This window comes from Chiloscyllium plagiosum, unplaced genomic scaffold, assembly GCF_037043375.1.
Source record: "Chiloscyllium plagiosum isolate Xiang-an unplaced genomic scaffold, Cpla_swu_hap1 HiC_scaffold_12, whole genome shotgun sequence".
NCBI lineage: Eukaryota > Metazoa > Chordata > Chondrichthyes > Orectolobiformes > Hemiscylliidae > Chiloscyllium > Chiloscyllium plagiosum.
Window position 1 is genome coordinate 103,504,665 of NW_028270150.1, and position 72,089 is coordinate 103,576,753.

General features: G+C 45.0%; 1 pseudogene; it reads right to left on the minus strand.

Annotated features, from left to right (window-relative positions):
• Positions 1 to 5,817: 5,817 nt before the first annotated feature.
• LOC148148652 (NACHT, LRR and PYD domains-containing protein 3-like) lies at positions 5,818 to 35,522 on the minus strand (annotated as a pseudogene).
• Between the last annotated feature and the right edge of the window lie 36,567 nt (positions 35,523 to 72,089).

The window sequence follows — 72,089 nt, forward strand, 5'->3', positions numbered from 1 at the left end:
CCCTGAGCAGGTCCACTTTTATTTTTCTTTTTAAAAGTTGACAGTTCAGAATAGGGGAAGCAAATTAGACAAACGAGAAACAAGATATTCGGCCATTCCCGTGTCCTCCCTGCTTTTTCCCTTTATTCCCGAAAAACTCTATCCAACTCCTTGAAAAACTTTCAATGTTCTCGCCACGATTGCTTTCCCTGAGAAAGAATCCCAGAGGTTTCCCACTTTCAGGGGAAGACATTTCTCTCCATCTCAGTTTTCTTCAGACTGTGACTCCTGGACCTCGACTACCCTGGTCATCAGGAACATCCTTCTTGTGTTTATTCTGTCTCATTCTTTTTGAATTTTATAGCTTTCTATCAGATCTCCTCCTCATTCTTCTGAACTCGAATGAATCTAATCCTAACTGATTGAGCCTGTCTTCATATGTCAGTCCTGCCATCTCAGGAGTCAGTGTGGGAAACTTTCACTGCAGTCCCTGCAGAACTTCCTTCCTCAGGTATGGGAATCCCAAAATGGCGCACACAATACTCCAGATGATGGTCTCACCCCTGTACAATTGCAGCAAGACTCCGTGCTCCTGGACTCGAATCTTCTTGCTGTGAAGGCCAACGTATCTTTTGCCTGCTGCTCCTGCAATGCTCACTTTCAGCGAATGGTGTACAATGGTCATCCAAATATTGTCAGCCCCTTTCCCAGTCTATTGCCATCTGGATTATAATCCGCCTTCTGTTTTTGCTCCCAAAGTGAATAACCTCAACTTGTTCCACATTCTCAATCTGCAAATTAATCAAAGGTTATGGGGAGAAGGCAGGAGAATGGGGGTCAAGAATCATAGCAGCATTGATTGAATGCTGGAGCAGACTCAATGGACCGAATGGTCACAGTCTGTTCCTATATCTTATGGTCGTCCACTGAATTTGCCAGTACATGCATTGGACAAAGATGGAGAAATTGTGAGAGAGATGGATGGGGAGAACAAGAGTGGGGAAGTTAGAAAAAGAAATAGAAACAGAGAGCGAGGGAGTGAAAGAGAGAGGGAAAGAAATGGAACAGCAATGACTGTAATAAAAATAAATGCAGGCATTGAGCAAGGCGAGAGACAGACTGAGTTTGTCTGTGACACGCTCAGGAATCGAGACATTGAGCTGGGCCAGCAATGTCTCAACATTTGCTGGGCATATGTTGAGAACAGATAAACAACAAGCAGTTAGATTTTTGAAGATAGAGTCGATCGACATGAGGCACAGCCATAGACTGAGCAACATGAACCAGGGAAAGACAACAGATGTAATATCATTGGAGGCAGTTCAGAAGGGATTGGAAGAGTGAATCTCTTCTAATCCAATAACTGAACATTCTTTACATTACAATAACACAGTGAATCACCAGAAATAAAATTGATGATTGTACCAAAGGGAAACAGAACTTAATTTCAGGAAGAAGAAGTAGTTTTGAGGTGAATGATGAACCAGGGGTATTTATGGATGCGCTAATCAACATTTGCAGACCAGGTGCAGGTAGTAACTTTAAACTTCAGGAAGGCATCTGATAAAATATCACAGACATATTTCCCAGGTACAGCACAGAGAAAAGGTCCAGCTTAAATTGAGCCCTAGCTAATGGAGAGAATGTGCCATGAGTATAATTGCCCCATTCCAAGTCTGGAGAATCAGAACTGGTGCAGTAATATCAGAGTTGGGGTGGTGGGAGGGACGAAATGTTTACAAACTTTGTGAATTAATCCAATAATTTTGGGAATACCCTGAGCCAAATGTAATTGCTGTCCATTGTAAGGTTCTAAATTAAGTTCTGGTAGAGTCTAAAAAGGGAAATAGATATTTTCCCCACAAGTTGTTTATGCCACTGGTAATTGTGAGATTGTATATTGCCAAAAACAGACATACTCTGAATAGCAAAGGCAGACTTGGCAAAAGCTAACTCCATATACTGGCAGAGAGCTGGACAATGTATTTGAACTCATTGCATTCAAAGTGAAATTCATTGTCATGATCCTGCTTTTTTGTAAGTCGGAACATTCCCTCTGAAAACCTGACCGATCGATAATGCGTATCATTTCGGTTTGGGAGCAGAATCTGAGAGAGGCGTTCCTTCTCATGATGTTGATCCACTCTCCAAGACGGTCATCATCTATAAATGGACAATGTGTGAGTGTGCGTGAGTGAGTGCATATGTGTGTGTGCGTGTGTATGAGTGTGAACATGTTTGAGTGTGCGTTTGTGTGTAAGTGAGAGTTACAATCATAGGTAGTTGTGTTTGTGTGTGAGAGAGAGAGTGTGTAGGGTTACAGCAAGGGGTAAACCCGTCTGTTAATTTAAACCAGCCATGCAGAAAAGGTTCACCCCGTGCTGTAATCTATTAAAATTCAAGTGGCAAAGAACTGTCCCAGAGATCACGATTTAAAGTAAAAATTAACAACTTTATTCTTTAAGTCCAACAGAGAATATTAAAACCAACAACTATTTACAGCTCCTTTCTCTTAAACCTACCTTTTATCGGCCACTCTATAATACTAGTCAGATAAAAAATCCTTATTAAGATTTACGAAAAAAACCACATTTCAAAAACCAGTCAGCTTTGTCGATCCTCCTTTGCAGATTTTTCTCTGTAGATTTTCTCTAGGTCGGTTTTGATATTCTTCTGCACAAACTTCTAAGATAGGTACCTTTCAGAGAGCTCTTCAGCTAGCAGTCTAGGAAGAAAACTTGTCATTGTTGTCAACAGGCCTCAGTGATGTCAAGGAAGACAGTCCTTTGCAAAGGGGGTCCCCACATGCTAAGTCAAGGAAAACCCTGAAGCCAGGGCTTGGAAATAGTCAGTCAGTCAGCCTCGAGATGGTCAGAATCAGGTTGCTCTCCACATAGCAGGCCACATAGTGGACAGACCAACACCCGGCTTCAGTCTTTCTACCCAGCTGGGGGCTGCTTTCTTCCTTGAATGAGACAGAAGGCAGGTAATTAAGGGAGATGGAAGTCAGTGCCACAGCTATGATTTTTGGTGCAGGTCGCAGAGGGCACGCAGGGTTACTGGAGTCAGAGATTGGGGTGAGTGACACCAGGTGAAGGAAGGTGTTGCAAACAGAAGTGAGAGTGGCAGAGAATGAGCCTCGGTGACAAGTCAGTGCAGTAGCCGAGGTACAGTGAGGGACAGGCTGCTCTTTTGCTGGCAGAGTGTAGGTCATTGACCTCCTCTGACAGTGCTGTGGATTAATCCAGAGAGCTGAGACTACAATGAATCAGGTGGCAATCAGGTCTAGTTTTGTTGCCTCTACGTCTGGTCCCAGGGGACGAGACAGCCTCACCTTTGTCTCCATGCTGTATGATTCTATGACTATGACTTTTATGACCATCCCATCCAGTAGGTCCCTGCCCACATTGTAGGACACCAATTTGCTGCTTTCTACCAGGGCCAGGAAAAATGTCAGGAAACATGCAGGGCTTCTGACACCTCCTGCTTAGAACTCAAAAGGTCAGAAGGATCATGAGGCCACTGAAAACCAAGATCAAGCGAGCTTTTGCCCTTCTGCTCCACGGGAGATTTCAGTCCTCCCTGACCTCGCCTTAGGACACCTGCATTACAGTGTGATAGGTGTACCGACCCAGTCAAACTCCCCACTGGCCCCAGAGCGGGTCGTGCCCAGTCACCCAGATGCTTCCAACCAGAAGTGAGAGCCCCTCAGGGTTCACCTCCCCGCCTCACCAGGTAAGTGAAGGACGGGTTGGACCGAAGGGTCTGTTTCCATGCTGTACACCTCTATGACTCTATGAATATCCAGAGCGGTGAATTGTTCTGGGAACGGCATGTGCTAATATAGGAACTGAATCAAACTTGAGGGTCATCATACGAGTGGCCTAAGTAGTTAACTGGATGAGTTTAGTAAAATACAGCAAGCAAATTCACTCAGCTTCAAGGTAAAATCACTCCACAAATCTCAAAATAAGATTCAGCCCATTACCTCTGTTCATTGTTCAGTCCCCAATACGATAAATCGATTGGGGGCAGTTCCAATACTCAAGATCTTTCTCCAAATTTGACTGCGAGGTCCTTCTGGATTGTCATTCACTTATTCACTCTTCCTGTGAGAGTTTCATGTTCTTTATCAAGATCTGGACCCTTTGTCAAGGCATAAACAATACTTTAGATTTTTATTTCTGAATTTACCCTGTCCATTCTCAATCTTGCTGAAAATTTTGATTTTCTTTCCTCCATCAAGTGAGACACGGACAGCTGCCAGAATTACTCAAGATTCACTGAGATTTTCTGAATCTTTTCACTCCATAGTTTTCCATTTGTTATTTGCAACCATTCACAATCTGTCTGCAAGCATCATTTGTCTGTCAACTTCAAACACATCTGCCAAACCTCATGATTAAAATGATTTTATTCATCTATCAACTCCCCATGTTGAAAAAGTGTGAAATTTAAACAACTGAGGTAAACCTTGGAAACATAAATAATGTATCAAGGTGTACATTGATTTTTTTTTAAAGAAGTTGAACAGAATGCAACTATGTCAACCACAAACAGAAAAAGCATCTTCAAAATTATGTTTTAATCAAGAACCACCAAGTTCACCGAGCATGAATATGGTGGGCAGTACCAAGGACCCCGGTTTGATTCCAGCCTCATGCAACTGTCTGTGTGGAGTTTGTACATTTGCCACGTATCTGAGTTTCACTGTGTGCTTTATTTTCCTCCCACAGTCCAAAGATTCTATGATACAGTTTTGTTTAACCCAGAGATACCTATTTACACCTCCAAAAGCAATGATAATAGGACTTCAACATGCAGTCTTTTGAGAACATCATGAACCACACCAAAGTCTTATCCATTAGGCCATGCAACCACGAGAAAAGTACTGATGATGATGTGAAAATCTCCAACGCCAGTGTCGAAGGCTCCATTGACAGTCACTAAACTCATCACACGCACTGACTGATTCAACAAGCTCACCCTTTGCTTCAGTGGAAGTAATGTCCAAAACAATTTCCAGATGGAATCCAAGCACAGTGCATTATCTATTCCAAGAGACTGTGGGTTATCTCATTTTTTTTAAAAACTCTTATTAGAATTCTGACAGTAGTCCAAGGCTGAAATCAAACCTGGATCCCTGGCACTGAGGCAACAGTGCGAACTACCATATCCCCTTCAATGTTTCATGCAGTCCGGCTGAATTGTCTAATATCATCCAGCTCTGTTTAAGTTGAAGTTAACTTTGCTTACCCTCAATTCTGACAATATCCTATTTCTATGAATTAACCCTCTCATCCAATAGTAGGGGACCAAGTCAGACAGCAAATCATCGACTGACATGCTGAAGTATCAAGTCCACCAATAATTCATAAAACTAGTTGTTCATAGGATGACATTAATAACAAAATTAACAGTCACGCCAAGCCCCACACTGGCTCCTTTCCTGTCTGTGCATATCCTTCAGAAGTCGTACTGTAAGACTAGGAGGCTAAGTTTAATTGCCAGTGTACCACCACAGCATAGACTGAGAACAAGCTGGTTCCTTCGTGTGTGTGTGTGTCTCTCCATTGGGGAACATTGACGGCTCATATCCTGCAGAAACAGCACAGTGGGGCCAGGCCTCTGAGTCTTGTAACCCTGTGGTTAGATCTCACAATGGGAGATCAGCCTTACTCAGCTTGGGCTGGGAACTGGGAAATGATAGGTGGTTAAAGTGGAGGGATATAGAACCAGACGAAATGTTCATAAAATGAGAGGACTGATGTTTGTAACTCAAACTATTCACGCATTCACTGTCAGCTTGAATCTGGATTCCTGCAGTGACTTGAGGAGTCATTTTCCATTTTCACTGAACTGATTCCACCGCATTCTGAAAAAGAGCAAACAGGAATAAAGAGATTGTATAACACTGCAAATTACAGGAAGACTGGGTTTAATATATTAATAATTACAAAATTAAACATAAATATAAATAATCTAATTTCTATTTTAGTTATGACACCAAAAATGATCACACTCACTCAATGTAGTTAAGACACTTGCAAGTCTGTAGGAGGGAGCGAAGAGCATTGTAGGATTTGTCTGTGAGGGAATTTGATTGCAAATGCAAAAACATTAGTGACTGGTTTGTACTGACAGCAGAAGCGAGATCTTCAGTACAGGAATCTGTGAGACCAACATTCGAGAGACTGGAGAACAGAAGGAGAAAAATAACAGGTATCAGGTAAATTCCCATGTTTTAAAGAATACTGTTAATGACAAAAATATACAGTGTATTATGTAAGTAATATGTGAACAAAACAGGCAGTGTAAGACATTCTCGAGATTCAACTTTCATTCTTGTGAAATGCACGCGGTGTGGTGAAAGGGTTAAAATTGTGTCCCAATACATGTGTGAATCTAACCGAAAATGGAAGGTGTCGCTTAGTCCCGTGTGAATCTTATTACACACCTTCCCGTGTGAATCTTCTTATCTGTATGTGACCAGAATGGAATGTGTTTTTCAGCCTTGCTCTGCTGTTCACATGAATGTTTAGATCTCGAAAAGAGTATATCAGCTGGAAAAGTCTCCAGTTCGGTAGAGTCTGCTCCGGGGTTGCGTTTAACTGCCGAGCGTGGGTTGTTGGCAACCGCTCTACGAGAACTGACGGCTCCCAGTTCCGGTAACACGTAGAGTGAGTATAAACCAGACCCGTTGTAAGTACGAGATCTGGTTGTGGCGACGCTGCGGGGAATAAAACACTTATATTCTAGCAGACTCGCCTCTTGGCTGTTTGTTCTGTGTCAGACTACTTTCCTGCGAGCCTGGTCCTTGACCTTGAGAATTTTTTAAAACATTTTGGCGTAGTCGGCAGGATCAATCACAATTGAGGAAAGATTTTGATACAGAACAATGTTTTGGAAAAAGGCTAAGAAACCAGAGGAACAAACTGTGGAGGTCCCGACCGTCCCGGGATGGCATGGACCGTGGCATGGCGTGGCAGTTTGTTTGAGAAATGGTGGGGGGCGACCGGAGAACTGGGAGGCCGAGGGCGTAGGAACCCCAGGGTCGCTGCTGTCCACCCTTGAGAGGATCCCAGTCCTGCCGAAGAACCCCTTGCCTGGGGTACAGCGGAGGATGTGGGCCTGTGCGGCGGCTTGTAGACAACAGTCAGACAAGCGCCAAAAAGCTGAAGCAGAATTAGCCCTCCTGAAACATGAGCAGGGACTCAGTTCGGGAGATGCCTCTATGTTGAGGCAGGAAATTATGAAGTTAAAAGCTGAATTGACAGCATTAACTGAACTAGCAGGACGAACTATTATGTATCTGTCTGCTAAGAAACGGAAAGAGAAAAGGAAGGTCCCTCGAACCCCGGACCCAGTACAAGTACGGGCGTTTGTAGCCCAGTTAAATAACGGGGATCGGTGGGATATCGATCATTGGGATGGGAACATTTGGGGAGATTCAGATGATCAGTACGAAGAGGACCCACCCGTACTCCAAGCTAAACCAGTGGTTAGGAGAAAGCAGGTTCAGAGACGTCTCCCAGTGCAACGGGAGGTAATGTTAGATGAGGAAGGAAACCCTATACGGAATGAACAAGGGGAGGCAATTATGCATGAATTACCGCGGGCTCAGCCTCCTGCAGAATTCTCTGAATTAACGGAAGACTTCACTACCGATGAGGTGCTGTTTATCACCCAGAAAACCCGACGTAATCCTGGGGAGCCGTTAGAGCTATGGCTAATTCGGCTCCTCGAGGAAGGGGGGCAACAAGTGCAGGTAGACTATCAGGATGCTCCCAAGTTTGGTGGATTAGCAAAGGATGCTGCCATAGACCTGGGGTACCGCAGACAAGCCAAGGATATGGTAATAGATCGCAGTATGGGGACCTTATTTGGGATGTATGCCAGGGCAGTGGCCGAACAGTATCCCTTCCCGTCCGATTGGCCCCCCTTGGAAGGAACTTGGACAACAATTAAGGAAGGGGTTCAGAGGCTAACCCGTTTGTGTGTGCGGGATGCCCTGTTGCTGGGAGTGCTGGACGAGGTAGATAACACAAATGTTAGTAGACAGACTAGAGACCACCTAGTGAAGACTGCCCCCCCCCATTATAAACCACTGTTATTAACCATAATGTTGAGTGGACGGGGAGAAACCCTAGGAGATGCCCGTAGTATGATGAGGGAGATGGGTGGTTTGGGGGATTGGGGACCCACAACCCGTGCTTCTCAGGGGGGCACGGAGGGGCGTCGCCCTGAGGCTCGGGCAGGGGGAAAAGTAAACCCTAATCAAGGAAGTAACCAAGGCCCCTCACGGCGTGCTTTGTGGCAAGCTTTGATACGGGCGCAGGTCCCAGCATCGGAGATTGATGGCCTACCTACACCGGAATTAAAAGACTTATGCAGACGAAAGGGACTGAAGGTGTCCCGGGTAGAGACGGAGTCCCGACCCACTATGGAAGACCTAGTGGAATTACTAACACAAAAATGTCAGACACGGGGTCCGGTTGTTAATGAGCCTCGAAGGGGTAGAACTTCCACTTCCCAGCGGTGGGAATCCTCGGAGGACGAGGAGGAGGAGGAGGTACGGCCTCCCCTCCGAGAGTGTTATAAAGTGAATAGGCGTGGCCGGAAACCTAGTAAGAAAGGCAAGAACAAAGAAGGGCGAGGCAAACGTCTTTACCCAGTGCTGTCTGGGGAAGATGAATGGGAGGAACAATAGGAATCGGGCCAAGCCCCAAGGGTTTGCCCACGAACGAGCCAATGGTCAGCAGACGACATTCGACCTCATGTATCATTGACTATCTATTGGCGCAAATCCGTCCAAACCGTTATGGCTCTAGTGGACACAGGGGCAGAGGCCACCTTAATCTATGGGACGCCCCATAAGTTTAAAGGAACCCCAGTCACGCTGGTTGGGCTGGGAGGTAATCTGATTGAAGGAAAAACAGTACAATTGCCCCTAAAGATAGGTACAATGCCCATTAAAACTTATTCAATTATCATTACACCAGTTAGAGAATGGATCCTGGGAATGGACATTCTGGCCGGATTAACACTTCACCTCCAACAAGGGAAGTTTGAATTTGGAATCACGAAAATGGCTTTGCGCTGTAGGACGGTGTTAGTGGGAAAGGTTAAAATGGACCCCTTCCCCATCCCGATCGCCGATCGCGTAATAAGTCTTAGACAGTATAGGATTCCCGGCGGACATAAAGAAATATCCGCCACAATTAAGGATTATTTGGAAGCGGGAGTGCTTAGGACATGCACCACGGCGTGGAATAACCCCTTATGGCCCGTACATAAAGCCGATGGGTCATGGCGGATGACGGTAGATTATCGGCAACTAAACCGTCACACTCCGGCCTTGACGGCAGCGGTCCCGGATGCCGTCACTATTATAGGACGAATCCAACATCATCCAGGGGTGTGGTACGGAGTAATTGATTTGGCTAATGCCTTCTTCACAATTCCTATTCCCGAAGATAGGCAGGAACAGTTCGCATTCACTTGGGAGGGTAGACAATTCACGTTCACGCGATTGCCCCAAGGATATCTGCATAGCCCTACTATCTGCCACCGGATAGTTGCAGAACACTTGGCTGCCTTTAAAGTGCCTGACGAAGTGATGATCTCGCACTATATTGACGATATGATGATACAGGGGACAAGTCAGAAGCAGGTTCAGGAATTGCTGGACCAACTGGTTCAACATATGCGAGGATATGGGTGGGAGATCAACCCAGCCAAAATCCAGGGTCCCTCACAAACGGTAAAATTCTTAGGAATCGTGTGGAACAAGGGGGAAAGGGAAATCACTGCGAAAGCTAAAAATAAGATTCAGGTCTTTGCCGTCCCTCACACCCAGAAGGACGTGCAGCAATTTATTGGGTTATTCGGATTCTGGAGACAGCATATTCCCCATTTAGGACAAATTTTAAAACCTTTGTATCGAGTTACGAGGAAAAAGGCAGCGTTCGAATGGACGGAGGTCCATCAAACTGCATTTGAAATGGCCAAGCAAGCGATACAGCAAGCTGTATCCTTGGGAAAGATACAGTCAGGACCTGTAGAACTGCAAGTCTCAGCACAGGGGGATTATGCCAATTGGAGCTTATGGCAAAAACAGGGAAGAACCCGTAAGCCATTGGGATTTTGGTCCCGAAAATTACCCCCGGCAGGGGAACGGTATACCCCCTTTGAGAAACAGTTATTAGCATGCTACTGGGGCTTGGTGGAAACCGAAGCCCTGACCATTGGACATGAAGTGATCATGAGAACAGCTATCCCTATTCTTCCGTGGGTACTTAGTGACCCCACTACCCACCGAATAGGAACTGCCCAAGAGAGCAGCATCATTAAATGGAAATGGTATGTGTCGGAGAGAGTGCGGACTGGACAGAAAGGAGTGTCAGTCCTACATGAGCAAGTGGCGGAGGCCCCTGAGGAAGGGGAAAAACGGTTTGAGGTGATTGAATACAAGGAATCACCCGTTAAGATGGGAAAACGGTATGATGAACTGACCCCGGATGAACAAGCCACGGCTTGGTTCGTAGATGGGTCAGCCCAATGGAAAGCGGGACAGCGTAGATGGAAAGCTGCCGCCTTTAACCCAAAACAAGGCACTACCCTAGAAGAATTAGGGGAGGGAAAAAGTAGTCAGTGGGCAGAATTAAAAGCAGTGCATATGGTAGTCATGCAAGCAGGGGTCATGGGAGTTTGTTTGTTCTCTGACTCGTGGTCAGTGGTTAACGGCATGACACAATGGATGCCAACTTGGCAGGCCAATCAGTGGATGATCCAGAATAGGGAAGTATGGGGTAAACAGTTATGGGAAGATATATGGGAGAAAGCTCAATACCTGGTCATATACATCACCCACGTAGATGCCCATACATCTCGAAATGATGTGGAAGCTCTACATAACCGATATGTGGATGGTATCGTCCGAACCATGATTGTGCAAAGGGGCACCTCAGTGGACCTAGCTAGATGGGCACACCTTAAGGCTGGGCACTGGGGAGTGCAAGGAACCTTGCAATGGGCTCGAGACCGAGGAATAGATCTTATGGTAGATGATGTTAAGACTGCAGTAAACCAGTGTGAGCAGTGTCAACATCAGCGGCAGGGAGTGCCCCAACACATGATGGGACATATCCATCGGGGGGATGGTCCGGGACAGAGCTGGCAAATGGACTTTGTGGGTCCCTTACCCTCCTCACAAGGATGTAACCACATATGTACAGCTGTGGACACTATGTCTGGGGTTTTGGCAGCCCATCCCTGTCGTCACAACAATCAACAGGCTACCTTGCGATGTTTAGATTTGATTGAACAATTTTATGGATTGCCCATACAGGTCCAGAGTGACAATGGCTCCCATTTCACAGGAAGGGTAGTAAAGCAGTGGTGTCACGATAACCACGTGGAATGGGTTTATCATGTACCCTATCACCCACAAGCTGCGGGACTTATAGAACGAATGAATGGGCTTCTGAAGTCCTCACTACGAAAAGCAGGAGGTTGCAATGACTTAACAGGTTGGAAGAAGCAACTAATTCGGGTGGTGAAACAAATTAATAACCGCCCATTAGGAAATGGGGTAACACCCTTGAATAGGATGATACGAGTATGTGATACCCCAAAGACTCAGCCTATTAAAATGTGGAAATTCGCTGAGGAAGCTGATATTCCCGTAAGGGCCACGCCGGCTTCGGCTGGACTGGACCTACGAGCACTAACTGCCCAGACTTTGATCCAACAGAAACCTACGGTGATTAAGACCGGATTAGGATTGATTTGTCCCCCTGGAACCTATGGGCATATCCTCCCGCGGTCGGGACTGTCACTAAAGGGGATTGATGTGATGGCAGGCGTAATTGACGCGGACTACCAAGGGGAGTTGGGGGTGGTCCTGGTCAACATCACTGCTGAACCTTACGTGATACAGAAGGGGGACAGAATAGCGCAATTCGTCATTAAGCCATGTAACCTTACAACGGTGGGAGAGACGGGAGCTCCCGTTACGGTTACTGAGCGTGGGACGGGGGGATTTGGGTCTACTGACACTAAGGGGGCCAAGGTATGGGTGCGCCAGACGACCGGCCCCCCCAGGCCGGCCGAAATCATAGCACAGGGGAAGGACAGTCTGGTCACCATTATGTACCCCGGGGACCCGACCTGGGCAAACGTCCCGGCGAACCAGTGCTACTTACGTGAGACCTAAATAATGTTGTAATTGCTATGCACCCGCAGGCTGGCCCTCCGCCTTGAACATGGGGTGGTCATGGGGATTGCGACTCCTATTGGCGATGTTCGCGATCGGATGGCCACTCCAGGGCATCGGTATCACGGCCTGGACGCTGGTACCGGTCGCCCGCCATGAGGTGCGGTGGGAGGCCAGTAGCCAGCGACGGACGCAGGACAATTTTACATGTGAACCCGGTCAGCAGTGCGTTGTTCTGACTCTCACCAGCGACTGTCAATTGTACACGTGTGCACAGTGCTACATGCGCCGGGATGGGGAAAAATATGACATATCGTTCATACCGCCTAATTGCACCCTGGTGGTAAATGCCCAAGTCAAGACGTGTTTGTGGGACCGACGCACCCAGACATGCGGGACAACGGGGACTCATTGGAGCGTCACAGCTCGGGGGGAAGATCTGTGGCTGCGCAATGCCACCGATATTCGGAATCGTCATCGATTCATGTGGTTAATAATGGTACTGCCCTCGACGAACGCCCCGTCTGAGGCGTTATTAAACCCCACACGGGGCGGGCCAGCACCGAAGAGGGGTGCCACGGGGGGCGTGCGGTCGCATCGAACACAGTTGGCCCCTATTATGTCAACTTGTCAACAGATGGCCCGGGCGGTACTGCACACTGATGTTCATTGGCGGGTACAGTTGCCCCTCATACCCGAGTGTCATACCAAGAGGCGGCGACGAGCGTGGTACGACACCCTGCTGGGAGGCGCAGGAACTGTTATGGGTATCTCGAATGCCATTGACTCTGAGGTAACCCGTACTAAATTATCTAACACGGGACAGGCCACCTCACAAGGACTACATACTATTGGAAGGTGGATGCCATCCGTAATGATGACTCAAGGAGAGACAGCTGAAATAATGATACGATCTCTGCAATGGGAACTGGATGTCTGGGGTGCCACTCAGGAACTGTTTGAGAACATTACGGCTCAGTTAAATTGGACTGCCTGTCATATTCAAATGTTGCATGCTCAAATACAGAAAGAACGCTTTTTGCGTGTGGTAACATCCCCCAATGTACAAGCGTGGAGGGGAATATGGAATGTATCTGAGAAATTGTGGATGATAACCCATCCAGAACGAACATGGTGTAACGCAACTATGTGTAACGGATACTTTGTTACCATGAATGTAACCCACACTGTTACGGTCTGTCGATATTATGTATTACCAGTGATTACATCTTCTGGATATTATTTTCTGAAGACAAGGGGACAGTGGTTTAGCCCAGATACCAATATTACCTATGATCTGTCCGCTTGTGAACAGACTGATCAGGGGAAAACTTGCCTACTGATGGACAGGTATCGGGACCCTTGCTTGACTAAGGGAACGGCCCTGTGCGAATGGACTGTTGAAACTCCAAGGGACATGATGTGGCAGATTGGGCCACACACGCTCTGTGTGGCTACCAATAATCCACATCCTATGCTTCCCTCAGCACCGTTCTCGGGATGCCTCTCAAATGTCTATCAGTGGCACTGGCAGAATCAGACCTTACTGTTGACCACTTATAGCAGTGCTCGCCACTTTACCAAGGTGCAGTGGAAAGTGCTGATGAATAAAGCATCAAACCAATGTCACCAAGGTTACGGTGTCTACCTTTATACATGGACAGGAGGTAGTACATGCTGCCCGTGTAGTGGACATGGAGTCAGCTCATCATTGGTGACACATATTGAGTGGTATGTCCTCCACTGCGGGGACATTCCTGTTCCCACCCTTGTCGATCCTGGTAGCGGTCCTGGTGATTTTAACATGCTGTAATGTCCTGACTTGCTTGTATATTTGGCGTGTACGTAGGCGCTTGTTAGAAAGAATACATATGGGCATAATGTAACACATGTATTGGGCCAAGCAGTGGAATGTGGTGTGTCCCAATACATGTGTGCTCATAATGTAACACATGTATTGGGCCAAGCAGTGGAATGTGGTGTAAAATTATGTCCCAATACATGTGTGAATCATAATGTAACACATGTATTGGGCCAAGCAGTGGAATGTGGTGAAAGGGTTAAAATTGTGTCCCAATACATGTGTGAATCTAACCGAAAATGGAAGGTGTCGCTTAGTCCCGTGTGAATCTTATTACACACCTTCCCGTGTGAATCTTCTTATCTGTATGTGACCAGAATGGAATGTGTTTTTCAGCCTTGCTCTGCTGTTCACATGAATGTTTAGATCTCAAAAAGAGTATATCAGCTGAAAAAGTCTCCAGTTCGGTAGAGTCTGCTCCGGGGTTGCGTTTAACCGCCGAGCGTGGGTTGTTGGCAACCGCTCTACGAGAACTGACGGCTCCCAGTTCCGGTAACACGTAGAGTGAGTATAAACCAGACCCGTTGTAAGTACGAGACCTGGTTGTGGCGACGCTGCGGGGAATAAAACACTTATATTCTAGCAGACTCGCCTCTTGGCTGTTTGTTCTGTGTCAGACTACTTTCCTGCGAGCCTGGTCCTTGACCTTGAGAATTTTTTAAAACACGCGGTTAAATTATGTTTTAGCTCAAAGAGTTTTCATTGAATCTGCGTTAAGAGTGACGACTTAATAAGGATGTAAGCAAAATGGAAATGACAAGCTGGTTGATGCCGGAAGACCAAAGAACCACCTCACAGCACCAGGGACATGGATTTGATTCCAGCGTCAGGTGACATGTGGAGTTTGCACATTCTCCAAGTCTGTAGGCTTCTGCCAGATGCTCCAGTTTCTCCCCACCTAATCCAGTTTGTCCAGATTAGGTGGATTGGCCATGCTTTGAAAGAAGATTGTTCTGTAGTGCCCAGGGATGTGCAGGCTCAGTGGAATAGCCATGAGGTAAAACCCCATGTGGGGTAACAGGGCTAGGGTGGAGCTGAGTAGGATGCTCTTCAGCAAGATGGTGTAGACTTGATGGACCGAATAGCCTCTGTCTGCACTGTAGGAATTTTATGATTCCACCAAAAGTCCTTATAAAAGTGAGTTGGGGTTGGTGGGTGGGGGGAGCAGGGTGGAATTTGGCTGATCAGTTACTCAGTAATGGTGTTTTTGTACAGAGAGAGCAGCACTGACAACCCAGTGGGACACAATGTCATTGAATGGCTGCAGCAGTCATTGTATCAATGGGAGCTGGGGTCTAGTATCTGATAACACAAAGGCTCAGGTATCTGATAACACAAAGAACTATATGTTAGAGCTGAAGCTGATGGAAATAAGAACTATATCCTCAAAAGAGAGGAGGTGAAAGCCCTCATCAGGAAGACAGAGTTTAAATATGTTTGTGACTTTCATTGATCAGCGAAGTCTGTATGGGCTGCTGTGAAATTGGAGAAATTCATTTTGGTGGCATTTACAACTTGAAGTACAGTTTATGGTGTGCTTGACTACAATTTGTTTGGAGAAAGTGAGGACTGCAGATGCTGAAGATCTGAGTTGAAAGTGTGGTGCTAGTAAAGCACAGCCGGTCAGGCAGCATCCAAGGAGCAGGAGAATCAAAGTTTTGGGCTTATGCATAAAACGTTGATTCACCTGCTCCTTGGATGCTGCCAGACCTGCTTTGCTTTTCCAGCATCGCTACAATTTGCCTCATTATAATTATGGATGTTAGAGTATAAGATGGGTAGCGTTAACTGTTTACCTTGTCGACTCCTGTATAATATTTCCTCTTTTATATTTGGCGTTACGGAATATTGTGCTCTATTTGCTTACTAAGGAAATGGGATTTCAAACTCAATGTGCTTTATCACAGAAGTTCCATCTTCACCCATATTATTTTACACTATTTATCCATACTCAGAAGGTATTAATGTTATTAATAAGTCTTCTTAATAAAATTATAATTGGGTTACCAACACGATTATTGTAAATACAATGTCAGCATTTGTTACTTACTCCAGCTTCTATATTTTACAGCCCAGTTTCCTCACAGCCTCAGATACTAGTCTCATTTCAGAAACACCCAGAACATTGTGGCTCAGTCTAAATTCAGAGAAAGAAAAACACATTAAAATGAGCTGAATTATTACCAGACAACAAAGAGCACTTGGATTTATTACTTTTTTCATTCAAAAATCACACAACACCTCCCAGGAAACTGAGATTTTCAAGTGCGGATGGATTGAATAGTATGGAGTTGAGTTTCCGTTCACGGAGTTAGTTCATGATGGTGAATCAGAAGAAGGATTAAACTTCAGTTTTTAACAATTTTTTCTTTTTTCACAGAAAGTGGCCAGGTCAACATTTACTGCCCATCCCTAAATGTCCTTGAGAAGATGGTGGTGAGGTGCTTTCTTGAACTGTAGCAGTTCAAAGGGAAGTAGGTGCACTCATCCAGTGTTTAGACTACAGCAAGTTTTGACTACAGTGACAATGAAGTGATAGGCCTTCAAATCAGGAATGTCTTGGGCATGAGGGAACTTGCAGGTGCTGGTATTTTCCTGCATTTCCTGCCTTTGTCTTCCTAGTGATGGTTCCACCTCAGTTCTTGCAGGTGCTGGACAAGCAATGAGGAGACTGATGATCAGTTATTTGATGCTTTTTGTAGTTACAGTACTGAACTGACCAAGTTCAGTTTTGGGTCAATGATAGCTTTCAGTATATGACTGAGATGCATAAAATTTTGCTGGGCATGTATAGGTTGGCGAGGAAGAGGCTTTTCCTCTTGATGGAGGGATCAATGACCGGGGGCATAGATTTAAGGTAAGGAGTAGAATATTTAGAGGAGATGTGAGGAATATTGTATTTTCACCAAGAAGGGAATCTGGAACTCACTGCTTGTATGGATACTAAAGGTAGAAACCCTCATAATATTTACTAGTGTTTAGATGTGCACTTGTAACATAAAGGCATACAAGGCAGTTGATGAAAAGTGTGGTGCTGGAAAAGCCTAGCAGTTCAGGCAGCATCTGAGGAGTAGGAGAGTTAATGTTTCGGGCATAAGCCCTTCACCAGGAATGTGGGGAGAAGGGGGTTGAGAGATAAGTGGGAGGGTGGGTTGGACTGAGGTGGGTGGTGGGGGGGGGTAGGCAGGAAGGCAATAGGTGAATGTAGGTGAGGGGTGATGGTAATAGGTCAGAAAGGAGGTGAGGGAAGGAAGATGGACAGGTGGGACAGGTCAAGAGCATGATGCCTTGTTGGAGAGTTGTATCTGGGATGAGGTTGAGGGGGGGAAAATGGTTTTTGAAATTACTGAAGTCAACGTTGATGCCATGTGGATGAAGGGTTCCTAGGTAGAAGATGCTGCATGCTTCTTCCAGTCATCAGGTGGTTTCAATTTGGCGGTGGACGCGACCCAGGATTTGCGTGCAGTTGATGGAATGGGAGGGGGAGTTAAAGTGGTCTGCCACAGGGCGATGGGGCTGTTTGGTGCATGCATCCCAGAAATGCTTTGCATGTTGGCGTTTTGTCTTCCCGGTGTAGAAGAGACCACATCGATGCAACGGACACAGTAGATGAGGTGTTTGGATGTGCAGGAAAATCTCTGCTGGATGTGAAAAGATCTTTTGGGGCCTGGGACAGAGGTGACGGGGGTGGTTGGGCACAGGGTTTACACCTCTTGCGGTGCTGGGTGTGGAGGGTGGGTTGACTGGGGGGGGGAGGAAGCGTGGACCTACCATGAGGGAGTCATTGAGGGAACAGTCTTTGGCTCCACACAGATAGGGATATGGAGGGAAATATATTTCTGGTGGTGGGGTCTGATTGTAGGTGGTGGAAATGGTGGAGAATAATGCACTGCATCCAGTCATTAGTGGGGTGGAAGATGAGGACCGGGGTCGGCAGGGAGGGGGTGGTTGTTCTACCCTTGTTGTGGTTGGAGGGGTGAGATGCGCTGGAGGGCATTGTTGATCACGTGAAAGGGGAAATTGTGATCCTTGAAATAGAAGGCCATCTGGGAGGTCCTGGAGTGGAAATGCTCCCCTCCTGGGAACAGATACAGCCAAGGGGGAGGAATTTGGTGTAAGTGATCACATTTTTACAGAAGGGGGAGTGAGAAGAGGTGTAGACCAGGCAGCTGTGGGAGTTGGTGGGTTTGAAATAGATGTCTGTGTTGAGTCAGTCACTGGAGATGGAGAAGTTCAGGAAGGAGAAGGAGGTGCCCAGGTGAACTTGAGAACAGGGTGGAAGGTGTTGCGAAGTTGATGACAATACAGTCGTCAATGTCATGGAGGAAGAGGTGGGAGGTGGTGCCACTGTAACTGTGGAAGATGGACTGTTCCATGTATCCTACAAAGAGGCAGGCATAGCTGGGGCCCATGTAGGTGCCCATGGCTACCCCTTTGGTCTGAGGGAAATGAGAGAATTTGAAGGAGAAGATGTTGAGGGTGAGGATCAATTTCGCCAATCGAATGAGAGTGTCATCTGAAGGGAACTGGTTGGGTCGGCACGGTGGCACAGTGTTTAGCACTGCTGCCTCACAGCGCCAGAGACCCGGGTTCAATTCCCGCCTCAGGCGACTGACTGTGTGGAATTTGCACGTTCTCCCCGTGTCTGCATGGGTTTCCTCCGGGTGCTCCGGTTTCCTCCCACCATCCAAAGATGTGCAGGGTCAGGTGAATTGGCCATACTAAATTGCCTGTAGTGTTAGGTAAGGGGTAAATGTAGGGGTATGGGTGGGTTTCGCTTCGGCGGGTCGGTGTGGACTTGTTGGGCCGAAGGGCCTGTTTCCACACTGTAATCTAATCTAATCTAATCTAATCTAAATGGAGGGCTTGGAGGCCTTCGCCATGGCAGATGGACATGTAAAGGGATTAGATGCCCATGGTGAAGATGAGGCACTGGGAGCCGGGGAAACAAAAGTCATCGAGGAGACGGAGAGCGTGGGTGATGCCACAAACATACATGGGGAGTTCCAGGACCAAGGGGGAAACAGGACGATGTTGAGATATGAAGAGATAATTTTGGTGCGCTCTTGGCCAAGGTTGGGATTCAAATAATTAGGTGTTGGTTTTGACCGGCATGGATGCAATGAGCCGAAAGGCCTTTCTCTGGGCTGTAGATCGCTATAACTTTACGCTGATAGTATCAAATTCACTGATGGTAATGTGGTTGAACATCACAGGGCAATGGTTAAGTTCTCTCTCATTCAAGATGCTCATTGCCTGGCAATTACATGGCATGAGTATTATTTGTGATTTATTAGTTTAAGGCCGTTTGCTGAATATGGAAAGTGATTCTTCCATATCTGAGGTGGTGCAAATGGTGCTAAACATGCTGACTTCTCACCTTATAACGAAACAGTTAAAAGATATGTGAACTGAGGACACTACCTTGAGGAACACCTTCAGTGATGTAATGGGACTGAGATGGCTGATCTCAAACAGCCACAACTATTGCACATTGTGCTAAGTATGACAGCAAAAATGAAATGAAATTCCACACCCCCATCCCTTGATCATTATTCACTCTAACTTTGCTGCAACTTGCAGATGCCACACTTGGTCTAATGTTGCCTTGACGTCAAGGGCAGTCACTCTCTAATCTTGAGTTTATCCCTTTGGTACACATTTAGAGGTCAGTAGCTGATTGACCCTGGTCCTGGAACTTACTGAACACAGCTCTGCTATTGAAATGCAGCTTATGCCTCTGCTCATGATGCTTTTCATCACATTGCTGACGATTGTTAGTAGACCAATTGGGCATTGATCGGCCAGTTTGGATATGTGCTGCACAGTATATCATGCCAATTTTCCACACTTTCCAGCTAGATGCCAATGTTGTAGCTGGACTGGAAGAGCTTTGCTCTCAGGGTATATCCAGGTCTGGATCACAAACCTTCAATTCTATTACTGGAACAGCAACCTTGCCTTTAGATATTTCTTGATATCTAAATGGAGTGAGCTTAATTGGATGAAGGTGGCTAGCTATTGTAGAAAAGCACAGGTCAGGCAGCATCCAAGGAGCAGGAGACCCAACGTTTCGGGCATGAGCCCTTCTTCATTCCTGAAGAATGGCTCATGCCCGAAGCGTCGATTCTCCTGCTCCTTGGATGCTGCCTGACCTGCTGCGCTTTTCCAGCAACACATTTTCAGCTCTGATCTCCAGCATCTGCAGTCCTCACTTTCTCCTAGCTACTGTAGAACTCAAGATGAAGCTGACATGTATCATCCACTTGGATAGTCTGATTGCAACCGGTTCCAAACTCTTTAACTTTGTGTACTGTACTTGTGCTGGCTCCTCCACCACTGACAGTCACAATATTTGTGGAGCCTCTTCCTCCTGTTAATTGTTTAATTGGGCATTACTGTTCACATGGCAGTGACCCAGAGCAAAGATCTGGTCTGTTGGTTGTGCAATTGCTCAGCTGTCTATCTCAAACTGCTCACATAGTCCTGTATCAAGTTTCAATATGTCGATGTCTCAAGTTTAGGTATGCCTTCCTGAACTATACACTGTTCCTCAGGTTGATGGTCATGTACCCCATTTAGCCTGATTATGTCACATAACATGATGGAGAATGCCCTCAAGGTGAAGAAAGGGCTTTGATTCCACAAGAATTGTGGGTTGGTCACTTTTGCCAATACTGTCATGGACAGATTCACCTACAACAGGTAGACTGGACAAGTAACAAATAATCCTATAAATGAGAAGGTGGTACCAGGCGGAACTCGGAGATAGAGAAGAATTCCAGTTGCCTGCAGAGGCTGCATATCAGGAAATGGATGTGCTGTTCAACTCTGGTAAAGCAGACATTCAAGATAGAGTAGCGCACAGCCACATGCAATTGTTACGAAGGTTCACATTTGATTCTTTGACTCCTTCTACATGAAGAGGTTCAAGGTCACAACGATAGGAACCACCAGTGCGAAGACTTCAGAAATAAAGGCACAACTGTCAGTGAATGCAGAGTTGCTATGTTCTGCATCACTGGACCTTGACCATGCATTGAGGAATTAGCTTGTTTCCTCAAGACCGTCAATTCTTTTATATGTGCTTCTAGTGCCAGCCCTCATGTCCTTATGGCAGAGGGTTTTGCAACTCATCCAATCTCTGTGGCCTAACTGCCAGGGGATCCCCAAGTTTGCTTGTCAACCCTGTGCTTCTACCTCCAATATGCCAGAGTATGCCAACCACACTCAAATCCTTGACGCAGAGTTCCCATTCTCCCCACTCAACATCAATGATACTCCCAAGTATTCAGTCTCCCTTTGTGCTAACTTTCTGATGAGACCAGAATGATGCATTGGGACAGTCATCACTGACTCAAGGAGTGTGAAGAAAAAAAGATTGGTGAAGATCAGTATAGATCCTTTACAGCCAGAAAGCAGGTACGTTATCATGGGGAATAAAGAGATGAAGCACCAATTTAAATGCACATTTTGCTCTGTCTTCAGAAAGGAAGACACAAATAATGATGCAAAAATGATGGGGGATGCAGAGTTGAGTCAGATGGGGAAATGAACAAAGGGAAATAGCCAGAAAATGATGCTGGGGAAACTGGCGAGACTAAAGGCAGATAAATTCTCAGGTCCTGACAATCTACATCCTAGGATACATAAGGAATTGGTCTTGGAAATAGTAGATGCATCGGCAGCCATCATTCAAGATTCTGTACACAGTGGAACAGTTGCTATGGATTAGAGGGTAGCTAATATAACCCCACTATTTAAAAATAGAGGAAGAGAGAAAACAGGGAAATATGGTCTGGTTAGCCAGATTGTTTATGGAGGCGTGTTGGAGTCCCTTATAAAAGATTTAATAGCACTTGGAAAACAGTGACAGGATCGGACAGAATCAGCATAGATCTATGAAAGGGAAATCATGTTTGGGAAATCAAATGGAATTTTGACGATATCACTACTAGTGCTCATAAAAGAGGGAGTCAGAGGATGTGGTTTACTTGGACTTTCAGAAGGCCATGACTCCCACATATGCAATCAGCATGTAAAACTAAAGCATAAGGGATTAGGGACAGTCCGAGAATTCCTACAATGTGGAAGCAGGCCATTTGGCCCATTGAGTTTACACCAACTCTGGAGAGTATCCCACCCAGACTCACCCCATCCCTGTCATTTCCCATGGCTAACCCACCTAGCCTTACTCAATAGCCAATCTACCTAACCTGCATAGCTTTGGACTGTGGGAGGAACCTGTAGCACCCACAGGAAATCCACAGAGACATGGGGAGAAAGTGCAAAATCCACACAGTCACCCAAGGGTGGAAGTGAACCTGGATCCCTGGTGCTGTGAGGCAGCAGTGCTTGCAACTGAGCCACCCATGCACTGACATGGTTGGAAGACAAAACAAAACAGGAATAAATGTGACTTCCCCCCCCCCCCCCCCCCCCCCCGAGTGGCAGGCAGCAACTAGCGCGATACCACAGGGATCAGTGTTAGGACCCAAGCTTTTCACAATATATATTAATGGTTTAGTTGAGGGAACAGTAATAACTAAAATTTGCAAAGAACACAAGCTGGGTGTCAATGACCCATCCACAACAAGAGAAAATCTAATCATGCCTCTTATCGGCCCGAGGTTCCAGGTGGGCAGTCAGGCATTGGTGCCGGAGAAGACAAACAGCCTTGGCCCAGCATGACAGTCACTCAGTACGGCGGTTTTGTTCTGGCTTGGCAATCTTCAGCTCAGCATCCAGATACTCTGGTGGCCCAGCAGACAGTCTCAACCAGGAGTAATGGTCTCAGCCTGGCATGGATGTTTTCTTTGGCAAAGGCTTTCAACCCAGTATTCCAGCAGCCCGGCATGGTAGTCTCATCCCAGCTGTGTCTTCAGGGTATTCCATCATTGCTTAATCGGCTTTCTCAAACTTAGGAACCGTTAACTGAAGTGCAATGAACTTTGTCTTAATTTTATTGTTTTCATCATGTTTGACTTTTGTTATTGATGTAGGTGCCATAGTGGGGCAACCTAAAACTTTTCACTGTATTTTTTAAAGTATATGTGACAATAAGTTTCTGTTCTATCCTATTCTAACTTTCATTGACATTACAATTACTGAAATGCTTACTGAACATACTGGAACATGTCACCATTAACCAGAAGCTGAACTGGTTTTAATCAAAAGCTAGGAATTCAACAGCAATTTACAGATCTCATGTCTTCCTATTGCCTGTTGACCAATGGTAAAGCAAAGTCAGGAGTGTGATGCAATATTCTCCATTTGCCTCAATGTTACAGCTCCAAAAACGCATAAGACAACCATAAGTCATGGAACAGAATCAGGCAATTCGGCCGATCAGTTCTGCACTGCCATTTGATCATGCTCAATATGTTTCTCATCCCATTCTCCTGCCTTTTCCCCATAACCTTTGAACTCCTTACTAAAAAACCCCTCTCTGTCTTAAATACACTCAATTTATTAGCATGCAGAACCTTCTGGGGCAATGAGTTCCACACATTCACCACCTTCTGGCTAAAGAAATTCCTCCCCATCTCAGTTCTAAAGGATTGTTCCTTCATTCAGATTGTGTCCTCAGGTCCTAGTCTCTCTTACTAATGGGAACATCTTCTCCATGTCCACTCAAACCAGGCTTCTTAGTATTCTACAAGTTTCTATAAGACCCCCCTCCATCCTTCTAAATTCCATTGAGTCCAGACTCAATGTTCTCAACCACTCTTCATATGACAAGCCCTTCATTCCTTGGATCATGAGTGTGAACCTCCTCTTGATCTCCTCCAAGGTCTGCACAGCCTACCTTACATATAGGGCCCAAAACTGCTTACAACATTTTAAATGTAGTCTGACCAAACCCTTATACATCTTCAGTAGAACAATCTTGTCCTTGTATTTGAGTACTCTCAAAATGAAAGCTAACATTGCATTTGCCTTTCTAACTGCCGACTGAAACTTTAACCTGAAGAGAATCCTGAACCAGGACTGCCAAGACACTTTGTGCTCCAAATTTCTGAAGCCTTTCCCTATTTATACAATAGTCCACACCTCTATTCTTCCTACAAAAGTGCATTACCTCGCACTTTCCCACAGTGGCATTTGGAACACACTCCTTGCCTGTCAATGCCCCTCTACAGCCTCTCCATTTCTACAAAACTACATGTCACTTCAACTATCTTTGTGTCATCTGCAAATTTACCAATTATATGCCCTCAGTTCCTTCATCCAGAGTTGTGGTCCCAACACTGAGCCCTGCAGAATGCCACGAGTCAACAGCCACCATTCTTTACCCCAACTCTCTGCCTTCTGCTAGTCAAACAACTTTCTATCCATGTGCCAGTATCTTTCCCGAACACCATGAGCTCTTATCTTACTTCTCAGCTTCCTCTGTGGCATATTGTCAAAGGCCTTCTGGAGATCCAAACAGATCAAGCCCACAGGCCCTATATGTAAGGTAGGCTGTGCAGACCTTGGAGGAGATCAAGAGGAGGTTCACACTCATGATCCCAGGAATGAAGGGCTTGTCATATGAAGAGTGGTTGAGAACATTGAGTCTAATATGCTTGTTATGTCCTCAAAAAGGATTCTAATAGATTTGTCCTTCTATTGATTCCATCCTATTTTGCTGAGCAATTCCAATCTCATCTTTAATAATGGATTCTGAAATCTTACTAATGACTGAGGTCAGGCTAACCAGTCTATAATTTCCCATTTTCTGCTTCCCACCCTATCCACTTTCGAATCCTCTGGGAATGCACCCTGACTGCAGTAATTCTTGAAAGGTCACCAATACCTCCACAATCTCCTCAGGTACCTCTTCAGAACCTGGTGGTATAACCCATGCAATTCTGCTGATTCATCCACCTTTAGCTTCTCCAGCACATTCTTCTTAGTAATGGCCACTACACTCACCTCTGCCTCCAAATCTCTTGAGGTTCTGTTAATTTCCACTGTTTAAACTGATACAAAGTTCCTTTGCCATTTCCTTTGTTTCCTGTGACAATTTCTCCAGACTCATTTTCAGAGGTGCAATGTTCACTCTTACCTCTCTCCTACCTTTTATACATCAAAAAGGTGGGTTGAAGTGGGTCTACTGTAATGCATCAGGAATAAGGGCAATGAACTCAGAGCATGGATCAGTAATTGGAACTATTGTGGCCATTATGGAGACTTGGATATCACAGGGGCAATATGTTTCATAAATTAATGGAGATGGGGAGATAAAAGTGGTGGAGGATTGGCATTGTTAATCAGGGACAGTACCACAGCTATAGAAAGGCAGGTCATTGAGGAGGGTTTGTCTACAAAGTCAGTATTGGTGGAAGTCAGAAACAGGAAAGGAGCAGTCACTTTATTGGGAGTTTTCTACAGGCCCCCAATAGACATAGAGACACGGAGGAGCAGATTGGGAGGCAGATTTTGGAAAGGTGCAGATGTAACAGGGTTGCTGTCATGGGTGACTGTAGCTTAGAGTCATAGAGATGTACAGCATGGAAACAAACCCTCCGGTACAACCCGTCCATGCCGACCAGATATCCCAACCCAATCTAGTCCCACCTGCCAGCACCTGGCCATATCCCTCCAAACCCTTCCTATTCATATACCCATCCAAATGCCTCTTAAATGTTGCAATTGTACCAGCCTCCACCACATCCTCTGGCAGCTCATTCCATACACGCAACACCCTCTGCGTGAAAAGGTTGCCCCTTAGGTCTCTTTTATATCTTTCCCCTCTCACCCTAAACCTATGCCCTCTAGTTCTGGACTCCCACCATCCCAGGGAAAAGACTTTGTCTATTTATCCTATCCATGCCCCTCAATTTTGTAAATCTCTATAAGGTCACCCCTCAGCCTCTCCGACGCTCCAGGGAAAACAGCCCCAGCCTGTTCAGCCTCTCCCTATAGCTCAGATCCTCTAACCATGGCAACATCCTTGTAAATCTTTTCTGAAACCTTTCAAGTTTCACAACATCTTTCCAATAGGAAGGAGACCAGAATTGCACGCAATATTCCAACAGCGGCCTAACCAATGTCCTGTACAGCCGCAACATGACCTCCCAACTCCTGTACTCAATACTCTGACCAATAAAGGAAAGCAAACCAAACACCTTTTTCACTATCTTATCTACCTGCGACTCCACTTTCAAGGAACTATGAACCTGCACTCCAAGTTCTCTTTGTTCAGCAATACTCCCTCTGCCTCCAAGCACAAGTTCTCTCCTTTATCCTTGTGGTCCTACCTTCCCCCCAGTTATCCTCTTCTATTTTGGATTTTATACGTTTCTATGAGTTCTCCCCTCATTCTTCTAAATTTCAGAAAGTACAAGTCCAGTCAGCGAATTCCAGTTTCACAACAGATGTCAGAGAAGAAAGTCCTCCGCAACTTGGTCTTAAATGAGTGAACTCTTCTTCAGAGATTATGGCCTTTAGTTCTAAACTCTCACACAAGAGAAAACAACCTTTCTGTATTGACCCTCTAAGGTTCCCTCTTTTTCTTCTAAATTCCAACAAGTATAGGCTCAATCTATTCAACCTCTCCTGATTAGACATTCCCTCCAAACCTGGTATCAGTCCAGTGACTCACATCTGGACTGCCTCCAATGCCAGCATAGCTTTCCTGAGATAAGGGGCCCAAAAGTGTTCACAGTATTCCAGCTGTGGTCTGACTAGTGCCTTCTTCAGTTTCAAAAAAATGATCCTGACTTTTAATACTCCATTCCCTTTGAAATAAAGGCCAATGTTACATTACTTGCCCTATCAACTGCTGAACATAAAATCAGACAGTACAGAAGAGGTCCTTCAGCCCACTGAGTCTGCACTGACAAAAAAAAACTACTCAATCTACACTACTCCCATACAGTTGAATGTTAATGATAATTCAAGTGTTCATCCAAGTACTTTTTCAAGATTGTAAGGTTCCCACCCAGGCAGATTTCCACCACTCTGAGGGTGGAAAACCAAATTCCTCAAATTGCCTCTAATCTCCTGCCTTTCAACTTAAAATGATGCTTTTTTTTTGTATTTTTCAAACAGCCGGTTCAGAGATGTTGTTACACAACTCGGGAGCATGGGAGACTTGAATTTAGGTCTCCTGGTTCAGAGATAAGGACAGTACCATTCAGCTGCAAGAAATCCCTATGCCCCCTCATTCTTAACCCTTCAATTGAGGGGAACAGCTGCTTCCTAACCAACCTGCCAATGCCCATCATAATCTTAGACACCTCTGCCCTCAACCTTCTCTACTCTGAAGAACATCACCAGAATTTATCCAGCCTCTCATCACCATTGAAATGCTCCATCCCAGGCAGCATCTCGGTAAAGTTCCTCTGCACACCCTCCCGTGCAATCCCATGATCATCAGAACTGCATACAATACTTCAGCTATGGCCTAAACAAAGTCCAGTACAGCCCCAACATAACCTCTCTGCTATTATAATCTACGCCATGACTGATAAAGGCATTTATTCTGCATGCCTTAACGACTGCACTGAAATCTGTGGACAAGCATCCTGAGACTCCTCTGTTCTTTTGAGTTTCCGTGTGTTCTGCTATTCACTATTTTTTGTAGAATCCCTCGTGTGGAAACAGGTTACGCGGCCCAATGAGTTCACATCAACCCTCTGTCAACCATCCCACTCAGACCCAGCCCTCCTACCCTATCCCTGTAACCTTGCATTTCCTATGGCTCATGTACCCAACCTACACATCCCTGAACTCCATGGGTAATTTCGCATGGCTAATCCACCTAACTTGCACATCTTTGGACTGTGGGAGGAAACTGGAGCACCCAATGGAAACCTATGCAGACATAGGGAGCACGTGCAAACACAGACAGTAGCCCAGAATCAAACCCGGGTCCCTGGCGCTGTGAGGCTGCAGTGCTAACCACTGAGCCACCCTATATTTTACTCTATATATTGTTTATATACATCATGAAGAATATAGTATCCAGGACTGATTGATGCTAATAGATACAAACATCCAGTCACACTAACAGCCTTATACCACCAGCCTCTGTCTCCTGCCACTGGGCCAATTTTGGATCCAACTTGCCAAATTAGCTTGGATCTCATGAGGTTTTACCTTCTTTATCCATCTCCCATATGGGACCTTATCAAAAGGCTTTGCTGAAATCCATATAAACTACATCAACTGTCCTACCCTCATCTACACACCAGTTCATGTCCTCAAAAAGTGTAATCAATTTTGTTAGGCAAGACCACCTTTTGGCAAAGCCATGCTGACTATCCCTAATCAAACCTGGCCTCTTCAAATGCAGATTAATCTCTCATTCAGAATTTTCTTCAACAGTTGCCCTGCCACTATTGTGAAACTAATGGTTCTGTAGTTCTCTGGTTTATCTTTACTACACTGAAAAAGATGATTCTGGATAATCCAATTTGGAGGATGAGAAAAATTTGTGGCTGTAACAGCTGCTCTTTTTTTAAGGTATTTTAGGTGTTGGAGGAACCTGTTTGGGAGAGGTCACAGCACAGAAACAGATAAGTGAATAGCTTTAAGTACAGCCTCGCTGTAAAGTGAGTAGAGAGGGTTCTTATTGATTCTATGTTTTATTGCCCCTTGGGTCCCTTTTATATCTTGCTGCTCTCCCTGTAAACCTATGCCCTCTAGTTCTGGACTCCCCCGCCCCTGGGAAAAGACTTTGTCTATTTACACTATCCATCCCCCTCATGATTTTATAAACTCCTATGAGGTCATCCCTCAGCCTCTGGTGGTCCAAGGAAAACAGCCCCGGTCTATTCAACTTCTCCCTATGGCTCAATCCCTCCAACCCTGGCAACATCCTTGTAAATCTTTTCTGAATCCTTTCAAGTTTCACAACATCTTTCCAATAGGAAGGAGACCAGAATTGCACACAATATTCCAAAAGTGGCCGAACCAATGTCCTGTACAGCCACAACATGACCTCCCAACTCCTGTACTCAATGCTCTGACCAATAAAGGAAAGCATACCAAACACCTTCTTCATTAGGAGAAAGTGAGGACTTCAGATGCTGGAGATCAGAGCTGAAAATGTGTTGCTGGAAAAGCGCAGCAACCTTCTTCATTATCCTATCTACCCACGACTCCACTTTCAAGGAGCTACAGACCTGCACTCCAAGGTCTCTTTGTTTAGCAACACTCCCTAGAACCTTACCATTAAGTGTATAAGTCCTGCTAAAATTTGATTTCCTAAAATGCAGCACCTCACATTTAACTCCATCTGCCACTCCTCAGCTGATTGGCCCATCAGATCAAGATCCTGTTGTACTCTGACATCTCCAATTTTGGTGTCATCTGCAAACTTACTAACTATACTTCTTATATTTACATACAATTCATTTATATAAATGACAAAAAGTAGTGGACCCAGCACTGATTCTTGTGGCACACCACTGATCTCAGGCCTCCAGTCAGAAAAGCAATCTCCACCACCACCCTCTGTCCCCTGTGTCTTCTACCTTCAAGCCAATTCTATATCCAAATGCCTAGTTCTCCGTTAATTCTATGAGCTCTAACCTTGTTAATCAGTTTCCCATGGGGAACATTGTTAAATGCTGTACTGAAGTCCACTGCTCTGCCCTCATCAATCCTCTGCTATTTCTTCAAAAAACTCAATCAAGTTTGTGAGACATGATTTCCCACACACAAAGCCATGTTGACTAGCCCTAATCAGTCCTTGCCTTTCCAAATACATGTAAATCCTGTCCCTCAGGATTCCCTCCAACAACCTGCCCACCACTGACATCAGGCTCACCAGTCTAGAGATCCCTGGCTTGTCCATACCACCCTTATTCAATAGAGGTACCATGTTAGCCAACCTCCAGTCTTTCGGCAACTCACCTGTGACTATCAATGATACAAATATTTCAGCGAGAGGCCCGGCAATCACTTCCCTCGATATAAAATGGACCGAAGGGGCACCTTCTTCACACAGAGGGGTACATGTATTGAATAAGCTGCCAAAGGAAGTGGTGGAGGCTGGTACAATTGCAACATTTAAAAGGTATAGGAATAGGAAGGGTTCATAGGGATATTGGCCAAGTGCTGGCAAACGTGACTAGATTAGGTTAGGATATCTGGTCCGCATTGACGAGTTGGGCCGAAAGGTCTGTTTCCATGCTATACATCTCTATGACTCTATACTTCTTGAAAAGTGGAACCACGTGGCTGTCCTCCAGTCCTCTCGTATCTCCTCTGTGGTCAGAGAGAAATTAAAAACTTGGGTCCTGGTCGCTGTAATTTCCTCCCTAGTCTCCCATAGCAGCCTTGGCTATAACCCATCCGGATCAGGGAATCTGTCCACTGTTACGCCTTCTAACACCTCCTCATTCCCTGTGTCAAACTTCACAGTCATGTAACCTTTGAGTAGACCAACAGTTAACAACATTTATACTTTCCATCTTGGATGTTCTGTTTTCCTTCTTACACTGATTTGATTTTGTCAAGGTTTTCTGATTATTTCTCTTTGCTTGAACTGGGAGGCATTTGTTTCCATTTATTTGATAGCAAATAGTTTCTCATCAATGAAAACATGAGCTACGGAACCAATAAAGTAGTTACCTCAACCCTTGACATTTGTGCAGCGCGGATACAAGCCATTGGAGTTCTTCACACTTAATGTAGCAATCCTGTAGATCAAGATGATTTATAGTATCACAGAGCCCAATGACATGAGACAGGACTGCACAATCAACAGGTGTCAATTGCAATCCACAAAAGCAAGTTTTGTCAGATCCCACTGTGGCCTGAGCCAGTGATTTATTCTGAGACTCAAACAAGTAGTGCAACATGTTCAGGAGGGTCCGTTTACTAGTTTTATTTGTGTTTCCAAAACACTTCTTTACCCACTCATTCACGTGATGGGTTGTTTGGTGAAGAAATTGACCAAAAAACTTCTCCAGAACACAGGCTGACTCTGGGGATGAGAGACCAGAAACAAAATGGACCAATATTGTACTGGATCAAATCACCATTTCGAAACACAATCTTCTTCTCAGACACTCCAGTGAAGGCCATCTCACCAAGCTTCAGTAACACATCACGGGGATCTTCAATCTCTCGGCCATGGTGTTCGAGAATGTTATAAATATAGTAGGAATACAGTTGGGTGACGGTCTTGGGAAATTGTTGCTGTTTCCTGTCCTTTTCTGTGAAAAAGGGACCCAGTGACAGACCGAGGATCCAGCAGAACAAAGGGCTGTAACGCATGGTGGACAGGATCTCATTCTCTTCTATGTCCTTAAAAACAGCTGCTGCCACTTTCTGATCATCAAAAAACTTGTTGAAATATTACTTCCGTTCCTCACCACTAAATCCCAGGATTTCAGTCCAGACACTGATCTCAGCCTTTTCCAATAAATGTAACTCAGTGGGACGAATGGTTACTAACACTGAACATCCTGGGAGCAACTTGTGCTGGATTAAACTGTACACAATATCAGACACATCACACCAACACTCAGGATCTGTGCACATGAACAGAGATTCTGTATTTCCCCGATTGTCAGAAAAATCAATCTGGTCCTTGAATTCATCCAAACCATCCAATATAAAGAATAAACCCTCTGGGTTCTTCCAGAGCTCTCCCAGTGCATTCCCAAGGTAAGGATACTGATCCAGTAACAACATCCTCAGGTTAATTCTGCAGTTAATAGTATCTAAATCCCGGAATTTAAAACTGAAAATAAATTGAAAGTCTGGGTATATTTTCCCAGTGGCCCAGTCATAAACAATTTTTTGTACCAATGTTGTTTTTCCAATCCCTGGGACTCCACTCACAACTGCTGAACTCCCAATTTGGGATTTTCTCTGGGAAAAGCTGCTCTGGATCAGTTTGGATTTTTTCCAGCTCGTTCTGCAAGTATTCCTCTCTCCACTTTTCATGGTCTTGACTTCGTGTAAGTGTTTCAGATCTCGAACAGCAGAAATGACTGTTAGCTCAGTGTATCGATCAACCAGCTGGAAAATCTTCACCTTCTCCTTTCTGGCAACAGTATTCACTTGCAGTGTTTCAGTTTGTACCTGGAGTGTTCCCTTGTGTTTCTGCTGAAGATCTTAGATGAGAACGGATAGAAAACGGCTCTTAATGTTAACTGTACAACTGCAAAAACAACTTTTCAAGATTAGTTCAGCATGTAGCAAAATTCAGCTTGAGTGAGAATGAATGATCATTTGTGTCATTTGAAAACTTCAGTAGAAACTAAAAGTTTATTGATTTATCTCATATTGAAATCAATATCGTGAGATAATCTTCCTAGGATCTCAGGTATGACATTTCTTATAGACCAGTAATGCTGCAAATAAATGTGAACATCAATAGTTCACGTCACTGTCTGCCCAAGGTTCATGAGCTGGAGCAACTCAGATGAAGTAATGAACGAGTGAGCCCATAAGTTAACACCATCCTTCTAAGTACTTTAAAAATGATGATGTGCATTTTTAGAGGAGTATTACATGTTGTTCTGTAACATGCACCTTTCATTACATGTATTGCTTTACTGCTGTCTTGGGACATGTTAATTTCCAAGTACAGAAATGGGGACACATGGAAAATAGATTGTGAAAAACTGTTCCCCAGTGGATCAAGCTTTGAAATAGCCACTGGCACTAATCTTCTACTCCAACACACTCCTGATTTGTGCCATGTAGATAGCTGACAAGCTTTGTCAGGGCACGAGTTATCACAGAAATCTCAGAGTCTTATCTGCACTTGTAGTCAAAGCATTAACGAGGTGGGGAATGTGCTGTGAATATGTTCAATATTCAGTGTCCAAACTGAAATACTGCGGGTGAATACTGTTGCCAGAAAGGAGAAGGTGAAAACAAAAGTAAACCAAAAACAGGGAGAAAATAAACTTTGAGAGATAGTAACTATCAAGCAAGAGCTTCCTTCATTTATGAAAAAGAGGAGAGAAGACAAAATCAACATAATTCCCTTAGAGAATGAGCTGTGAAAGAATGAAGGGGAGCTAGGAAATGGCAAGAAAAGCTGAATTCTTTTGCAAAATTTTTCACAATAGATGACTTTAATAGTATCTTAAAATTAATAACTATCACTAGAGGAAATGTGCTCGTAACATAAATGGGGCAAAAACTGATAAGTCCCTTAGGTCTGATAGGATGCATTCTGGGAGAAAGTACTGACAGAGGTAGTGGATACACTGGTAGTAATCTTACAAAACTCCTTCAGATTCTCGAAAAATCCGAAAGGACTGGGAAACTACTACAATAATTTTAAAAAGGAAAGGAGACAAAAAAAACACACAGATAATCATAGGCAAGTTGGCTTAGTTATTAGGAAAATAGTAAACTTACAAAAGATGCAATAGCAGAGCACTTAGAAATGCAATCAAGCAAAGTCAGCAAGGCTTCATGATTGGGGAATCATACCTGACAGAATTTATTGCCCATCCCTATTTGACCTGGAGAAAACAATAATGACCTGTCTCTTTTAAGTGCTGTAGCCCATGTAATGTAGGTACACCCACTGTTAAGGAGGGAGTTAAAGATTTTGACCCAGCAATAGTGAAGGAAGGGCAATACTACCGCATGTTAGGATGATGTGTGACTCAGAGGAGATCCTGTAGGTGTTGGTGGACCTGTACATCTGGTGCCTGCTCCCTTCTATGTATTGAAATGTTATAGGTTTGGAAAACATTATACAAGGATACTTTGTGAGTTAAGTTTGTTGAACGTTGGAGCTAGAGGTATACAGTTCTCCAACATGCTCCTGACTTGTGAAATGTAGGTACGGACAAGCTTTGTCAGGAGATGATTTGTCACAGAAATCTCAGTGTCTTATCTGCACCTGTAGTCACAGCATTTCAGCTGGTGCAGTGCAGTTTCTGGTCTTTGATTCCACCAAGATGTTAACAGTGGGAGATTCAGGGACTGAATGATAGGAAGGTGCATTCTCTCTTTTTGGAGATGGCAATTGCCTGATGCCTGTGTGATGAGAATGTTAATGATCATTTGTCAGACTAAGCCAGAAAGTTGCCAAAGTTTGCTGCATTTGGACTCAGTTACACTTCTGTATCAGAGGAGTCATGAATTATGTTGAGCAATCATCACCAAACATCTTGACTTCTAAGCGCAGAATGGAGAGAAGTTTGTTTAAAATTAGGGAGCTACAAAACAACCATTAGGAAATTTTGCAAATGATGTCTTGGGGCTGAATGACAGTTTTTCTACAAGCAAAACTATATTCCTAGATATGACTCCAACAAGCAGCAAGGGCTGGATTTGTTTGGCTTTTTGTGGACAGGAATTATTCGGGCAGTTTTCCACATTGCAAGATAGATGCCGGTGGAATAACAGAAATGGAAAAGCTTGAGATGGGATGAAACTGACTCTGGAGCACAAGTCTCCAGAATTATTGTGGAAATGTGAAGCATTTTCTTGATTTGTATGGAGTGAATCAAATTAAGTGAGGGCTGGCATCTGGGAGACTGGGGAACTTAGGAGGAAGCACGAGGTGGGTCGTTTACTTGGGACTTCTGGTTGAAGATTCTTTCATATTTTTCAGCCTTATCTTTTCCATGAATGTGCTGGGCACTGCAATATTGAGAATTGGGATATTTATGGAGATGCGTTGAGGGTCCACTATCATTTGTGATTGGAAAATGCCAAACTGCAGAGCTTAAACCAAATGTTTGGTTGTCTTTCCCTTGATGTTTATGCTGCTTGGCATGCAATTAGCGCTGTCTTCCGGTCTCAGAAAGCAGCCACCTCATTTTTAGCAATGTCTAATGGTGTTCCTGACATGTGCTTCTCACTCTTGTTGAGCCAAAAATTGAGGCCACAAAATGAAAGTGTTACACTAAAAAGGTTTGTACCAGGATTCAGAGTATACTGAATTCTATGAGAGTACTTCTCACATTTCACTGTGTGAAACCCTGTACACACCTGGCCAGATCCAAACACACTGTGAAACCTGTACACACTTGCGATAGTGATAGCGATCTACACATTTAGAATCACGTGAATTCTACGTTCACACAGATAAGCTGAGGATAAATGATCAATCCAAAGCACATTCAATCTCATTGTCCAAAGCCTTTCAAGTTCTGATTCACAAATTCTGAAGTCTGTAAACAGCTACAAAAAAAAAACTGATTTTCAGAAGGGAAATGAATGGCTTGAAAACTCCATTTTGTCACATACCTTTCAAATGACTTGGTACTTCAGATAAAGCTTGTGAAATGTTCATATAATCAAACGGGTCACAGCCTGTTTCAAGACAAAAAAAAACAGTATTTATGAATCGATGCCTGTTGAAATACCATATCAGAATTTGCAATGTTTGAATCTGACATTGAAATCACTATGATTTTACCATACCAAGTTCCTGTACTTCTATCAGTATTTTATCCAACTTTGGGACGCCCTGTCGCATATTGACAAAGGATTCCCTACTCTTCGGGCCCGAGAGCCTTTCTCCATCACCAGGTTAAGAAGAATTTGGAACAGTTTGCTCGATTTCCCTTCTCCATGAGCTCAGTGACTTTCTGTAAAGAACAATAATGACATACAAGGAGAGTAAATGACAACAGTGGGAATGAGAAGAAAAGGATTTGCTCACTGATGGGATTTCCTAGTTGTTCTGAACACAGAAGTCAATCACTGCATCAGGTTCTGCTCTTTGCTGAACATAGAGTCATAGGGTTGTACAGCATGGAAACAGACACTACAGTCCAAATTGTCACGCCAATCAGATATCCTAAATCAATCCAGTTCCATTTGCCAACACTTGTCCCATATCCTTCTAAACCCTTCCTATTCATATACCCAGCCAGATGCCTTTAAAAGATGTTGTAATTGTACCAGCCTCCATCACTTCCTCTGGCAGGTTATTCCATAAATGCACCACCATCTGCATGAAAATAAAAATGCCCCTTTGGTCCTTTTTAAAATCTTTCCCCTCTCATCTTAAACCTATCCCCTCCAGTTCTGGACTCTCCCAGGGCAGGGAAAGGATCTTGGTTATTCACCCTATTCAATGCCTCTCATGATTTTAATAAACCTCGCTAAGGTCACCCCTCTGCCTCCAACACACCAAGGAAAATAGTATCGACTTATTCAGCCTCTCCCTATTATTCAAAACGCCAACCTGGGTAACATCCTTGAAAACTTTTTCTGAACCCTTCAAGTTTCACAATATACAGGGAGACCAAAATCAAATGCAGCATTCCAAAAGTGACCTAACCAATGTCCTCTTCCACACATTATCTTCTAATATTTATACTCAGCACACTGACCAATAAAAGCAAGCATACCCAAATGCCTTCTTTACCAGCCTGTCTACCTTGGAACTATGAACCTGCATCCCAAGGTTTCTTTCTTCAGCAACACTTCCCAGGACCTTACTATTAAATCTTGCCTTACCAAAGTGCAGCACTTCACATTTATGAAAATTAAACTCCATCAGCCACTCAGCCCTATCCCCATTTGATCAAGATCCCACTGTATTGTGAGGTAACCTTCTTCACTGTCCACTATACCAACCCTGTTGTAATCTGCAAATTTACTAATCATACTCCTATGTTCACAACCAAATCATTTATACAAATGATGAAAAGCAATGGAACTAGCACCAATCTTTGTGGCACATTGTTGCTCACAGGCCTCCAATCTGAAAATCATACCTCCACCACCACCCTCTGTCTTCTACCTCTGAGCCAGTGCTGTATACAAATGGCTAGTTCTGTGTAATCCAGGAGACCTAACCTTGCGAACCAGTCTCCCAAAGGAATCTTTTCAAACTCCTTACCAAAGCCCATACAGATCACATCCACTGTTCTGCCCTCATCAATTTGCTTTGTTACTTCTTCAAAACTTCAATCAAGTTAGTGAGACGTGATTTCCCATACACAAAAGCTATGTTGACTATCCCTGATCAGTCCTTACCTCTTCAAATACGTTAATTCTGTCCCTTAGGATTCTCTCCAACAACTTGTCCACCACTGACAACAGGCTCACTGATCTATAGTTCCCTGGCTTTTCCTTACTACCTTTCTTAAATAGTGGCACCAGGTTAGCCAAAATCAGGTCTTCCAACACCTTACCTGTGGCTATTGATGACACAAATATCTCAGCAAGAGGGCCAGCAATCACTTCCCTAGCTTCTCAAAGATTTCAGATGATCAGTTCCTGGGGATTTATCCACCTTGATGTACTTTAAGATGTCCAGCACCACCTTTTCTGTAATATGGATATTTTTCAAGATATCGCTATTTATTTCCCCCACATTCGCGATTTTCCACATCCTTCGCCACAGGAAACACTGATGCAAAATACTCGTTTAGTATCTTCCCCACCTCCTGCAGTTCCACACACAGATGTTCTTACTGATTTTTAAGGGGCCCTATTCTTTCCTTTGCTACTCTTTTGCCCTTAAAGTATTTGTAGATTTTCCTTAACCCTATTTGCCAAAGCTTTCTCCTGTCCCCTTTATGCTCTCCTGATTTCCCTCTTACTCCTACTGGCTTTATACTCTTCTAGGGATTCACTTGATCCTTTCTATCTATATCCGCCATATATTTCCTTCTTTTTCTTAACCATAACTCTGCAAATATGGTGATTTCAGTCACAAAAATGGAAATTAGAAAATATATTCTGAGAATGAGAAACTAAAGAATCTGTAGTAATTTTAGTGTGATTAGTTCCCTGTCTCTCAGTGTCCAGCATAGAGTCAGAAAGTCATACAGCATGGATATAGACCCTTCAGTCCAATTAATCAATGCCAACCATAATCCCAAATTAAACTAGTCCTACCTGCTTGCGCTTCGCCTATATCGCTCCAACATTTTTTATTCATGTACTTACCTAAATGTCTTTCATTTCTAGTGCTTCCTCTAGAAGTTAATTCCAAACACAAACCACTCTGTGCGAAATAAAAATTGCCTTTCATGTCTTTTTTAAATCTTGCTACTCTCACCTTTTAAAAAAATGCTCCCTAGTCTTCAAATTTACTACCATACAGAAAAGACATCTGCTATTCACCTTATCTATACCCCTCATGATTTTATAAACCTCTACAATATCACCCCATAACCTCTTGCGCTCCAGTGAAAAAAAGTCTCAGCCTATCCGGCTTCTCCTTATAACTCAAATCCTCCAATCCCAGCAACCCTCTCCAGCTTAATAATATCCTTCCTACAACAGGGAGATCAGCAGTGAACACACAGTACTCCAGAAGAGGCCTCATCAACATAAACTTCAACATGACATCCCAACTCCTACCCTCAAAGATCTGAGTAGTATCCTTTGAAATAATTTGAATTGTGTAGCATATCAATGGTGCTGAATAAAAATAATAAACCAACACAGAAAAAGCTACCTTTATCCAGGGTGCAACTCCTAACAGAATCAGAAGAGAGGCTTGTAATTTTATGAATGCTGAAGCATATGGCAAAATCTTCAGAAAGAACAGTAACAAGACTTATAGCGGAATACTTCTTGATCTGGGTACATCTGAATCAATTTCCATATACTTAGCTTAGGCATTGACTTTACCCTTCACTGTCACAAAGCAAAATTTAATCTCCAGAGATGTAGCAAGGAATTAGAGTGCTGCACAGAAAACATGACACCAGGTTATTAACAGACGTAGAAAAAATATAGTTTATTCTGAAGATACAGCCGATGCTCAAACAATGTTCAAGAAGTTGACATCATCCAAATAACCCCATTCTCCATGCTCAGTAGCAACAGTATGTTGGCATCAGTAAGCCACCTCCAATTATTACAGGTTGTATATCTGATTAACTACTGTATCATAATGAAACTACTGCTTCTGAACAACTTTATCAAACTATCTGAAGATTTTTTGTTTTTACAAACAATGGTCGATTTTAGGTGGTTGCAATCACCCAAAATCTAATAGTTTAAAAGTGGAATCAGGAGTCATTACTTTGACCAGGACCCAGGATGGACCAGGTGCTGGCAGGTGGGATTAGATTGGATTGGAATATCTGATTGGCATGGACGGATTGGACCGAAGGGTCTGTTTCCATGCTGTACATCTCTATGACTTCAATCAGGACCTTCTGCAGAACAGAATCATAGAATCCCATCGAGTCTGCATCAATTCTCCAAAAAGCATCCCACCCAGAACCCAGGTTCTCCACCTTTTGCCCATAACCTCACATTTTACCATAACTAATGTAGTCTGCTCACCAATGGACAATACAGGACAATTTAGCATGGCTCCAAACCTGCACATCTTTGCATTGTGGGAGGAAAACCAGAGCACCCAGCAGGAACCCACACAGATTTTGGGAGAATATACAAACTCCACAGTCACCTTAGGCTGGAATCGAACCCGGGTCCCTGGTGCTGTGAGGCAGCAGTGCTACCACCGAGCCCTCATGCCGCCCTGATTTCAAAGTCTAATGTCGGATGTCAAAAGTTTCACGCACCATACTGAAAAGAAACCCTGTACAGTCATTTACTCAATGCAAACTTGCAACATCACTGGAGACAGTGTTATCTACTACACATCCCACCACACACCATTGGAAATGTCACACCAAGTCGAACATGGCTCTAAGGTTAAGTGATGCCTCACTAGGAGGTTCTGGGGAAGAGTGGCCTTCCCCAGAGATGACTGCAGGAAGCCATGTCATCAGATTTGGGTGGACGAGACTATTATCACACTCCATACAGGGGTTGTTTATTTTCTTCCTCTACTGGATCCTGGTCCATTTTGGGGGGGGGGGGGGGAGGTTTGACAGTAGATGGGTACACAGTGTATTCTATCACACTCCTGTGCCTTGTATTTGGTGGACAGGCACTGGGGAAACAGGTAGTGTTACCCACAACAGAACTCATTCTGTCTGACCTGCACATGTGGCTCATGCAATTGGTCCAGTCCAATTTCTGCTCATTGGGAAGCTCCAGGACATTGATCATAGGGATACTGCTACGGTAATGATGTTGAGCCACGAGAAGCAATTCTCCTTACTGCAATTAGTTTGGATGTAGTGGATTTTGTCAGGTATGTCCAGGAAAGATTCCGGACTCAATACGTAAATAGGCTGACTAGAACATAGAACATAGAAAAATACAGCGCATTACAGTCCCTTTGGCCCTCGATATTGCGCCGATCCAAGCTCACCTAACCTACACTAGCCCACTATCCTCCATATGCCTATCCAATGCCCGTTTAAATGCCCAGAAAGAGGGAGAGTCCACCACTGCTACTGGCAGGGCATTCCATGAACTCACGACTCGCTGAGTAAAGAACCTACCCCTAACATCTTTCCTATACCTACCACCCCTTAATTTAAAGCTATGCCCCCTCGTAATAGCTGATTCCATACATGGAAAAAGATTTTCACTGTCAACCCTATCTAAACCCCAAATCATCTTGTACACCTCTATCAAGTCACCCCGAAACCTTCTTTTCTCCAATGAAAACAGCCCCAAGTGCCTCAGCCTTTCCTCATACGATCTTCCTACCATACCAGGCAACATCCTGGTAAACCTCCTCTGCACCCGTTCCAGTGCTTCCACATCCTTCCTATAGTATGGTGACCAGAATTGCACACAATACTCTAGATGCGGCCGCACCAGAGTCTTATACAACTGCAACATGACCTCAGGACTCCGGAATTCAATTCCTCTACCAATAAAAGCCAGTACGCCATATGCCTTCTTCACCGCACTATTTACCTGGGTGGCAACTTTCAGAGATGTGTGTACATGGACACCAAGATCCCTCTGCTCATCCACACTACCAAATATCCAACCATTAGCCCAGTACTCCATCTTCTTGTTACTCTTACCAAAGTGAATCACCTCACACTTACCTACATTGAACTCCATTTGCCACCTTTCTGCCCAGCTCTGCAGCTTATCTATATCCTGCTGTAACCTGACACATCCTTCCTCACTGTCAACAACTCCACCGACTTTTGTATCATCCGCAAACTTGCTCACCCAACCTTCTAGCCCCTCCTCCAGGTCATTTATAAAAATGACAAACAGCAATGGTCCTAAAACAGATCCTTGCGGAACACCGCTAGTAACTGCACTCCAAGATGAACCTTCACCATCAACTACTACTCTCTGTCTTCTTCCAGCCAGCCAATTCCTAATCCAAACCTCCAACTCACCCTCAATGCCATACCTCCGTATTTTTTGCAGTAGCCTACCATGGGGAACCTTATCAAACGCTTTACTAAAATCCATATACACCACACCTACCGCTTTACCCTCATCCACCTCCTTAGTCACCTTCTCAAAGAATTCAATAAGGTTTGTGAGGCATGACCTGCCCTTCTCAAAACCATGCTGACTATCCTTGATCTCATTATTCCTATCCAGATGTTCATAAATCCTATCCCTTACAATTCTCTCGAAGACTTTGCCACAACAGAAGTGAGACTCACCAGCCTTTAGTTACGAGGGTTATCCCTACTCCCCTTTTTGAACAAGGGAACTACATTTGCTATCCTCCAGTCTTCTGGCACTATTCCTGTAGACAACGAGGACATAAAAATCAAGGCCAATGGCTCTGCAATCTCCTCCCTTGCTTCCCAGAGAATCCTAGGATAAATGCCATCAGGCCCAGGTACTTATCTATTTTCACCCTTTCCAGAATTTCCAACACCTTTTCCCTTCATAACTCAAAGCCGTCCATTCTAATTAATTGTGACTCAGTATTCACATCGGCAACAATGTCCTGTTCCTGAGTGAATACTGATGAAAAGTATTCATTCAGTGTCTCCCCAATCTCTTCAGCCTCCACACACAACTTCCCACTACTATCCTTGACTGCACCCATTCCTACCCTAGTCATTCTTTTATTCCTGACATACCTATAGAATGCCTTTGGGTTTTCCCAAATCCTACCAACTAAGGACTTTTCATGTCCCCTCCTTGCTGCTCTTAGCTCTCTCTTCAGATCCTTCCTGGCTACCTTATAACTCTCAATCGCCCCAATTGAACCTTCATGCCTCATCTTTACATAGGCCGCCCTCTTCCCTTTAACAAGGGATTCCAATTCCTTATTAAACCACGGCTCCCTCACACAACCCTTTCCTCCCTGCCTGATAGGTACATACTTATCAAGGACACTCAATAGTTGCTCCTTGAGCAAGCTCCCCATATCAATTGCGCCCTTCCCTTGAAGCCTACTTTTCCAAGCCACGCATCCTAAGTCGTGCCTCACCCGCATCATAATTTCCCTGCCCCCAGCTATAACTCTTGCCCTGCAGTGCACACTTATCCCTCTCCATCACTAGAGTAAAAGTCACCAAATTGTGGTCACTGTCCCCAAAGTGCTCACCTACCTCCAATTCTAACACCTGGCCTGGTTCGTTACCCAGAACCAAATTCAGTATGGCCTCACCTCTTGTTGGCCTGTCTACATATTGTGTCAGGAAACCCTCCTGCACACATTGAACAAACACCGACCCATCTAACGAGCTCGGGCTATATAGCTTTCCCAGTCAATATCTGGAAAGTTAAAGTCCCCCATAACAACCACCCTATTACTTTCACTCTTCTCCTGAATCATCCTCGCAATCCTTTCTTCTAGGTCTCTAGGACTATTAGGAGGCCTGTAGAAAACTCCTAACAGGGTGACCTCACCTTTCCTATTCCTAACCTCAGCCCAAACTACCTCAGATGGCGAGTCTTCATCCATCGTCCTTTCCACTGCTGTAATACTATCTTTGATAAGCAATGCCACACCTCCCCCTCTTTTACCCCCACCTCTGACCCTACTAAAACATTTAAACCCTGGAACCTGCAACAGCCAATCCTGTCCCTGTTCTACCCATGTCTCCGTAATAGCCACAACATCGAAATCCCAGGTACCAACCCACGCTGCAAGTTCACCTACCTTATTTCGTATACTTCTTGCATTGAAGTATACACACTTCAAGCCACTTTCCTGTTTACAGGCACCCTCCTTTGAGATTGATGCCATGTTCCTAACCTCCCTACACTCCAGGTCCTGCACCCTAAAGCTACAGTCTAGGTTCCCATGTCCCTGCAGAGTTAGTTTAAACCCTCCCCAAGAGCACTAGCAAACCTCCCCCCAAGGATACTGGTGCCCCTCAGGTTCAGGTGTAGACCATCCTGTTTATAGAGGTCCCACCTTCCCCAGAAAGAACCACAGTTATCCAGATACCGGAATCTCTCCCTCCTGCGCCATCCCTGTAGCCACGCATTTAACTGTTCTCTCTCCCTATTCCTCGACTCTATATCACGTGGCACGGGTAACAAACCAGAGACAACAACTCTGTTTGTTCTAACTCTGAGCTTCCAACCTAGCTCCCTAAAAGCCTGCCTAACATCCTCAGCCCCCTTCCTACCTATGTCGTTTGTGCCAATGTGGACCACGACTTTGGGCTGCTCCCCCTCGCCCTTAAGGACCCGGAAAACACGATCAGAGACATCACGTACCCTTGCACCTGGGAGGCAACATACCAAACATGAGTCTCTCTCGCCCCCACAAAACCGCCTATCTGTGCCCCGAACTATCGAGTCCCCTACTAGAGGGGAGGCCATATTGGATTTGGTGCTTGGCAATGAAGAGGTGAGGCGTCAGAGCATTTTGGTGATAGAGATCACAACTCTCTGTCCTTTATTACAGTCACAGAGAGGGATAGGAGCAGACAGTATGGGAAAATATTTAATTGGGGAGGGGGAATTACAATGCTATTAGCCAAGAACTGTGGAGCATAAATTGGAAACAGATATTCTTAGGGAACAGAAATGAGGAAGTTGTTTAGGGAGCACTTGCTGAGACTGCTGGATAGATTTATCCCACTGAAGGAAGGAATAGTAGGGTGAAGGAACCTGGGATGACAAGAGATGTGGAACATCTAGTCAAGAGGAAGAAGGAAGCCTATATAAGGTTGAGGAGGCAAGGATCAGACAGGACCTAGAGGGTTACAAGGTAGCCAGGAAGAAACTTAGGAGAGCTAGAAGGGGGTATGCAAGCACCTTGGAGGGTAGGATTAAGAAAGCCCCAAGGCGTTCTGCACTTATATAAGGAACAAAAGGATGGCCAGTTTGAGGGTAGGGCTGATCAGGGATAGTGAAGGGAACTTGTGCTAGAGTCTGAGGAGGTTGGGGAGGTCCTTAATGAATACTTTGCTTCAGAATTCACTGCAAAGAGGGACCTTACTGTTTGTGAAGACAGCATGAAACAGGCTGATATGCTAGAACAGGTTGATGTTAAAAAGGAGAATGTGCTCAAACTTTTGAAAAACATGAGGATAGATAAATCCCCTGGGCCAGAGGGTATATACCAAAGGTTACTGCAGGAAGCGAGGGAAGAGATTGCTGCACCTTTGTGTGATAACCTTTGTGTCCTCACTGTCCAATGGAGTAGTATCAGATGATTGGAGGGTGGCAAATGTTATTACCTTGTTCAAGAAAGGGAATAGGGATAACTTTGGGAATTACAGAACAGTCAGTTTTACATCAGTGGTAGGCAAAGTATTGGAGAGGATTCTGAGACAGGATTTATAATTATTTGGAAAAGGATAGTTTGATTAGAGATAGTCAACATAGCTTTGCGAAGGACAGGTCATGCCTCACAAGTCTTGCTGAATTCTTTGAGGATTTGACAAAACACATTGATGCAGGTAGAGCAGTGCATGTCGTGTATATGATTTTAGCAAGGCATTTTTTTTTTTAAGATTAGATTAGATTAGATTACATTACATTACAGTGTGGAAACAGGCCCTTCGGCCCAACAAGTCCACACCGACCCGCCGAAGCGCAACCCACCCATACCCCTACATGTACCCCTTACCTAACACTACGGGCAATTTAGCATGGCCAATTCGCCTAACCTGCACATCTTTAGACTGTGGGAGGAAGTGTTCCCTAAGAATATCTGTTTCCAATTTATGCTCCACAGTTCTTGGCTAATAGCATTGTAATTCCCGCTCCCCAATTAACATTTGACAGGGTTCCCAATGGTAGGCTCATTCAGAAAGTAAGGAGGCATGGGAGACAGGAAAATCTGACTGCCTGGATACAGAATTGGCTGGCACACAGAAGACGGAAGGTAGTAGTTGATGGAAAGTATTCATTCTGGAGCTTGGTGACCAGAGGTGTTCCACAGGGATCTGGGACAGTTAGCAAGTTTGCTGATGACATGAAGGCTGGTGGAGTTGTGGGTAGAATGGAAGGCTGTTGAAGGTTACAAAGGGACATTGCCAGAATGCAGAGCTGGGCTGGGAAGTGGCAGATACAGATCAACCTGGAAAAATGTGAAGTGATTCATTTTGGAAGGTCGAATTTGAATGCAGATTACAGGGCAAAAGGCAGGAATCTCGGTATTGTGGAGGAAGAGGGATCTTGAGCTCCACATCAATCAATCCCTCAAATGTTGCCACCCCAGTTGATACAGTTGTTAAGAAGGCATATGGTGTGTTGGCTTTTATTAGCAGAGAGATTTGATTTAAATGTCACGAGATTATGCAGCAGCTCTATAGAGCCCTGGTTAGACCACACTTGGAATATTGTGTTCAAGTCAGGTCGCCTCTTTATAGGAAGAATGTGATAGCTTCGGAGAAGACGCAGAGAAGATTTACCAGGGTGTTATCTGGACTGGAGGGCATGTCTTATGAAGAAAGATTAATGGAGCTTGGGCTTACTTATTGGAGTGAAGAAGGATGAGAGGTGACTTGATAGAGGTGTACAAGATGGTTAGAGGCAAAGATACAGTTATAGCCAGAGTCTTTTTCCTAGGGCAGAAATGGCTATCACAAGGGTGTATAATTTTAAGGTGATTGAAGGAAAGTTTTAGGGGAGATATCAGAAGTAGGTTCTTTACACTGTGTTGGATGTGTGGAATGCACTGCCAGCAGTGGTAGTAGACTCAGATACGTTAGGGACCTTTAAGCGGCTCTTGGATGGGCACATGGATGATAGTAAAATGAAGAGTATGGAGGTTAGTTGATCTTAAGAGTAGGATAAAAGGTTGGCACAACAGCTCATTACTTGTCACTTGTCAGTTCAATCCAGGAAATTGCTGCATTTGAACATGGACTGTCGTCAGTACCTCAAGGTGCAAATGTTGCTGAAATCATGTGAATATCCGTAGACTTCTGCAGACATCATACGTTTTGCTCCATGATGGAGCGACTGAAGATGGCTGGGCCAAGAATACTACCCTGAAAAATTTCTGGAGAGAGGTCTGGTCACTAACAACACAATCATTATCCTTTGTGCTAGATATGACTCTAACCAGTGGAGAGACTTTCCTGCTCATTCCCAACGATTTCAGGTTTGTTGACTCCTTGACTCCTATACTCAATCAAATGCTGTCTTGATTTCAAGTGCTGTCACCCTCACTTTACCTCAAGTTCAGCTCTTTTCTTTATGTTTGAACCCTAGCTGTAAGGAGGTCAGGTGGAGTGGCCAGGCATGAACTTTCCTCATCTTCATAATTTAATTTTAAATTGCATATGTTGCAGGGAATCCTTCAAAAATTATCAACTTCAAGGTCAATTTTTATTGAACTGTCTTCATAAAGTGTTGAATGTGTGACTGTCGGACTTGACTACTTTCCCTTTCTATACTGTTGGTACCAACTTGGACAAGTTCTGGTTCATTAACGCAGCCTGAAAACTCATACGGTTTCTGCTTCTTCCTACTGTTCAAAATAGTGGATCAGAGGCTATCCAAAATGCCTATGTTGACCATTTCCTGGGACTCACGATCCAGTAAACTTGCATTTTCCCTGGTGCTCCAGTGACTCAGCTGACTATCAATCTTACAAATCCAGAGACCATGCAGAAGCAGCTGGAGACACAACAAGAAGTGAACTGTGCTGCTAGTGCTTGTACTAATCAGCTTATGGAAACAGGTTTTATATGTATGTTACCCAAACTCGTCATAGACAAAAGGTGAGTTGATTGAGTTCACAATTTCAGCAAGTTTCATGGAGGGTGTCCTTTCAAGAGCCCTGGTTACTTTTCTCAAGCAACTCTTCACTGCTTAACTCAATAAGTATGCATTCTACGAGCAGAATGCTACTTTTGCACACAGAGGCACAGGGCTTTGCACTTGGGGACTGTTGCTGCTGCCTGGATCTACCTCTGCTGCTGCTGCCTGGTCCCCATCAGCAAATGGGGTGATTGCTGCTGCTGCCAGGGCCTTCCAGAGCCAGGATCGCCACTGTTGCCTGAGGCCCATGGGGGAGGAGATCTTCTGGGGCCAACCAGCAGCACACCATGGTGAGTACCAAAATGGCAGGCCCCAGCCGTACTTATGCCAGTGTAGCCCCTGTCTTGGGCGCAGCTGCTCCAGCCCTGGCTACAACCCCAACCCCTTCATGCACCTAACCAAGCACCCGGGTGTGAAGGCAGATCACCACCCAAGTATGACTATCGAGGCTTGCAGTAAGGACATGGCTAGTATGGTTGGCCCACTAGCCATCATCGCTGCAGCCCGCATATATAGGAAGGCCATATTTTCCATTCAGACTGAGCAGGCAGTCCACCTGACCGTGCAGAAGGGACTCACTGTGGGTGGGACATTTCTTCCCATCAACCAAATGAAGATTACTTTTTAGCAGGTCATGATCTCCAACATCCCACTCTTTATTGACAGTGAACTCTCCTTCCCCATCTCCAAACTCTAGGGGAAATGTGATCAGATGTACTGTTGCTCCTGCTCGGTCTGAAGGACCCCGCCCTCAAACTTGTGTACTTCTTCCAGCGCCGGGCGTTCATTTGCTTGGCCTGGGAGAAGATCACCGAGGGTTCCTTTACCTTCCTCAATGCGGCCTACCGCTTTTTCTGGACTGCAGACAGCACGCGGTGCCACTTGTGCCCCACCTCACAGCACATGAGGAAGAATTGCTCCACCCAGAAGGCTGCCCAGCCTACACCAGCAGTCATAGGTGGCACTACCATCCCTACTTTCGCTCCCCCTAAGACAGCAACAAAGACCCCATCAGCAGGGTCTAAGCCAGGGGCTGCTGGTGCCTCAGCCTCTGGCAGCAGTGGGGGGATGGAAGATGAGTGTCCGGCCAGAGGGAAGACACCACAATGAGCCCACTCCCATGGACGGAACACCATCCCCCCTCGGACGCTCATCTTATCCCACCCCAGCGTAACAAAGCCCCTGCGGCTGCACCAGCATCGTCCCAGCGTGGGAACCCTAGCCCCCAGTTCTCTGGTTCCGTGTGCAAAGCCTGCCCCAATGTCTCAACCCCTGGACCTCCATGCCTGACCCTCACCCTATGACAGCAGGCCCTGGGATCTCTGAGCCCGAACCAGACCCCAGCTCTGACCTCAAAGAATCTCTGCTGCTGTCCTCCACCCTATAGTAGCTGTGTCACTTCTTGATTTCCCCATTTTTACCATGCACCTGTTTTCCCCAGCCAATCATTTTCCAGGAGAAGTTGCAGAGAGGAGCCTCAGGCCCCACTACCACAGGGCAGGCGGTGAAGGGAGAGCTTTTACTGCAGCCACTGTTTCCTCGGGGAAGAGGTGCTGCCCTGCAGAGGGAGGATTTCCCTGCGTCGTGCGTACAATGCTGTCCCTCCCCAGCGGTGAGCCGGTGGTGCCTCCTGCCTCTCCAGTACAGCAGCCCGACTTACCCAGAACCCTGGGGGATTGCAGCAGATTCCCCTGCTGCCACCATTCCACTGGCCATGGGGCTGCAGGCTGTAATCTTTATAACTCTGCTGGGTCATCGAGCAATGAAGGGGAGGAAGGTGTTATCCTTACTCCTCCCTCCCAGACTGTTTTAGAACATAGAACATAGAACATAGAAGAATACAGCGCAGTACAGGCCCTTGGGCCCTCGATGTTGCGCCGATCCAAGCCCACCTAAACTACACTAACCCACTATCCTCCATATACCTATCCAATGCCCTCTTAAATGCCCATAAAGAGGGAGAGTCCACCACTGTTACTGGCAGGGCATTCCATGAACTAACGACTCGCTGAGTGAAGAACCTACCCCTAACATCAGTCCTATATCTACCCCCCCTTAATTTAAAGCTATGCCCCCTTGTAATACCCGACTCAATACGCGGGAAAAGGTTCATACTGTCGACCCTATCTAACCCCCTAATCATCTTGTACACCTCAATCAAGTCACCCCTAAACCTTCTTTTCTCTAGTGAAAACAGCCCCAAGTGCCTCAGTCTTTCCTCATACGATTTTCCTTCCATACCAGGCAACATCCTGGTAAACCTCCTCTGCACCCGTTCCAATGCCTCCACATCCTTCCTATAGTATGGCGACCAAAACTGCACACAATATTCCAGATGCGGCCGTACCAGAGTCTTATACAACTGCATCATGACCTCAGGACTCCGGAACTCAATTCCTCTACCAATAAAAGCCAGTACGCCATATGCCTTCCTCACCGCACTATTTACCTGGGTGGCAACTTTCAGAGATCTGTGTACATGGACACCAAGATCCCTCTGCTCATCCACACTACCAAGTATCCGACCATTAGCCCAGTACCCCATCTTTTTGTTATTCTTCCCAAAGTGAATCACCTCGCACTTAGCTACATTGAATTCCATCTGCCACCTTTCTGCCCAGCTCTGCAGCTTCTCTATATCCTGCTGTAACCTGCTACATCCTTCCTCACTGTCAACAACTCCTCCGACTTTCGTATCATCCGCATGCTTTGGCACGGGAGGAGGACCTTTTCCCCTGAGCATCTGGGTGTCCCGGTGTCGGAAGAGGAGCAGGACCCTGAACACCCACCGCCCAATGACCTAACCTTGAGGCATTCCTGGAAGGGGTGCACTGAGGAAGTTCCTGCTGTGTCGTTTGAGATTTGACCTTGTCCATCCAATCCAACTCCAAAATCTCCACATTACATTTTTAAAAAATTAGATGCCAAAGCACATGGGTCAAATGCTGGAAAATTGAATTACAGACATAATAAGCTGAAGGGCCATTCTTTTCTCAATCCCCAGGACCTAATCAGGTGTACCCTAGAACTCTGCAGGGAGCTTGGGAAGTGATCACTGGGCCTCTTGCTGAGATATTTGTATCATTGATGATCACAGCTGAGGTGCCAGAAGACTGGAGGCTGGCTAACATGGTGCTACTATTTAAGAACGGTGGTAAGGAAAATCCAGGGAACTATAGACCAGTGAGCCTGACATCGGTGGTAGGCAAGTTGTTGGAGGGAATCCTGAGGGACAGGATTTACATGTATTTGGAAAGGTAAGGACTGATTAGGGTAGTCAGCATGGCTTTGTGCACAGGAAATCATGTCTCACAAACTTTATTGAGTTTTTTGAAGAAGTAACGAAGAGGATTGATGAGGGAAGAGCATTGGGCATCATCTATATGGACTTAGAACATAGAACATAGAAGAATACAGCGCAGTACAGGCCCTTGGGCCCTCGATGTTGCGCCGATCCAAGCCCACCTAAACTACACTAACCCACTATCCTCCATATACCTATCCAATGCCCTCTTAAATGCCCATAAAGAGGGAGAGTCCACCACTGTTACTGGCAGGGCATTCCATGAACTAACGACTCGCTGAGTGAAGAACCTACCCCTAACATCAGTCCTATATCTACCCCCCCTTAATTTAAAGCTATGCCCCCTTGTAATACCCGACTCAATACGCGGGAAAAGGTTCATACTGACCCTATCTAACCCCCTAATCATCTTGTACACCTCAATCAAGTCACCCCTAAACCTTCTTTTCTCTAGTGAAAACAGCCCCAAGTGCCTCAGTCTTTCCTCATACGATTTTCCTTCCATACCAGGCAACATCCTGGTAAACCTCCTCTGCACCCGTTCCAATGCCTCCACATCCTTCCTATAGTATGGCGACCAAAACTGCACACAATATTCCAGATGCGGCCGTACCAGAGTCTTATACAACTGCATCATGACCTCAGAACTCCGGAACTCAATTCCTCTACCAATAAAAGCCAGTACGCCATATGCCTTCCTCACCGCACTATTTACCTGGGTGGCAACTTTCAGAGATCTGTGTACATGGACACCAAGATCCCTCTGCTCATCCACACTACCAAGTATCCGACCATTAGCCCAGTACCCCATCTTTTTGTTATTCTTGGACTAGACTAGATCTGGACTAGATCTCCAAAGTCTCTTTGCACTTCAGACTTGTGAATTTTTTTCCCCATTTAGAAAATAGTCTATCCTCTATTCTTCCTACCATGTGCATGACCACATTGTACTCCATCTGCAACTTCTTTGCCCACTGCCCCAGCCTGTTCAAATCCTTCTGCAGCCTCCCCGTCTCCTCAATACTACTTATCCCACTATCTATCTTTGTAATGTCTGCAAATTTAGCCAGATACCCTCAGTTCCTTCATCTAGATCAACACACTGGCTACCATCATGAGAAACACCCTTTTATCCCCACTCTGTTTTCTGCCAGACAGCCAAGCTTCTATCAATTTTAGGACTTGCCTCCAACACCATGGGCCTTTATCATACTCAGCAGTCTCCTGCATGCCACCTTGTCAAAGGCCTTCTTGAAGTCCAGGTAGATAACATCCATTAGCTCTCTTTGGTCTAACTTGCTTGTTACTTCAAGGAATTCTAGCAGATTTGTCAGGCATGACCTCCCCTTAATGAAACCATGTTGACTTTGTGTTTTTTATGACACACTTCTAAGTACGCAGAAATCTCATCCTTCACAATGGACTTCAAAATCTTACCCACGAGCAAGGTTAGGCTAAACAGTCTGTAATTTTCCATCTTTTGCATTATTCCTTTTTTAAACAGGGATGTCATGTTAGCTATTTTCCAGTCCTCTGGGACCCTCGCTGACTTGTTCTTTGATTGGGTTACTCACTCCAGGTAATCCCTGAAAAGGTTGTCTTGCCTATGTAGTCCATGCTGGAACAAACTAGATCCTCCCCCCCCACCCCTCCAATATCCTTTCAAGCCGGTCAGATATATCCCTATTCCTGGCACCAGGCAGGCAACACACCACGCAAGACTCTTGATCCTACTTGCAAAGGATACTATCTATTCCCCTAATTATAGAATCCCCTACAACTACCACTTGTCTTTTTGCTCCTCCCTCTTAAATGGCCTCCTGTTCCACGGTACAATGCTCAGTTGACTCATCCTCCTAACATTCTCATAGGGAGCAAGCACCTTGTACCTGTTGGACAAGTTCAAGAGCGGAGGCTCCTCTGTTCCTGACTGCAGGATCCTGCTACCTGCCTCGCTTGCAATCACACCCTGATGTCCCTGGCCACTGGCCAAATGTGAAATACTTAATTTACCAGGTGTGACTGCCTCCTGAAATACAGTGTCCAGGTACTTCTCCCCCTCCAAGATCTGCTGCAGTGTTTGAAGCTCAGATTCCAGCTCATATCTGAGCTGCAGTTCCTCAAGCAATCAACACTTGCTGCAGATGTGTTCAAAGTTTGAGAGAAGTTTTGTAGCTCGGGTGCTCATTGTTGTGGTTCTGTTCGCCGAGCTGGGAAACTGTGTTGCAGACGTTTCGTCCTCTATCTAGGTGACATCACAGGCGGCCCCCAAGCACTGAGGATGTCGCCTAGACAGGGTACGAAACGTCTGCAACGCAAATTCCTAACTCGGCAAACAACCACAACAGATGTGTTCACCACTGTTTGCAATGGGATCAGCCAGCTCCCATATCAAACAGCTAGAATACATCATCTGTCCAGCCATTTCTACTTAGTTAATTACTTTATTAATTTAAATATTTATTTTATAGTGAGTTAGTTACATTTATTCATTTTTCTTTTTTAAATTTAGTGCAGATTTCCTACCAGCCAATCAGGTCACAGCCTCCTTGTGACTTCACTCCAGTTTTCTTTGCTTGCCTCTGCTCTGCTGTAACACTCTCCGACAACTTTCTGCCAACTAGCTGCGATCCTTGAGCTCCAGTAGTTTTATACTGGCCTCGGCTCTGCTGCAATGCCCTCCAATGCCAGTTTATCTCCTGTATGGAAATACAAGATTTAGAATTATTATCTATGCAGCACAAAAAAAAAACAAGTTCAGCAATTGACAGGGAAGGCACTATTTGAACACTTCTTGAAACACACAATATTCTTAGAGGAATTAGCATTTCTGATGCTTCTATCAAATGTCTCCTCAAACCATCTTTGTTCAATACCCTATGACTCAAATGTACCTCACACAAATGGTCTTCCCATTCATTGCCACCACCTGCTTTCTTCTCCAGTCTACACCTCTACAGTTTATTCCCAGTCTGTTTTCCTCTTCTCAGCAATCTCCTCACCATCTCAAGTTTTCTTCCTCTATCCCTCTGGCTGTTTTCCATGTCTGCCTACCTATTCTGTCTCCAGACTTCTGGTTTTCTGCTTCTCTGCTGTCTGCTTCATCTCATACACCTGCCTGCAATCTGACGACATTTCCGCCAACTCCAAACGGACCCCACCACCAGGGATATATTTCCCTCCCCACCCATTTCCGTAAAGACCATTCCCTCCGTGACTACCTGGTCAGGTCCACGCCTCCCTACAACCCACCCTCCCATCCTGGCACCCTCCCCTGCCACCGCAGGAATCGCAAAACCTGCGCCCACACCTCCTCCCTCACCTCCGTCCAAGCCCCAAAGGAGCCTTCCACATCCATCAAAGTTTTACCTGCACATCCACTAATATCATTTATTGTATCCGTTGCTCCCGATGCGGTCTCCTCTACATTGGAGAGACTGGAAGCCTCCTAGCAGAGCACTTTAATAAACATCTCTAGGACACCCGCACCAATCAACCCCACCGCCCTGTGGCCCAACATTTCAACTCCCCCTCCCACTCTGCCGAGGACATGCAGGTCCTGGGCCTCCTCCACCACCGCTCCCTCACCACCAGACGCCTGGAGGAAGAATGCCTCATCTTCCACCTCGGAACACTTCAACCCCGGGCATCAATGTGGATTTCACCGGTTTCCTCATTTTCCCTCCCCCCACCTCCAACCTTCCAGCTCAGCACTGTCCCCATGACCTGTCCTACCTTCCTTTCCACTGATCCACTCCACCCTCCTCTCTGACCTATCACCTTCATCCCCACCCTCATTCACCCATTGCACTCTTTGCTAACTTCCCCCACCCTCCTCTCTGACTTATCACCTCCATCCCAACCCCATTCACCCACCTCTATGCTACTTTTTCCCCACCCCCAACCCCCTCTCATTTATCTCTCCACTCTGCAGGCACCCTGACTCTATTCCTGATGAAGGGCTTTTGCCCGAAACATCGATTTTCCTACTCCTCAGATGCTGCCTGATCTGCTGTGCTTTTCCAGCACCACTCTAATCTAGACTCTGGTTTCCAGCATCTGCAGTCCTTGTTTTTAACCTGCAATCTGTCTGGTTGTCTTTGTGTAGGCCTACCCACCCCAGCCACAATGTCCCTCACTTGGTCTCACCAAACATGATTGCCCATTTTCTCCCTCTTTCCTTACACCATACATATCATCTCCCCACATGTGCCCCTTCACTACCACCTCTCTCCATCCATAGTCTCCCTTAAGTGTTCATTTTTTTTACTGCTCTGTCTCTCTGTCTCAGTTCTACCTTCCTTGCTCACTTGTATTACATATCTCTCTCAATCCTTTCATTTATCCTTATTTGTCTTAGCCTTGCGTGTTTCCTTTTTAAGCTTGTTCTTGGCCTGACCCTGATCCTACTTCCCACAACTGTGTCAACTTGTCTGGCTCCACAAGTGCTGCATTTTGGGAAAAGCAAATCTTAGGACTTATACACTTAATGGTAAAGTCCTAGGGAGTGTTGTTGAACAAAGAGACTTTGGAGTGCAGATTCATAGTTCCTTGAAAGTAGAGTCACAGGTAGATAGGATAGTGAATGTGGCATTTGATACGCTTTCCTTTATTGGTCAGAGTATTGAGTACAGGGGTTGGGAGATCATGTTGTGGCTGTACAGGACATTGGTTAGGCCACTGTTGGAATATTGCATGCAATTCTGGTCTCTTTCCTTTTGGAAGGATGTTGCGACACTTGAAAGGGTTCAGAAAAGATTTACAAGGATGTTGCCAGGGATGGAGGATTCGCGCTATAGGGAGAGGCTGAATAGGCTGGGGCTGTTTTCCCTGGAGTGTCAGAGGCTGAGGGGTGACCTTACAGAGGGGCATGGATAGGATAAATAGACAAAGTCTTTTCCCTGGGGTGAGGGAAGTCCAGAACTAAAGGGCATAGGATTACAGTGAGAGGGGTAAAGATTTAAAAGGGGCAACTTTTTCCACGCAGTGGGCGCTACATGTATGGAATGAGCTGTCAGAAGAAGTGGTGGAGGCTGGTTCAATTGCAACATTTAAAAGGCATTTGGATGGGTTTAGAGGGATATGGGCCAAGTGTTGGCAAATGGGACTACATTAGGTTTGGATATCTGGTTGGCATAGACAGGTTGGACCAAAGGGTCTGTTTCTGTGCTGTACATCTCTGTGACTATGACTCTAAATCTCCCTTGCCTGTCCTCAGTAACAGTATCTCCCGCCACAATCACATTTCCTTCCTTCAGTGAATCAGTCTCTCGTACTGAGACTTGACAGATTCTGTTTCTGGTAATGCAGGAAGTCGCTTAGAAAAAACAACTGAAAACAACCTAATAATAAAACAAAGATTATGTGTCCTTAATTCAATTAAGATGATGATTAACCTTGAACATTCAGACAGGCTTTTTTTTCAAATTCAGCAATGATGCTGATACTCTGATGAAAGATTTTCCACACTAAGACATGACAGCATGGATTGTTTGAACATATTGTCAGTACCTGTTGTACAGGATATTAAGCAGCAGAATATCTACAGAAGTAGATCAATAAAATATAGTCACATTGTTAGAAATGAGCTTTGCTACTTCTGAAAACAAAAATAGACGTTGCTGAAAAAGCTCAGCAGGTCTGGCACCATCTGTGAAGAGAAATGTTTCAGGTCCAGTGACTCTTCCTCAGAACTGATGGGAGCTAGGAAAATATCGGTTTATATGCAGGGTTTATACTTCTGAAAACCTGACTTAAGCCATCTAAATTTAAATGCAAAAAATTTGAGGCAGGAAAGAATGATTAGAATGTTAGAAATTGTAATGGAATATATTTGAAGCTACAGTAATTTCACTTTTCCACTTTATTGATCTCTCTTTCTGGAATTTGAATTACTTTTATTTAATGAAATTGATTGGCTTGTCATGTTTGATCTTGAATTAAAATTCTGACCTCCCATTTGCTCTGCAACCCCGTATGCTATTCTACTTCCACGACATTGTCCATCTCGTTTCTGCTTCAGCTCATCTGCTGCTGAAACATTTTTGTGTGTGTTTGATATCTCTGAATTCAATATTAATCAGTTTACTGCATATAGCGCTGCCTTGAAGAGCCTAGGACCAAGATCTGAAAGTCACTCTCTCAAACTCTGCCTCTATGACACTTCTTAAAATCTGTTATTGAACTAGTTTTCATTCACTATTGATAATATTTCTTCACATAGAAGCATTACGAACACAATTTACTTTCAAGAATTTTAGGAATATTTTCTACGTTGCTGTTTGGTAAATGCAGTTTGGCGTTAATAACTGAAAATGCGTGAAACTTTGATGTAATGACAGTTGTGAGGATTTGAAATAAATTGGAACGCTGAAAAATGATTTGTGGTGTTGAGTTGAACTAGGCTGAGGAATGCTGATATAGGAAGCTGAAAGTATGTCCAATTGTGATGTGATCACTACAGACACGGGAATGGTAATGCATTAATAACAGTACGAGTAGAGGATTGATTACCCTTTCGCCAAGAGCCAAGTGAAACAAGAGGATCGAACTGCGATCCTGTGTAAGGAAATAGTATGCAACACTCTGATACGTGGAGTTATTGCATAATTTTACATACCCAGTTTATCACAGACAAGCTCAGTTGCACTCTTGTTCTGAAGATCATGGCTTCCAGGCCCATACCAAAGATGGGAGTGAATATTTAACAGGACCAGCCATATAAATACTGTGGCTGCAAGAGCAAGTCAGAGCCATGAAAATCTGTGGGAAGGAACTTGCCTCGTGACGGCTCAAAGCTCATCCACCATCTGTAAGGCACAAGTGAGAAATGTGATGGAATGAATGAAACTCCAACAACATTTAAGAAGCTCGATATTATCCAAGATAAGCATCTGCTAGATGGGCACTCATCAAACATCTTCAACATTCATTTCTCCCACCATTGATGCATTGTGGCAAATGTGTGTTCCATCTACAAGATGCACTGCAACAATAGGTAACCCCTTCTAAACTTATGATCTTGACCATCTGGAATGACAAGGGCAACAAATACATGGGAATATCACCACGTGCAACTTTCTCTCCAAGCCACCCACTTTGGAATTACAGATTTCTGGTTTAACAAGTGTTTCGACTGCACAAATTAGGAAATTGTATTTTTAAGAATGCTGACTTCTGTTCGCAATAGCAGGATTCCAGTGGGGATCAGTTTGCATGCATCATTCTGCGCATGTACTGCCAACAGAGTCACTTTCTATGAGAGGTACAGTACAGAGAATTTTGTTTCATTAATAAATATAATTTCGATCTTCATTCGAGCTGTGCTATACTTTGTGGCAGACTTTTGGGTGATATTTGAGTGATCATGATTGCGAGGACCTGTTTCCAGTACAAATCAGAAGCTCATGTTACAGCTAACTGGAATTTAATGAATTTTTCGCCTTTCCAAAAAAAATTCAGTACAAGGGGTATGAATATTATCTTTTTCATTGAATTCAGAATTTTACTTGCAATTTCAACAGTTACCATTAACATTTGCAGGTATAGATGGCTTAAGTCAGATTTTCAGAAGTATAAACTCTGCATACAAACCGAAAGGATTGGCACAAGCATGACCTTCCTATAGTCATTTAGGAGAAAGTGAGGACTACAGATGCTGCAGATTCCATTCCTGAAGAAGGGTTCATGCCCGAAAGGTCAATTCTCCTGCTCCTCGGATGCTGCCTGACCTGCTGCGCTTTTCCTGGTCATGCTGGCAGTGCTCCAGTGAATCACAGCACAAACTGGAGGAACCACATGTTTGATTAGATTAGATTAGATCACTTACAGTGTGGAAACAGAACCTTCGGCCCAACAAGTCCACACCGACCCTCCGAAGAGCAACCCACCCAGACCCATTCCCCTACATTTACCCATTCACCTAACACTACAGGCAATTTAGCGTGGCCAATTCACCTGACCTGCACATTTTTGGTATCCTGTGGTATCCTCAGATAGGCACTTCATAGCTTTCTGGACCTTAGAGTTCAACTCCTTCAAACTGTGAACCAACTCCCATTCCTTCCCCTTTGTTTTAGCTTTGCTTGTTACTTTCTCCATTCTCTGTCACCATGTCCTCTCTCCTCCCTCCACCACCGCAGTGGGACCGTCTGCTCTTTCCAGTTCGACAGCTAGACACAACGTTGTTCTGCCATTCTCGCATTTCCAACACTTATTCTTGAACTATCAACATCCTTTCTGCCCCAGCACTCTACAACCCCACCCCACCCCAACCCCCAACCCAACCACAGCATAAATGCTGTCCCCCGCCGTACTTCATCTGGACTCCAAACACTAGCTGGCTCTCTCACTATGGTCCCCAGCATGTGTTATTTTCAGTACTATCCCATCACTTGTTTGAAACAGTATCTGACTCGTCAAATCCGCCAGTAAGATGGCCTGGGCTCCCAATAAATATCAAGTAGAAAATGAACCATTCTTTTTTGCCATCGTCCCCGGTCTGATGTCACTCCCTCCCCAGCACCACCGCACACTAACAGTTGGATAATAAATAGCGAAATTGTTACTCACACCCTAACTGCAGCTTCACGATTAAAAGCCCCCTCGGACCATCGGTCCCGCCATATGGATGAGAGTAGAGCAGTGGATGTAGTGTACATGGATTTTAGTAAGGCATTTGATAAGGTTCCCCATAGTAGGCTTGTGCGGAAAGTCAGGAGGCATGGGATAGAGGGAAATTTGGCCAGTTGGATAGAAAACTGGCTGACCGGTCGAAGTCAGAGAGTGGTGGTAGATGGTAAATATTCAGCCTGGAGCCCAGTTACAAGTGGAGTTCCGCAGGGATCAGTTCTGGGTCCTCTGCTGTTTGTAATTTTTATTAACGACTTGGATGAGGGAGTCGAAGGGTGGGTCAGTAAATTTGCAGATGATACGAAGATTGGTGGAGTTGTGGATAGTGAGGAGGGCTGTTGTTGGCTGCAAAGGGACTTAGATATGATGCAGAGCTGGGCTGAGGAGTGGCAGATCGAGTTCAACTCTGTCAAGTGTGAGGTTGTCCATTTTGGAAAGTCAAATAAGAATGCGGAATACAGGGTTAACGGTAGGGTTCTTAGTAAGGTGGAGAAGCAGAGGGATCTTGGGGTCTATGTTCATAGATCTTTGAAAGTTGCCACTCAGGTGGATAGAGCTTGTAAGAAGGCCTATGGTGTATTAGCGTTCATTAGCAGAGGGATTGAATTCAAGAGTCGTGAAGTGATGTTGCAGCTGTACAGGACCTTGGTTAGGCCACATTTGGAGTACTGTGTGCAGTTCTGGTCACCTCACTTTAGGAAAGATGTGGAAGCTTTGGAGAGGGTGCAGAGAAGATTAACCAGGATATTGCCTGGAATGGAGAATAGGTCGTACGAGGATAGGTTGAAAGTGCTAGGACTTTTCTCATTGGAACGGCGAAGGATGAGGGGTGACTTGATAGAGGTGTATAAGATGATCAGAGGAATAGATAGAGTAGACAGTCAGAAACTTTTTCCCCGGGTACAACAGAGTGTTACAAGAGGACATAAATTTAAGGTGAAGGGTGGAAGGTATAGGGGGGATGTCAGGGGTGGGTTCTTTACCCAGAGAGTGGTGGGGGCATGGAATGCGCTGCCTGTGGGAGTGGCAGAGTCAGAATCATTGGCAACCTTTAAGCGGCAATTGGATAGGTACATGGATGGGTGCTTAAGGTAGGACAAATGTTCGGCACAATATTGTGGGCCGAAGGGCCTGTTCTGTGCTGTATTGTTCTATGTTCTATGTTCTATATTCTATATGTGCTAATCCGTGCGCCCGACCTTTTAATGGTTACACATCGAATCCCTGTCAGGGCGCGCGGGACTCCTTCAGGGTGGGACTTAGCTCCCTCCCACCATTTTGATTGGCCCTCCCATCCATCATCGCACCACTTTGGCCAATAGGAAATGCCATCCCGCTCACGCAACCGTCATCAACGTGGCAAAAGTGGAGGCTGCAGGTGCTGGAAGAGCACAGCAGCTCAGCCTCATCCATCCCGAGGAGCGGGAGAGTCGACGTTTCGGGCTGGAGCCCTTCAGGAAATGCACGTAATACTACCGGCAGCATGCGCACCAGTGGGGATCTGTCACCACCGGAGTTTGATTAGATTAGATTAGATTCCCAACAATGTGGAAACAGGCCCTTCAGCCCTCCGCAGAGTAACCCTCCTAGACCTATTTCCCTCTGACTGATACAACTGACACTACAGGCAATTTAGCATAACCAATTCACCTGACCTGCACATTTTTGGACTGTGGGAGGAAACTGGAGCACCCGGAGGAAGCCCACGCAGACACGGGGAGAATGTGCAAACTCCACACAGACAGTCACCCGAGGCTGGAATCGAACCATGGTCCCTGGCGCTATGAGGCAGCAGTGCTAACCACCGTGCCACCTATTCATCAAGAGAGCACAGGAATAGGGATGATGGAGAAGACGTCAGGGAGAGTTCACGGGGACTGGGATGATGGAGACAGGTTTGGGGAGAGTTCATAGGGGACTGGGATGATGGAGACAGGGTTGGGAGAGTTCACAGGAGACTAGGATGATGGAGACAGGGTTGGGGAGAGTTCACAGGAGACTAGGATGATGGAGACAGGGTTGGGGAGAGTTCACGGGGACTGGGATGATGGAGACAGGGTTGGGGAGAGTTCATGTGGACTGGGATGATGGAGACAGGGTTGGGGAGAGTTCACAGGAGACTAGGATGATGGAGACAGGGTTGGGGAGAGTTCACGGGGACTGGGATGATGGAGACAGGGTTGGGGAGAGTTCATGGGGACTGGGATGATGGAAGGTTGGGGAGAGTTCATGGGGACTGGGATGATGGAAGTTTGGGGAGAGTTCATGGGGACTGGGATGATGGAGACAGGGTTGGGGAGAGTTCATGGGGACTGTGATGATGGAGACAGGGTTGGGGAGAGTTCATGGGGACTGGGATGATGGAGACAAGGGGAAGGGTGCACGGGCGAGCTGGGATGATGGAGACGGGGAAGGGTGCACGGGGGAGATGGGATGATGGAGACGGGGGAAGGGTGCACGGGGGAGCTGGGTTTATGGAGGAACAGTGTCTCATGTTTACTGTATCAGTTGCATTTGGTAGAAGTGACAAGTAAATCTACTCTACGGGGGAAGAGTTTATTAGAAACTGGGGTGCTGGCGATTGGAGAATACTGAGATGTAGGCTACTAGACTAGATGAGATTGAGGTTCATAAAGAGAAGGTGTTAGCAATTCTGGAAAGAGTGAAAATAGATAAGACCCCCGGGTCTGATAGGATTTATCCTACTATTCTCTGGGAAGTCAAGGAGGAGATTGGCTTTGATCTTTATGTTATTGTCTATAGGAATAGTGCCAGAAGACTGGAGGTTAGCAAATGTTGTGCGCCCGACCTTTTAATGGTTACACATCGAATCCCTGTCAGGGCGCGCGGGACTCCTTCAGGGTGGGACTTAGCTCCCTCCCACCATTTTGATTAGCCCTCCCGTCCATCATCGCACCACTTTGGCCAATAGGAAATGCCATCCCGCTCACGCAACCGTCATCAACGTGGCAAAAGTGGAGGCTGCAGGTGCTGGAAGAGCACAGCAGCTCAGCCTCATCCATCCCGAGGAGCGGGAGAGTCGACGTTTCGGGCTGGAGCCCTTCAGGAAATGCACGTAATACTACCGGCAGCATGCGCACCAGTGGGGATCTGTCACCACCGGAGTTTGATTAGATTAGATTAGATTCCCAACAATGTGGAAACAGGCCCTTCAGCCCTCCGCAGAGTAACCCTCCTAGACCAGGTGCTGGAAGAGCACAGCAGCTCAGCCTCATCCATTCTTCATGAAAGGGAATAGAGACAACCCTGACAATTATAAACCTGTGAGTCTTACTTCAGTTGTGGGTAAATGTTGGAAAGGATTATAACAGGCAGCATTTATAATCACGTAACAGAGAACAATTTGATTTGGGATAAAGTTAAAAATCACACAACACCAGGTTAGAATCCAACAGGTTTATTTGGAAGCACTAGCTTTTGGAGCACTGCTCCTTCATCATGTAGTTGTGAAGCAGAGTGTATCCGCAAATATAATTCTGCAAATACAAATTCACCCCAGAGACTTAAATTGTGTGTGTGTGCATGTGAGAGAGTGTGTGTTTAATCTCGGTAAAGTGTGAGTGTGATGGGGTATTAGTCCGTGAGAAGGTGCATCCATGGGAGTTTGTGTGTGAGAGAGAGTGTGTATAATGTAGTGGGGTAGTAGTGTATAATGTAGTGCAGTTTGACATGAACCCAAGGTCCAGGTTGAGGCCATCCTCATGGGTGCTGCACTTGGCTCTTAGCCTCTGCTTGGCCACTTTGCGTTGTTCCTCTCCCGAAGTCTGCCTTGGAGAATGGTCCGAGGCCGAATGTCCCTGACTGTTCCCCAACTGGGTACCCTTTATTGCCTAATACTTCCCGGGAGCAGAGAAACTATGCCACGTTCTTCGCAGCCTGCAACACATTATCAATGAGGATGAGCAACTCACCAAGACCTTCCCTATGCCTCCACCTCTCACCTGTAAACAACCACCAAACCTTAAATAGATCATTGTTCGCAGCAAACTGTCCAACCTTCAGGACAACATTGACCACAACACTGTACAACCCTGTCATGGTAATCACTGCAAGAGGTGTCAGAGTGTCGCTATGAGTGCCACCATTATACTTGGGGACACCACTGACGATGTATGCGGCAGGTACTCGTGTGATTTGGCCGATGTTGTCCATCATATGCTGCAGGCATGGTACATTGACAAGACCAAGCTGTCACCAGACAGGAGTGTTCCCTCCAAATTGGGGAATACTTCTGTCTCTCTCTCTCTCTCTCTCTTTCTCTCGTGAATTTAATTCGCAGAATTATATTTACAGATACATTCTATTTTGCTCAAAAAATGCACATCAAGTCGGCGGTTAATGTAGGCACTCAATCCACTTAATAGTTTGTAAATTCCACTTAGAAAATAGAACCAATCTGACTCAAGATTGAGATACAGATAAACTATAACCTCAGAGCTTTAATGCATTCTCTGAGTTGAGATGTCATCTTTTTTTATTAAACCTTCAGATATCTCGAGAATGTGACTTAAGTTACATATTAATGAACTGAAACCTGCAACCCATTCTAAAAGATGAAAGACTTCACAACAATCAATGTTTGTTTAGTATATCATTTCAGTTGCATGACCCTGTAATCTTTTGCTATAAATTCTGTGTTTAATGGTCCTGCTTCACAGCTGCCTGATGAAGGGACGGCACTCTGAAAACTAGTGCTTCCAAATAAACCTGTTGGACTATAACCTGGTGTTGTGTGATTTCTAACTTTGTCCACCCCAGTTCAACACCAGTTCCTCCACATCTTGATTAGGGATATAGTTTTGTGAAGGGCAAGTCGTGCCTCACAAACCTTATTGAGTTGTTTGAGAAGATGACCAAACAAGTTTCTGAGGGTAAAGCAGTTGATGTGGTGGATATGGATTTCAGTTAGGCATTTATAAGGTTTCCCACGGTAGGCAATTGCAGAAGATAGGCATGGGATTTTGGTGATTTAGCGGTTTGGATCAGAATTTGGCTAGCTGAAACTAGCTAGCTAGTTGATGCGAAATTTTCACCCAGAGTTCAGTTACTAGTGGTATACTGCAAGGGTTTGTTTTGGGTTCATTGCTGGTTATCATTTTTATAAATGACCTGGATGAGGGCATGGAAGGATGGATTATTAAATTTGACAATGACACTAAGGTTGGTTCCTTTTGTATTTCTTTCCAGTTTGAAATGCTGAAGAAGAGTCACTTGCCCAAGGTGTTAACTCTGCTTTCTGACAACAGTTGCCGCCTGAGTTTATCCAGAAGTTTCTGAATTTGTTTCAGATTTCCAGCCTCCGCCTTTGTTTTATTTCAATTAATGAGGTGTGTTTGGGACAATTTCACACAAAAACCCACTAGTCTTGCTGAGTAAAGCCCTCTGTAACCTGATATGATTGATTTTTAACCATTTTTTGATAAGATACAGTGAAAACCTTCAACAATCATTTCAGCTATCTAAATGACTAGCGTGTTCACCACTTTGGAGGTGGCAGTTGTAGAGTCATAGAGATGTACAACATGGAAACAGACCCTTCAGTCCAACTAATTAGGAACATCCTTATGGCAATTAGTAACAAGGGAGTTCCTTTATCCTTAATAATTGGTGCTTCTAACAGTAAGTTCTACCTCTCTTTTTCAAATTCGCTTTTATCTTTTCAATGCACCTTGAGTTATGGACATCATTCCCTCTAAATTTCTTTCTGGCTGTATGGGCCTCTGAGATGCAACAGCTTCCAGAATCGAAAGTCAATGTATGCGATCATAGCACCGATACTAATTGCTCTTGAATGAAACTTCAGAGCATCTGCACATGCTCAGCTTAGAGGGAACGTTGATTCTGGATGATGGGCTGAAGACATAATTAGTTTCATTCCCAAACTAATTATTGTTTTGAATATTTGTGACACAAAATTTGAACCTTGATTTTATTGAGATTATTTTGCGTAACTGTGTCCTGCTTTGTTTTTAAAAATGAACTTTTCACCACCATTCTTGCCCTAATTTTCCCCAAAGGCACTGCCTCATGAAATCATGCTGCCAGTTCCATATTTATTAAAACATTGTGATTCCCACTCTTGGGGCTGAATTTTACTAAAAGTTGGGGAACATTGAAACATAGGAAATAGGAGCAGGAGTGGGCCATTCAGCCCATCAAGCCAGCTCCACCTTTCAACATGATCATGAGTGATTATTTGTCTCAATGCCATGCTCCCATGCTCTCCTCATACCCCTTGACACCCTTAAGCCTCTTGGACACTACCTATTTCTTCTTTAGAATATTTGGTGACTCACCAGCTTCCTAATCACAGTTCAAAATAGTTTACCCCATATCCCCATGTCTGGGCAAATATCATCCAGCCTGAGTCACATCTGACCAGCTGTATCAGAATTTTATATGTTTCAAAGAGATGCACTCTCAGTTTTCTAAAGCCAAGTGAATATAGGCCCAGTTGGCCCAATCTCTCCACATAGGCTGTCATGTCTGGTGAATCTTCACCATACTCCCTCTATGGCGAGTATATCTTTTCTGAAATAAGCAGATCAAAACCGTCTGTGATCAAAACCGTCTGCCTTGCCCTTCTACTCAAATCATCTTGCAATGTCAGACAATTTGATCTCCTAAGTGCTGCTGCATTCTTCTTTCATCGACCACTGCCCAAGGGCAGCCAAATCTCTTCATACATCAACATTTCCCAATCTATCACCATTTGAGTAATACTCTAGCGTTCTTTGTTACTTTCCAAAGTGGACAACTTTGCAGTTTAGATTAGATTACTTACAGTGTGGAAACAGGCCCTTCGGCCCAGCAAGTCCACACCGACCCGCCGAAGCGTAACCCACCCAGACCCATTCTCTTACATTTACCCCTTCACCTAACACTACGGGCAATTTAGCATGGCCAATTCACCTAACCTGCACATTTTTTGGATTGTGGGAGGAAACCGGAGCACCCGGAGGAAACCCACGCAGACACGGGGAGAATGTGCAAACTCCACACAGAGAGTCGCCTGAGGCGGGAATTGAACCCGGGTCTCTGGCGCTGTGAAGCAGCAGTGCTAACCACTGTGCTACCGTGCCGCCCACTATCCACCTTGTACTGCATTGACCATGAATTTGCCCACTCACTCAACATTTTAAACTCAGTTATTTTTCTTACATCTTCCTCACCATCTCACCTAGTTTTGTGTTGTCAGCAAAAATGGCAATACTACATTTGATTCCCTCATCCATATCAATCATAACTCTTGTGAATAGCTGAGCCTCAAGAACTGATATCTGCCATAAGCAACTAGTCACTGCTTTCCTCTCTGAAAATGACCCAACTGTTTCTTGTCTCTTTCACCCTGCATACAAATTCACCACCGAGTCCACATCCTCAGCCCATCAGTTTTCACCCCCCCCCCCACCCCCCCCCCCCCCTCCCCCGCTCCCGACTGAGGATGAAGCTACTGAACACTCAAAAGGAAGCACTATTGTGTTTGCAACACTTTCTCACCCTCCACCAGCCCAGAGCCTATCACCTTGCTTGATTCACTTCAGAGATTTGATTTGGGAACAACATCTGGTGAGCACATTTCTGGCATGTCTTTGCAGTAGTTCTGGGGGAAAAGCATCCCAGTTCTCTGGCACTCAGGACTGCTGGTGACTAGGCTTCTGCTTTACCTTAAGCACTAGGTGACTCCAGGGTGGGGTTGACGATTAATTACTTTGAGCAAATCTACGGGTAGATCCAGGAGCTGGAGGCAGATTTGTACATAGACATAGAATCCCTTCAGTGTGGAAACAGGCCATTTGGCCCAACAAGTCCACCCCGACCCTCCGAAGAGTAACCCACCCAAACCCATTCCCCTACCCTATTACTTGAACCTGCTCCCTGGCACTGTGAGGCAGCAGTGCTAACCACTGAGCCACCGTGCTACCCAAATAGTTGTTCGAAATATTCGATTATCTACCTGGAAGGTGGGAGGAATCAGTCCTAGCATGCATATGTCTGGCAGCTACGCAGCTGCCATGGAGACCCAGCTCCAGCAGAACCTCCTGGAATTGCACGCAGGCCTGTATGTCATCGCTTCAGCTACATTTCATCAAATCAAAGAGAAATGTAACGATGTGAAATATATAGTGAGTTCTCTGAATGGGAGGGGGAAAAGAAAAATCGCCGAACTTGCCATGTTAATGTGTTAAGGAAATAATATGATGAGAGAATAGTCAAAGAAAATATACTTGTGGCAGTGAAGGAAATATGGAGCACAATTAAAATAAGAACAATTGGAGAATGAACTAAATTAAAATTCAGATGTTGATCTTCATCTGTGGCAATGAGGAGGAGGAGATGATGAGCATTGCCCTCACTCCAAGTGCACCTTTCTCACAAGACAGGATGATGCCAGTTGGCATCCACATTGAACAAAATCCCCCTGAGAGAACATACAGCACCTCCACCTCCATCCTACCTGCAATCGCCAATTCTGTGGAAGTTCCAGCTCAGGAGAGTACACCTCTCAGCATGTCCGTGTCCTCAAGCCATAAGACCATATGACATAGGAGCAGACATTAGCCATTTGGCCCATTGAGTCTGCTTCCGCCATTCAATCGTGGCTCGTAGGTTTCTCAATTCCATTTTCCCACTGTCTCTCTGTAACCTTTGATCCTCATTGCAATCTATCTCTGTCTTAAATATATTCAGTGATCTGGCCTCCACAGCCTTCTGTGCCAATGTATTCTATAGATTCACCACTCTCCGGCTGAAGAAGTGTTTGTCATCTCCATTCTAAAGGGTCTTCTTTCACACTAAAACTGTGCCCTCGAGTTGTAGTCACTCCTGCCAATGGAAACATTTTCCCAACATTCATTCTGTTCATGCCGTTTAGTATTCTGTAAAATTCAATTAGATTCCTCCTCATCCTTCTTAATTCATAAAGTATAGATCCAGAGACATCAAACATTCCGCATATGTTAAAATTTGTATTCCTGGGATCATCCAGATGTGGGGCCCAAATTTGCTCACAATATTCTAAATGTGGCCTGACCAGAACCTTATAATACCTCAGAAGTGCATTCCTGCTTTTATATTAGGGTCCTACCGAAATAAATGGCAACATAGGTGGCTCAGTGGTTAGCACTGCTGCCTCACAGCACAAGGGACCTGGGATAGATTCCAGCTTTGGACAAGTGTCTGTGTGGAGTTTGCACATTCTCCCCGTGTCTGCATGGGTTTCCTCCCACAGGTTAGGTAAGTTGGCCATGCTAAATTGCCCACAGTGTTTAGGGATGTGTAGGTTAGGTGCATTAGTCAGGGGAAACATAAAGTAAATAGGATAGGGGGATGGGTTTGGGTGGGATAGTCTTTAGAGGGTTGGTGTGGAATTGTTGGGCCGAATGGCCTGTTTCCACACTGTAGGGATTTGATGATTCTATAAACATTGTTTTTGCCTTCCTAACTACTGACTCAATTGCAAGTTTATCTAAAGTGAATCCTGAACTAGTACTCTCAAGTCCTTTTGCACTTCAGATTTTTAAATTTTCTCCCATTTAAAAAATAGTTTATGCCTCTATTCTTCCCATCTAAATGGAGTGAGAAATAAAATGAATCAAACTTCCGCCCTGATGATACCAGTTTTGCTATCCCAGATATTAGAAGAACTAAAAATAAAAGTCATTAAATCAATGGAATAAATTTTTCTATCACTGACAATGAATCTCACTCTGTTCAACTCTTCATATGTTTAATATATAGTAACTTGGAGACCATGAGGACTGCCAATGCTGGAAAGTCAGTCGAAAAAATGGGAGCTGGAAAAAGCACAGCAGGTCAAGTAGCATTAGAGAAGCAGGTGAGTCGGCGTTTCAGGAGGCACCTAACGAAAAGGGTAAATAGGTTGGTCAACAGGATGTTAAACTAGAAAGTGGGTGGGGGGGTGGGAGGAGGGGGAGATTAAACTCCAAGAAGTATAATGGCTAATGGGAAACAAAACAGCAGGTTAATATCTGTGGTGTTGGATTCAACTGCATGGAAAAGTATGAAAAAAATGAAAGAGCGTGGTGGCTTGGTGCTGGCTCACAGTGCCAGGGATCCGGGATCGATTCCAGCCTCGGGTGACTATCTGTGTGGAGTTTTCACATTCTCCGCGTGTCTGCGTGGGTTTCCTCCAGGTGCTCCGGTTTCCTCCCAAAAATGTGCAGGTCAGGTGAATTGGCCATGCTAAGTTGCCCATACTGTTCAGGGATTTGTAGGTGAGGTGTGTTAGTCAGGGGTAAACATAGGATAATAGGGTAGGGGAATGTGTCTCGGTGGGTTATTCTTTGGAGGATTGGTATAGACTTGTTGGGCTGAAGGGCCTTTTTCCACATTGTATGGATTTATGATTCTATGAAAGGAGAACTCAGGAGACTTTATTCAAGTCTCCAGAACATAAAATAGGACAGAGTGTTTGGAAAGAGTTGAGAATCTAACCTCAAGCTCATCGGATAAAGGAATGACATTGAGACTAGTCGTGGTAAATACAGGGCTGAAGTTGTTGTATTTGAATGCACGCAGTATATGAAATAAGATAAATGAAATTGTGGAGCAGATCAAAATTGGCAGGTATGATGTGGTGGACACTACAGACACATGGCTATAAGGGGATCAGGACTGGGAGCTAAAAATCCAAGGATATACATCTTATGAAAAGAGAGGCAGATCGGCAGAAGGGGTGGGGTTGCCTTATGAGTGAGAAATGAATTTAAATCAATAGCGTTATGGACCAGACCAAAGCCCCTCAAAACATATCAGGAAAGTAGCCTAGACCCTAACTTTGCTTGTTTTAAGCAGGTGTAAGATGGATATTCCAGAAGTGATACAGCTGGTCAAACCACATAGTTTTAAACAAAACAGAATTTATTTCCAGACTACCAAATGAAACATGAGCAAGAGAACAGAATAGAGAATAACTTAACCTATCTGAAAACCCAAGTGACTCTACTGCAACTTAATGCTGTTCTAATTCCTTGCAACATCCCCATAAACATCCCTTTGGCAAAAAAGGTAAAATCAAACACAGGTTCTTACAGAAGAGATGTCAGAGAGAGAGAGAGAGTCTGCCAAGAAACCTCTGTTGAATCTGGGAGCCTTTATCCCCAGCAGCCTTCTTTAACTAGCAGCTTCAAAGTAAACTAAACAAAAATAAAACTGAGCTGGGAGAACTGGCCACTCCCCTTTCATTATACGACTGTTTTTAAAAAAACCTGAAGGCCTTCTCTGATTGTTGACTTTGGCAGTATCTGTTAGCCATTATTAAAATAGCCAATTCTGACATATTGGCACCTCTGCCTTTATGACCCCTCTCAAAAAAAGAGTACAATAATCTTGTTAAAGGGGCAACACCATCATAATAGCAAGAAACAATGGAAGGTCAGATGATGGAGAATCTGTGTGGGTAGAGTTGAGGAACCACAAAAGATTTTAAAAAAAAGGGAATTATGTAAGGGCCTCCAAACAGTAGTCAGGATATGGGCACAAGATACACCAGGAGACAGAAAAGGCGTGTGAGAAAGGCAAGGTTACAATGATCATGGGGAAGTTTCAACATGCATTGGACTGGGAAAATCAGGATGGTAATGGATTGCAAGAAAAGGAATTTGTGGAATGTCTACGAGATGACTCTTTGGAGCAGTTTTGGTGGATCCCAATAGGGAACAGGCAATTCTAGATTTAGTGTTGTGCAATGAGGCAGATTTGATAAGGAAGCTTCAGGTGAAGAAATCCTTAGAAGGTTGTGACCATAATACGATAGAATTTACTCCGCTATTTGAGAGGGAGAAGCTGGAATCAGATGTAATGGTATTATGGTTGAATAAAGGTAACTACGGAGGCATGAGGGAGGAGCTGGCCAGAATTGGAGAAGAGCCTAGCAGGAAGCAGTGGAACAGAAACGACAGGAGTTTCTGGAGTAATTCAGGAGACACAGCAGAGATTCATCCCTTGGAAAAAGAAGCATTCTAAAGGGAGGACAGGGTAACTATGGCTGACAAGAGAAGTTAGGGACAGCATAAAAGCAAAACAAAAGCATATAATGCGGCGAAGGGCAGTGGGAAGCCACGGAATTGGAAAGCTTACATAGATCAACAGAGGACAACTAAAAATAAAGGAAGGAGGGAGAAGATTATATATGAGAGTGAGCTAGTCAGTAATATTGCAAGAATTTCTTTAGATATTTAAAGAGCAAAAGAGGCACAAGTGGACATTGGGCCACTAGAAAGTAATGCTGAAATAATAGTAATGGGGAACAAAGAAATGGTGGAGGAACTGAACTAGTACTTTGCATCAGTCTTCACGGTGGAAGACTCTGAGAAAGTGAGGACGGCAGATGCTGGAGATCAGAGTCGAGAGTGTGGTGCTGTAAAAGCACAGGTCAGGCAGCATCCAAGGAACAGGAGAATTGACATTTCGGGCTTAAGTCCTTCATCAGGAATGAGGATTGTGGGCCGGGGGTGATGAGAGATAAATGGGCGGGGAGGCATTGGGGCTGGGGGAAAGGTAGCTGAGAATGTGATAGGTAGATGAAGGTGGGTACGAGGTGATAGGTCGGAGAGGGGAATGGAGCAGATAGATGGGAAAGGCAATGGACAGGTCAAGAGGGCGGTGCCGAGTTGGAGGCTTGGGACTGGGATAAGGTGGGGGGAGGGGGAATGTGGAAACTGGTGAAATCCATATTAATTCCATGTGGTTGCAGGATTCCAAGGCAGAAGATAAGGCATTCTTCCTCCAGGTGATGGGAGATTAGGGTTTGGCGATGGAGGCAGCCCAGGACCTGCATGTCATTGATGGAGTGGGAGGGGGAGTTAAAATATTCAGCCATGGGGCGGTGGGGTTGGTTGGTGCGGGTGTCCCAGAGGTATCCTCCGAAGCGATCTGCAAGTTGGTGTCCTGTCTCCCTGGTGTAGAGGACACCACATCGGGTGCAACAGATACAGTATGTGACATTTATGGAAGTACAGGTAAATTTCTGTTAGATGTGAAAGGATCCTTTGTGGCCGAAGATGGAGGTGAGGTGGGAGGTGTGGGCGCAGGTTTTGCACTTCTTGTGGTGGCAGGGGAAGGTGCGGGTGGGAAGGGTGTGTGCTGCTGGGGGAGGCGTGGATCAGACAAGGGAGTCGGTTAAA